Source organism: Hyaena hyaena, unplaced genomic scaffold (genome assembly GCF_003009895.1).
Source record: "Hyaena hyaena isolate Hyena2069 unplaced genomic scaffold, ASM300989v1 scaffold_16, whole genome shotgun sequence".
NCBI lineage: Eukaryota > Metazoa > Chordata > Mammalia > Carnivora > Hyaenidae > Hyaena > Hyaena hyaena.
In genome coordinates, this window is record NW_024080650.1 from 2,839,181 (window position 1) to 2,893,114 (window position 53,934).

The following is a 53,934-nucleotide window of genomic DNA, read 5'->3' on the forward strand; positions in this document are numbered from 1 at the left end:
TGGAAGGAAGTTAAATAGAAATTAAATATGCAAAGTGGGTATACTTTGGCCCGGAATTTTCACTTGAGCATCTCTTCTATAGAAATACACACACAAGCGCACAGAATTTTATGTACTAAGATGGAGTAATCATTCATATTTGTGAAACATAAACAGTTTAAAAAATCAGTGAGGTGGTTTATATACTACATTCTTATTGTGAATATTAACTATCTTTTCTTAAATTTAAATCCAAGTTAGTTAACTTACAGTGTAATAATCGTTTCAGGAGTAGAATTTAGTGATTCAACACTTACATATGACACCCAGTGCTCATCCCACCAAGTTCCCTCCTTAAAACCCATCATCCGTTTAGCCCATCCCCCCACTCAGTAGCCTTCCCAGTAACCCATTTGTTCTCTGTATTTGTCTCTTATGGTTTGCCTCCCTCTCTGTTTTTATCTTATTTTTTCTTTCCTTCCCCTGTGTTTATCTGTTGAGTTTCTCAAATTCCACAGGAGTGAAATCATTTATGTTTCTCTGAGTTATTTTGCTTAGCATAATACACTCTAGTTCCATCCACGTTGTTGCAAATGGCAAGGTTTCATTCTTTTTAATTCCCAGTAGTATTCCATTGTGTGTGTATTATATATATATATATATATAATACACACACACACACCACATCTTTATCCATTCACCAGTTGATGGACATTTTGGCTCTTTCCACAATTTGGCTACTGTTGATAGTGCTACTATAAACATTGGGGTGCGTGTGCCCCTTTGAATCAGTACTTTTGTTAAAATGTTTATTTTTGAGAGAGAGAGAGAGAGAGAGAGAGAGAGACACGGGGGACAGACGATCTGAAGCAGGCTCCATGCCGACAGCACAGAGCCTGATGTGGGCTCCACCTCACAAAATGTGAGACGCAACCTGAGCTGAAATTGGATGCCCAGCCGAGCTACTGAGGCTCCACTTCCTTTGTTACTTTCAAACAATTACTAAGGGAATAGGGTCAATATATGGAAACCAACCTTTTTACTTCCTTTTTTGTTGATAATGCCTGCCTATGCGAGCATTTTTATTTGCTTTACAGGTTCCTACAATGGACCACATAAAAACTCTTAATAATTTGTGAGAATGATAGAAAGTTGGCACTAGAAGTTGACAAAAAATAGTTTAGATCTCTCAATAATTAAATCTCTTAATAAATTAAAGTAATCTAAATTATGAAGTTCAGATAGAGCTAATTTCTCAAATCCTAAGGAGGCTGGCCTTACCACTAATTCCCTCTCTTGTGAATGAGGAGCCTGAAATTAAGTCCTCCATTCAGAGCAACCTCGGGCTGCATGTAGCCCAGTTCCAGGAAAAGCTTCAGCTGAAGCCACCCTCAGGACCACCCAGATCAGCCAATCAAAAGAAATGTGTAACATTCCTGTGTCTGAGTCAGGGCTGGGAACTGCAGGTAGTTACTCTGTACAAACTAGCCAATCACTCACTGCTTGTCTAAACTCCAGGTAGGCCCTTTGAGCTCAGAGGATTCTCAAAGGTCATGATTGGGTCCCGCCAAAAGTAAGGGACGCCTCACAGATACCGAATGGTCAAAACTATAACCATGGGTGCTGTACAATTATGATTGGTGCTTATGTGATGATGCAAAATGTACAACGTGTACACTGTAATACCCCTGTCCCTTACCCCATAAAAACCCTGCTCGCTATTATTCGAGGCTTCTCCTTGCTGCCGCTGCGCCGGTAGATGGGTGAGCCCCTGCTCGAGCTTGTAATAAAGACCCTTATGTACTTGCATTGGTGACGGCTCCTTAGGGGTCTCAGGGGACTCACGATTCGGGCACAACAGTGAATGGTGTGTTTTAAATCTAAATCCAATCATTTTATTCCTTCCTATTTAAAGCTGTTGGTGTATTTATTATAATGATTTAGACCTGTGCCTTATTTGGGTTACCAGTTACCTCTGGCTTTAGTGTCAATAATTACGGCTCACACCTACAAGATTTAACTTGATTCCTAGAGAAAGAATTTCATTTTTCTGGTTTGCTTTAACTTCCAATCATTATTATTCATATAAAATCCATTTGCAAAGTTACTTCTTTGCATTATCATTATTTTCCTCTGGTCCCAACAGACAGAAAGTGGCTCCAGTTTAGTGTGTCCCAGACTGAAAAACTTAATATGACAAACCTATGCAGCAAGGAGAGAGCAACATATTTCTAGTTCATCAGTTTATCAGAAAATATTAATCAATTTGGGATAGAATATTTTTTCAAAATGCTTATGTTTCAAATAGAAGTGACAAGTGAGAAAGAATGATTGGATTGCAGAAATTTTGAAAGCCCAATCACAGGCTCCAGCAATTTCTAGCAAAGAAGTAATATGTGTTAATATTTTGGAGAGCCCGACCTTCAGTGCTTTGCAACTTACCAAGGAAAGCATAAAAGTGGCAAGTTACTACTACTCTCTAGGGGCAGAATCTTTATTTTTACAACTTTCTCAGCAAAATATCAATTAAGGGATAAGGTTGGGGTGCCTGGGTGGCTCAGTCCATTAAGCGTCCAACTGCAACTCAGGTCATGATCTCACGGTTTGTGAGTTTGAGCCCTGTAATGGGCTCTGTGCTGACAGCTGTAGTCTGGAGCCTGCTTCAAATTCTGTGTCTCCCTCTCTGCCCCTCCCCTGCTTGCTCCTGTCTCTCAAAATTAAAGATGTGTTTAAAAAATTTTTTAAAAAGGGATAAGGAGCCAAACACAGTATCACTGTGACTGCACAACAGATATTAATGGCTGTTAATAGCATTTATGTTTTCAAAGAACTAAAGTACACTTTCAACTGGCTAAATTATCCAAGGTTAGTTATTTATAATCCTTTTTCTTTTCATACTCTGTTCTTTACTGTTAGCACTTATATGATTGACTAGAGAAGTTGGGATAAAATACCTGACTATCATATTTTGCTTTTTTACAAAATAATTCTAATAAAACAGGTAGAGAGATAAAAATGTGAAATTAATTTCAAGCATGAGACTTAGGGTTTACATCTGGATTTTTATTTGGATATTTATTATAGGCTTGGATATCTGTTACTTTTCTTATTATGTTTTCCCACTTTTGGGAAAAAGCTTCGTGATAGAGATCCCCAATCCCCTCAGACATGTGAGCTGCCCATTTACTTAATCCTATCGAATAGAAATTAACTATTAATAGAATTTATAAAACATAAAATGAGCTTATTACAAACCAAATACTAATTTTTAGGTTTCCTCTGCCCTCCTCTAAACTATGTTAGGAAATATTTTACACTCTTTATTTACTCTATGTTTTCATAGGTTTCTGCATTTTTTCCATCATTCATCCCAGATTAACCTGCTCATTTATTGACACCTGTCATGTTCTAGAAAATGAAATCAGAGACCGATACCTGGGATATTCTCCTGTCTTAAAATGTTAGGGAGGGGTGCCTGCGTGGCTCAGTCAGTTGAGCGTCTGACTCTTGATTTTGGCTCAGGTCATGATCCCAGAGTTACAGGATGGAGCCTGGAGATGGGCTCCTCAATGAGTGTGGAGCCTGCTTAAGATTCTCTCCTTCTCTCTCTCTCTCTCTCCTTCTCCTTCTCCACCACTCATGAGCTCACTCTGTCTCTCAAAAAAAAAAAAAAAGTTAGGGAGATGAATTGCTGTTACTTTTTATTTACTGTTTTGTTCAAAGATTTTTTTTAAAGTAATCTCTACACCCAACATGGGGCTCAAACTCAGAACCCTAAGATCAGGAGTTGTACGCTCCACTGACTGAGCCAGCCAGGCACCCCTACTTTTAAGTCCTGTATATTGAACTGTCATTGTCAAATGACAAATTAGGCCAGAATACCAGACACTCTACTGTCCTACTTTATGATGACTTAGCAGTGATATCAGTAGTCCATAATAAAGTTGGTTTTCTTAAAAGAAAAGGGAGGAAATATAGAAGTTTAGTGTATTAAAATTTTTCCCAGCTTAATTGAGCTACAATTGACATATAACATTTTATACATTTAACATGATGATTTGAAACAGTATCTACCGGGAAATGATTACCACAATAAGAAAAAAGCAAGACCGTGCCCTTAGTGTCAACTATTACTGCAGATGCAGCAGGAACACTTGTGGAACAGAGAGAAGAAAAATCCCAAGAAACAATGAGAAACTTTCTTAAATTAGGAAGAAGTGGAAAGAGTGAATAAAGGCATTTCAGTGACTGGAAAGGCAGGAGAGGCTGAAATACCGCCTACTCCTGCTTGACAAGATTATTTAATGTCTATGTATGAGAACTGTAGGTACTTGATTCCAATATGGTTATTTAAAAAAATTTTTTTGCATTGCTAGCACAGTTTTTCTCTCTATATCCATATTTCAACATGTGCATAAGTAATTAAGGATTTCTTGTGATAAATACTCAGATCTACAATGATTTTCAAATTCAGCTGGTCTTTTCCTCCCTAACTGCCTGAAGTAAGAGTTTAAGATCAACTTTAATGTGGCTCTGTCATCACAGACAAAATGGGGTGGGGGGGATGGTGGCAAGGCAGCCAGAACCATCCAATTTGACACAGAACTCAATAAGAAAATAGTTCTGCAACATTGCAATATTAAAAATTAATGCATAATACTAATCAGTTAACGATGAAATGACTCTTAATTATTTTTGGCTATTCCTCTAAGAAGCAAGTTTCTTAACTTCTCTAAGCTTAAATTTCCTTATCTGATAAAGCAAAGGTAATGATGGAACCTACTCTGGAGCTGCTGGGTTAAACGCGAGAATGCACTAAAGCCCAGCTGTAGTAAACGCTTTCCTGGTAAACAATTAGTAATTGCCACTACTGACATTTTCTAATGCCCATACTTTTGACTTATGAGACGTTCGGAAAACGGAAAAGCTCCTGGAGCTTGTTTTAATGACTTCTGCACCAGACGCTTCACTAATATTTGAAACTTCCACGGGGGCCCCCCGGAGCGCCGCACACACCTCGGAGAGGGCCCTTCTGCAGGCCACCGGCCTCCGAGAGTTTCAAGCCCGGGCACACGATGGCTCCTGTGCCCTCCGGCCACAGCGGCCTCACGGTCACGCCGCCCAGCTCGTTCCTGTCTCCCCACCCCACGGACCTCAGCTCCCGACCTCGGGCTGAGAGTCGCCAGCACCGCCCACTGGCTGCTCCCCGAAAGCCCACAGCCCCTAACCGCACTCGCCTCCCGCTGCCGCCGGGGGCGCTGGGAAGCCCAGCGGCGACGGTGTCGCAAAAGCGTCGCGAAGGCGTCCGTCCTTGGCGGCTCCTGGCCACCTGTATAAGCGGAGCGTGCTGGGATTTGAAAACTGCCATGGAGGCAGCTGAGCTTCTCCGGCATTACGGGAACTCCATGGAGAGGCGGCTTGCCAGTGCCCCAGGCTGCTGAGTTCTCGCCGCCTGTGTCCCCACGGCGCAGCCGAAGGGTCATGCTGGCTTCGCGCGTGGCACGCGGCTCGTGGGGGGCCCTTCGCAGCGTCGCATGGGCGCCGGGGGCGCGGCCGGGCAAGGGGCGCGTCCGCGGGTCCCTGCTGCGCTCCGTGCCCGGCTGCCTAGGCTGCCTGGTAGAGCGCTGGTGGCTGCGCCCGGCCGCGCTCGGCCTGCGGTTGCCTGGGACCGGCCCGCGGGGCCACTGCTCGGGCGCAGGGAAAGCGGCCCCCGGGCCCGCGGCCGGAGGGGGCGCCGCCGCCGAGGCCCGGGCCGGCCGGTGGGGCCCGGCGAGCGCCGCCAGCCTGGTACGTACCGAGGAGGAGGCGGAGGGGCAGCCCTGGGTCGGGGTCGCCGGCCCTCACGGGGCTCGGACCTGGTCTCCAATAACGTGCTCTGGCCGGCCCAAGTCGGACGTTTCGGTTCCACAACCTGTAAACCGTTCCCTGAAGAGAAGTTATGGGCAGGTCATTCAGTCGACAGGAATTTCAGGGGTGCCAGACGAGTCCACCCTCAGCCTCGGCGGTCAAGTTAGAATCCCCCGTCCCTGCTCGCCTTCCTGTCCGCACCTTTAGCGGGACCGGCCTCTGGATATTGCATTGGTAAAAATAGCCGTCACTTGTCTTATTAAGTCTATTTTTAATTCTCCGAAGCTATTCCCTAATGTTTAAGGCAAGTCAGTAGAAATCTTTGGCAAAGTATGCCAGCCTGTAGCTTGTGCCTGTTTGGTTCACTATCATTTGACCTTTGGTAGCCTTACATATTATAAGATGAAGGATAATTAAGTTGTGATTAAAAGACCTTTTAATATGTAATTATAGAAAAAGATTAAAACTCTTCTTGAGGTAACGGAAGGAAATATTGGTCCACTTACCCGTTGAAATATTGCCCAAGCAGAAGACACCAGAGCATGAATATGGGAGAGCTTTTGATGTCATGTTAGCAAGACTCATGCAATTATTACATCTTCAATTGTTATGTCTTCAGTGGGGCCTGGCACTGCTTTCATCAGTTGTACAGCATGGGTTGAGGTGGCCACATCCTGGCAGGGGTCTCAACTCCACTAATAGCTAAAGCATGTCCGGGTTTGAATGCTGGATGCTTTGAGGTTGCCATATCGTGGGTGAAGTCCTTCCCGGATTGGCAGTAGTTGGTCGAGTATGCCACAGGTTATCTGGTTGGGTAATCTGAAATTAGCTCTCTTAATTTCAGTTTATAAGCTTTTACACATGTAATGATTAGAAATTAATGAGGTACTTTAAAATATTTTATGTGGAGCTAAAAAGAACTCTTCACTGTGCCAACACCTTTATGATTTGGTGATTAATTCTCCAAATGAAATGATCTGGCTATTTGCAGCTTTGTCTTTAATTTTGCCCTATGGATATTTCTGGTCATATATTCTGATATAATTTGGGACTCTGTTCTGACCTTTTGCTTTGTGATTCTTTTTCTCAGTCTTGAACTATATTGTTGTTTTTTTTCTACCTCTTAGTTGCTGTAACATTGGATCAGTATTTGACTGACTTTGTACCACATTATGGTAAACAGACTTATCTTTTTTCCTCTGGACTCTGAAACACTCTGGCCTTTGAACTTGAATTTGAAATATGTTACAGAAATGTTCCCATTTAATTACATAATGTGGTCCACCTTCAGTAAAAGGTCCTTGAGTAGTGGAAGTTTATACTGCTTCTTGTTCGGTAAATGTTTCCTAGAGAATTTGAAGTTTTTTGTAGCTTTCAACAGCAGTATTCTGTCATCTGACCCCAAAACAACCCCATATCTCTTCAAACTAAGGTGAACATGTCTTGCCAGTTTCTGTTTATAAATACAAATTTAGTATCTTTAGAGAACTGTCTTTTCTTACATGACAGTTCATGGAATTTTAAAATATTTCTTTAGAAATGGAAACTGTAGGGGCACCTTGGTGGCTCAGTCGGTGAAAGTCCAACTTCAGCTTCAGGTCATGATCTTGTGGTTTCATGAGGTCATGCCCTGCATCCCTCTCTGTGCTGACAGCTCAGAGCTTGGAGCCTGCTTTGGATTTTGTGTCTCCCCCTCTCACTGCCCCTCCCCCGCTTGTGCTTTCTCTTTCTCTCTCAAAATAAATAAACATTAAAAAAAAAAAAGAAAGAAATGGAAACTGTCACATTTAAAAAAATCAAAATTAAGGTTCAGGTTATTTGGTTGATGATTAAGAGTAGGGTTAGCCTTGTGAGTTGATGGTCCCATGGGGTCCATAGAATTGGCAGCCTTCACCAATGGAGAAAAAAATCCAGGCTTTAGGGAGACATTTTCTTGGTATTATTTCTGTATCCTGTTGGGCAGATTATCTTAGCTTCTCTAAGCTGACGCTTTTTAAAGTTGAAATATCCGTATGAAACATTTTGTTTGGCAAGGAAGGAATGTTCTTCAGAGGAGCTGCCAAGGAGCCCTTTTGTTAGTGCCTACTGCAAACACCTTGCCTTTAAGTGAAGTTTCAAGGAATCATACAACCTTCAGATTCTAGTTGGGAATCTTAACATTTCATTTTCATGATTGTTTTGAACAGATTTGCAGAATTTTTCTGTATTTCCTAAGGATCTCAGTTGCTATTCCTAGCTCCATTTTCTTCCAGTAATTATCCATTAAAGGATGAGATTATGGAATTAAATTTTTTTTCCTTTTCATTCTCATGTCCATATGCTATGGCAGTTAGCCTTCTTTTGATGGGTATTTGCAGAGTGAGGGAGGTTATTTGTGATAAACATTTTAAGCCAAAATGTCTGGGGTTGATCATTTGGCGCTTTTTTCCCTGACACGCTATTTAGACTGTCTATTTGAAGTATAAGATCTTCTTGAAGTTACAATAAAAAACCTTTTTTTTTTTAACATTTGTTTATTATTTAAAAAAATTTTTTTAATGTTTTATTTATTTCTTAGAGAGAGAGCATGAGCAGTGGAGGGTCAGAGAGAGAGGGAGACACAGAATCTGAAACAGGCTCCAGGCTCTGAGCCCGATGTGGGGCTACAACCCACAAACCGCGAGATCATGACCTGAGCCGAAGTCGCACACTCAACCGACCGAGCCACCCAGGCGTCCCTAACGTTTATTTTTGAGAGAGAGAGAAAGAGTGGAGAGAGAGAGAGCAGGGGAGGGTCAGAGAGAGAGGGAGACACAGAATACAAAGCAGGTTCCAGGCTCTGAAGTCAGATGCTTAACCGACTGAGCCATCCAGGCGCTGCTTGAAGTTACAATTTTAAAAGTAGAGTGTTGTAAGGTTTGAATTCTAATCATGAAGTCCTGACCTATATGGTAGATAATACATTCTTGTTCTTTTTCTCTCTTTAGGAAGTATGTTTATATATACACTCTATATATGGCAGACACTTTAGTCTGTGGGTACCTGACATATCTTCATCTTCTCGGACAGTTGTAGAGCTATGGTCTGTAAACAACAGATTGGATTTTAAAACTCAAAAGTACTAAATTTAAAGTTTATGTAGCTTCTGACTCCTAAGTTGATGTATGTATATTTTTCCAGTATACTTGATTGAAAAGTATGTATTCACAGCATTTAATTTAAATTTTGTTGTCTTTACTTTTCAGTATGAAAACCCATGGACAATCCCAAATATGTTGTCAATGACGAGAATTGGCTTGGCCCCAGTTTTGGGCTATTTGATTATTGAAGAGGATTTTAATATTGCACTAGGAGTTTTTGCTTTAGCTGGGCTAACTGATTTGGTAAGTTGTAAATGCACTTCTTCTGTTCTGTTCCCCTTTCAAATCCCAGGGTCTCTGCTACATTGAAATATCACAGCCTTAGTCTGCTTTTTCCTGGAATGAAATCATCAAGATGAATTTTACCTAGTACTTGGCATAAGGACTTGCCTTTAGCATCTGTGTGGAACTCTTATTTTTTAAGTGATACAAGGAAGGAAGTGAAAGTTGTTGGGAGGTTTAGGAGGGGGTACTTTTTACTCTTGGTTTTTAACTTCTTTGTAAAAAAAAAAAAACCCAACCCTTAGAAATTCCCAAGGAACCAAGTATTTGCTTTAAGGATAGATATAAAGGAAAGAAGTTATGAGACTATTTTTCTATGTATTGTGATATCTGATCTGCAACAACAGTTAGTTTTACTGGTGGAGAGGGAGACAGTGGGTCAGTTGTTGTGGACAGGGAGCTTGTAGAGGTCAGAGCTCTACTCAGGTTTGTGCTGGGGGCAAGCTATAGGCACCCACACAAAGGTGGTTTCTGATCCCTGCTCTGCTCCCCTCTGAGCACCCAGCAGAAGATCCTGCCTTGGGCTACCCATTAGGTATCCCTCCTTCTTCCACTCCCCTAGTAGATGGACAGATGAAAAAACAGCTCCTTGACACACTGTTTCAGCTTTGGGGGAGGGAAGGATTCATTAGGGTTATTTCAAATTAGAACTTGGCAAACATTTTAGAAGAGAGGGCAACATATGTATAAAATAATTGGCTTTTGTGGACTGACCAGCCAGCTGCATGTATGACATTACTTGTATTTGTCACCCACCTTGTTGCATAACGGATTTGAAATGGCTTTTAAAACTACATGTCCTACAAAAATGCAGTTGAAGGAAGTGGTGAAAAGATGGAGGGAAAATTTAAAATCAGGGCAGAGTCAGCCTGTAGAAATAGATATAGTATATTCTTGTACAAGGCTGGTCTGAGATCCATGTGAGCGCCTAGACAGTCAATAATGATTTGGTGCTTCTTCAAACTGATTTATATTTGAAAAGCATTCGTTAATACTTATTTAGTGAGAATGAAGAGAAACTAATTTTCTATAACAGTTATATAGTATCTCCAATGTCAGCTATTTGAGGTTCAAGAAACAAAATCCTGCCCATTGGCATTGCTGAGCAATATAGAATTAAGTGAAGATTTTACAGGGTAAACAAAGGAGAATATATGCATTGTTATACAGCATTTCCAAATATGCATCAAAAATTCTCTCAAAATGGTTCCTACTTCTCTTTTTCCAGAGTTTGGCTCCCCCTTTTCACAATCTTTTTTTAAATTTTTATTTATTTTATTTTTTTGGTCTCTGCTTTTATCACTTAAGCCTGAGGCCTATACTCAGACACACTGTCAAAGGCCATTATGTTGGTAATGGAGTTGTATTTTTTTTAATGTAACAGACAAGATCTTTTTTAGTACTAGATTTGCTTTTTTTTGCTTGTACCTTTAAAAAAAATTTTTTTTTAAATGTTTGCTTATTTTTGAGAGAGAGAGACAGACAGTGCAAGTGGGGAAAGGCAGAGAGAGAGGGAGACACAGAATTTGAAGCAGGCTCCAGTCTCTGAGCTAGCTGTCAACGCAGAGCCTGACACGGGGCTCGAACTCAAGAACTGTGAGATCATGACCTAAGCCAAAGTTGGACGCCTAACTGACTGCGCCACCCAGACACCCCTCCTTGTACCTTTTTTTAGCTGCCACATGTGCTTGCAATATTCACTGAACTCAGGCCTCATTAAATACATAGGACAGTGTATGTGAAAACCTGAGTTATCTGGCACTGTACTTCACATTTACTCCGTGGAGATTTTGATGCCTTTAGACTGGCCACTGGGCAGATAGCTGGAGTCATGCAGGGTTTAAGCAGGGGATGCCAAAGCCTGATTGATGTTGTATATGGAAAATAGGTTGTAGGAAGGCAAGAGTGGAAGCAGAGAGGCTGGTTAGGAGACTTAGAGTTACCTAGGGGAGCAGCAGTGGTAGTGGCTTGGACTGGGATGGGAGTTTGGAGCAAAGTCAGTGGGTTTGAGATATGTTTTGAAGATAGAATTGATATGTCTCTCGATGGATTGCATATGTGCAGTGAGAGAAATATGTGTGATAGGCTGTTACTCTTTTGTTTCGTTTTGTTTTCAACAACTGGTGCATGAAGGTAACAATTTTTGTGATGGGAAACACTCAGGGTAGGACAGGGTAGTAAAATACTAAGAATGCCTGTTGAATATCTATGCCTGTTGACATAGAGGTATCAGTTGGGTAGTTGAATATAGTAGTTTGGAGTTGGAAGAAGTCATGGTTGGAGGTAAATTTGAGACTTATCAGCATATGGATGGTCAAGTCTGGGTAAAGTTAAATGACTGAGTTAAAGAAGAGATGGGATCAGAGAAATGAGCAGTGAGTAGAGTAATAAAAATGGAACCAGGAAAGAACGCTGAGAAAGAACAGCTTGTAAGCAGGGAAGAAAATTACGCCCTCAAATGTCCCAGAAATTAAGTGAAGAAAGTACTTCCATTGTGTTGAGGTTAAGTACGCTAAAAATGTAGAATACATTGATAACCTTTCTGAGCACCATCTCCGGAGGAGTTGGGACAGTCAGAGTTGTTTGGCAACGCATGTGAGGTTTAATGACAGTAGACATTGCTTTGAGGAAGTTTTGCTTTCTTTGTAGGGGTACTGGAAAGTGTAGGGTCAAGGAAAGGTAGTTTTTTTTTTTTAACGTTTATTTTATTTTTGAGACAGAGAGAGACAGAGTATGAGTGGGGGAGGGTCAGAGAGAGAGGGAGACACAGAATCTGAAACAGGCTCCAGGCTCTGAGCTGTCCGCACAGAGCCTGATGCGGGGCTCGGTCCCACGGACGGCCAGATCATGACCTGAGCTGAAGTTGGCCGCTTAACCGACTGAGCCGCCCAGGTGCCCCAAGGAAAGGTAGTTTTTAAAGCTATGTAAATACTGGGGAAATTTTTGTTGTTAATTAACTGGTTAATTAAATGACCAGTTAAAAAGGAGTTTGATGATGAAGGAAAGATGGAAGAGAAGAGGAGCAAATCACAGAAGGTGAGAGGGCCTGGGATCACAAATCAGGAAAGGCAGAGAGAATGTGAATGGATGCAGGTAGGTGGTGGATTTGCGGGAGGGAATATACGGGAGTGTTAACAACCTGTTTCTGTTTTTCATGGAAAGTATAGAAATGATCATAAGTTAGAGTGAAGGAGGACTAGGCTTGAGGTGAGAATAACAGTATGAAGAGAGAAGGTAAATGCAGGTATGGGATTGCCAGACAATACTGAGTGCCCATGGGAGATTTGTGGTCTTGAATTCGAAGTGAGACCAGTTAGCCCATTTACGTATTGTTGAGCAATGGTCAGCTGCTTAGGTGTAGGCCTGGAGTAAATGGATAGTTGTGTGGCAGCAGGGTGGAGGGACAGTGAAGTTTGCAGAGGTGGTGATATTGGTGACCTTGGAATCTAATGTGAGTGGAAGAAATGGGAGGACCAGAAGGAATGCTGGTGAAAGGATGGGGGATTAAGTTTCTCAAGATCAGAAACTGAACTGAAACTTGAATCTTCCAAGGCCCCAGTGCCCAGTTCTAGGTATTTTCTGTTAAGTCGTCGTTACTTGTAGTATACTTATGAAAACAAATAGGTTCTTTTGGTTGCTGTAGTATTAGCTAGTAACTGCTTTTTAAAAAAATTTTTTTAAATGTTTTATTTATTTCTGAGAGAAAGAGAGACAGCATGAGCAGGGGTGGGTCAGAGTGGGAGATACAGAATCTAAAACAGGCTCCAGGCTCTGAGCTAGCTGTCAGCACAGAGCTCAACCTGGGGCTCAAACCCACAAACCATGAGATCATGACCTGAGTGGAAGTTGGCAGCTTAATGACTGAGCCACCCAGGCGCCCCTTGCTTTTTTTTTTTTTTTTGAGGATTTACTGAGTACTAAACAAGTATTAATCCCCATTATATGCTGAACACAACCAACCCTTTGAGGTAGATTTTGCAGATAAGGAAAGGGAAGCTTATACCAAATAACTTCCCAAGGTCACATAGTTAGTAAATGGCTGAGCCAGGACTGAACCAGTTATGTTCTGCTGCCACGGAGCAAGTTCTTAACCATCATCCAGTACTTCTGCTGTCTCTAACTCACTGGAATACTTGAGATATAGATAACTTACTTATCCTTTAAAATGTACCATGTTAAAATATGTCTAAATTAATTTGATCTTTTTCCTTGGACATAGGACTAGAAAATCCAAACATTTGTTGAAGCTTAAAGTAAAATAAAATGAGCAAAAGCCAAGTAGTGACTTGGAAAGCCAGAAAATAACCTCCTTTATTTCATGGAAATAGATGATACTTGGTTTCAATTCATTTTGTGGCCCCAGGGTGATCAGATCTTTCCATTTCTCAAGTAAAGCTAGAGATCTGAATTTTTGTGATAAAAGTTTTGAATATTTAAATGTTGGCAACTAATTTACATTTTTAAAAGTGCTGGGCAGGTTAAACAAAAGTCTGCATGCAGGCCCCATATGGCGCATTGGTAATCTTGTACTACCTCTGCTTTAAAATGCAATTTGCCTTCAGGAATAGCTAATAAATAATTTGCATGTCAAAATTTTTAAGGCTAGGTACAGAGGATTGATTTTTTTATTCATAGTCAAACCTGGAATTAAGAGTTGCACAAAACAAAAAAAGAAAAATGGTAACAGTGAAAACTTAAGAGTGTTGGATCATATCATAGAAAAATTGGTAGGAGTTACAAGAGTCTTGCACTTGAGAGTAATCCTTGGAAGCAAAAGTAGCTATTTTGGCTGTAGTGAAATAGCCCCAGGCTCAAGGGGGAGGGCTCCCTAGTCCATGTTCTGTCAGCGGTGCTTTCTATGAGTTTTAGGTTCTTTACATCTCTAAATTTCTGTCTGAATTCAACCTGTGAAGAAAAGGGCCTTATGAAAATATAAGAAATACCTGAAGGCCTTGAGAAAGAAAAGTACTGTAGAAAAGTGAAGTTATTTTCAGACCAGTAGGTAATTTGAAAGCTAAATATATACTAGTAAGAGAAAGAATGAGAAGGTTTGGGGGTAAGAAACAGAAGAGGTTTTATTAACATTTTATGAAAATACAGTTGTTATTCTGATATTAACTTTCAAGGTATCTGCTCTGTATGGATCATGACATTTATTAAAAAAACTTCTATTTTCAGTTGGATGGATTTATTGCTCGAAACTGGGCCAATCAAAAATCAGCTTTGGGAAGTGCTCTTGATCCACTTGCTGATAAAATACTTATCAGTATCTTATATGTTAGCTTGACCTATGCAGATCTTATTCCAGGTAAGAACGCCATCATGCGTACTTTTAAATAGCATAGGGAAGATTGACATTAGTCAGTTTAGGATTTCTCTTCATTGAGAGACAAATAATTTTTGTTCCAAAAGTATATTTTTCAACTTTAAACTGTTTCCCTAATTTTAAACTATTGAATTGTTTTGCTTATCAGGCTGTTATTTTAATTTAGCATTTATGTCCATGTTATATTAGTAGAATCTGTTGTTTTCTTAGATTGTTGAAAGTTAAAGTTAAGCAAATGTTATTTTGCAGTGCCAATTCGTATTAGTCTAGAACTTTTTGAAATAGTATTTTATACTCTTATTGCCTAGCTTTTTGAAAGCAATTTAAAGTTTTCTTAAGTCTATTATATATTAAATGTGATTTAATCATAAAAATGAGAGCTTTGAAATCCTGAGGATGTCTATAAAATTTCACATTAGTATTACTTAGACATTATTAGGCAGCTTTAAATCATACGTAGTTTGTTCATATCTGAATACTCATTCTAACAACATTTTATGATCTTTTGCTTTGTATTTTGCATGTGCTTTTCTGGTCGTTCATTTTCTGCTTAAGCTATATTTCTTAGTTTTTCTCTCTTGGTTTAGGTGAAACTGTTACCTTCCAAGTGTTAGAAATAAAATCTGAGAATATAGAAAAAGCTGCCACGTGGTCCTTCGATAGCATGCTATTATTGACATTTGATAGGAAGAAGTATAATGGCGTTTGAGTCTAGTATAGTCTCCTCAATCTAGAGGCTTTCACTTTTAGGCTTTTAAATTCCCCTAACAAATTAAAAATAGACTGGATTAATGTTTATATGTTTCTTTGAAAGTCAGAATTTTGGTATGCATATGGTTGGGGGTGTTGAAGGGGTTGGGGTACTCTCATTCTAATACAATATGGCAGGAGGAAAGGAACCTAAGGAGCATTCTGTTGACACTATTCAAAATCCAAATGATCCTGTGTGTGCATGTGTGCGGGTGTGCATACTTTCATGCCTCTGATTTTTTAGAGTTATTTTGTATTTTGTTGTATTATTTTACAGAGGTTGACTGGATATTTCCCTTTTGAACACAGAATTTATATCTAGGATTTAGTAATTATAGATAATGTTGCTGTGACCTGTACCTAATAATTGGTGTAGGTTGCTTTGCAAGCTGAGAATTCTTCTATTATTCTGGGAATTTCTGTTGTCTCTCTTCTGTGTGGGTCTGTTTTTCCAAGCTCCCATGGCTTCCTTGTAGAGAACTTCCTTTTGGTGGAGTGCAACCTCCAGTTGTTTCTTGTCAAGGATGCAGTGTGGCAGACAGAATTTCAGAGCTCCACAGTGTCTTTATTCTACAGATTTCTAGGTTGTCTTTATTCTACCCTCCACACTTGATTGAGATTTGAATGGGGCATAATTTTCAATTACAGATTATTTTCACTCAATTTGGAAGACCCTGTTCTGTAGACTACCAGATTCCATTTGCCATTGAGATGTCTTATGCCATTCTGAAACCTTTTCCTTTATATGTGATTATGTTTTGTATTGGAAAGTTTTAGGAATTTTTTTTTTGTTGTTTACATTTTTTCTAGTTGATATTTTAGAAAAAAATTCTCTCCTAAAAATTTTCGGGGCACCTGGGTGGCTCAGTCCATTAAGCACCCAACGTTGGCTCAGGACATTATCTCCCGGTTTGTGAGTTTGAGCCCTGTGTCGGGCTCTGTGCTGACAGCTCAGAGCCTGGAGCCTGCTTCAAATTCTGTGTCTTCCTCTCTCTCTACCCCTACCCCACTCATGTCATGTCTCTCTCTGTCTCTCAAAAATAAATAAAAAACATGAAAAAAAATTGTAATTAATTTTCTAGCTATTTCTGTGATTACCTAATTACCCATAACTTTTTATTGAAAAGTCTGTACTTTCCATATGGACTCACTGTGCTGTCCATATATACATGGGTCCATTTCTGGGTTGTTTGGTTATTCCTCACTCATTTGTCTATTTTTGCACCAGTACCATTCTTATTATTGCTTTGCTAAATAATAGAGCAAGCCTTCCACCTTTGATATTCTTACCCCTTTCCATTTTGTGGGTAAATTTTATTTCTTTAATATATATTTTTATTATTTTTATATTATTTATTTTTATGTTTATTTATTTTTGAGAGAGAGAAACAGAGCATGAATAGGGGAGGGGCAGAGAGAGAGAGACAGAGAGAGAGGGTGACGGTGACACAGAATCTGAAGCAGGCTCCAGGCTCCGAGCTGTCAGCACAGAGCCTGATGCAGGGGTCGAACTCACAAACTTAGAGATCATGACCTGAGCTGAAGTCGATTAACTGACTGAGCCACCCAGGCGTCCTTAATATATAATTTTAAAGTTTATATAAGCAATGTCTTCACCCAGCATGGGGCTTGAGCTCATGACCCTGAGATCAAGAGCCTCATGCTCCGTCAACTGAGCCAGCCAGGTGCTCCTGGTGTGTAAATTTTGTAATCAGCTTTTCAAATTCCCCAGAAAAGCCTGTTGGAATTTTAATTGGGATTACTTTGAGTTTATAGATCTATTTGAAAGAATTGATATCTTTACAATATTGATCTTCCAGTTCACAATCATGATGTATCTTCTCTACTTAGGTCTTCATAATGTCAGAATGTTAGTTTTCTTCAGAGAAGTAATAAACAATTTTTTATTAAATTTATTCCAATTTGCTTGGTAATTTTGATGGTTTTCTAAATGGTAGCTTTTTCCATTTCATTTTCTCTTTTTAATTTTTATTTTTGAGAGAGAGATCGAGCAGGGAGGGGCAGAGAGAGAGGGAGGCCCCGAATCTGAAGTAGGCTCCAGGTTCTGAGCTGTCAGCACAGAGCCCAGTGTGGGGCTCGAACCCACAAAACGTAAGATCATAACCTGAGCTGAAGTCTGATGCTTAACCTATTGAGCCCCCCAGGTGCCCTTCAGCATTTTTCTAATAAATAGGATGTTTCCTGTAGGGTTATGTAGATAGATCGATCTCCTTTTTTCAGGTTATGGAAGTTTACTTCTGTTGGGAGTTTGAGAGGAGTTTTTATTATATTTCGGTATTGAGTTTTATAAAATTCTTTTTCTTCATGTATTATGAGAGTTGTGTTTTGTGTTTTTTTTTTGCTTTTAATCTGTTAATATGTGATGAATTACATTATTGATTTTCTAATGTCAAACCAGCCTGAAATTCCTGGTATAAATCTAACTTGGTCATGATATAATATGAAAATATTGCTAAATTTGGTTTCTAATATTTTGTTGAAAATTTCATGTCCATATTCATGAGATTGACTTGGAATTTTTTCCTCTGAATATCCTTGTTAGGTTTTAGTATCAAATTTATATTCACCTCATAATAAGAGTTAGTCTACTTTTTTTCCCCCCATCTTGGGAGATGTTTGTATGAGATTACAATATTCCTTCTTTAAATGTTTGGTAGAACTTATTGAAGCATTGAGGACTGGAGTTTTCTTTAGGAAAGAGTTTTCAAATAGGTGATTCATTTTTTTTTGTTATAGGATGATTCAGATTTTCTGGTTCATCTTTTGTCTGTTGGGTAAGTTATAGTGTTTTTCTAAGAACTTGTCCATTACAGCTCCATTTATAAAGATTTACCATTAACTGTTCATATAGCATCCATAGTAACTTTGATGTCTCTAGGATATGTAGTGATTATCCCCTTTTCATTCTGATTATTAGTTATTTGTCTCTTCTTTCTTTTTCCCCCTTGAATCATTTTTTTTTTTTTAATTTTTTTTTTAATGTTTTTTATTTATTTCTAGGAGAGAGAGAGACAGCGTGAGCAGGGGAGGGTCAGAGAGAGAGGGAGTCACAGACTGAAACAGGCTCCAGGCTCTGAGCTGGCAGTCAGCACAGAGCCCGACGCGGGGCTCGAACCCACAAACCGCGAGATCATGACCTAAGCGAAAGTCGGACGCTTAACCGACTAAGCCACCTAGGCGCCCCTCCCCCTTGAATCATTTTAACAGAGGTGTGTCAGTTTTATGAATCTTTTCAAAGAACCAATTTGGGTTTTGTCTGATATGCTTACTCCTTCATTAAATCTTTTTTTTTTTTTAATGTTTATTTATTTTGAGAGAGCACAAGTGAGGGAGGGGCAGAGGGAGAGGTAGAGAGAGAATCCCAAGTAGACGTAGAGCCCAACGCCAGGCTTGATCCCACAAAATTTGAGATCATGACCTGAGCTGAAGTCAAGGGTTGGTCACTTAACTGACTGAGCCACCCAGGCGCCCCTAAATCTTGCTCTTTTATTTCTTTCTCCAGGTTTCTTTTGCTGTTCTTCTCTAAATTCTTTAGATCAGTTCTGTTTTGTAGAAGTATAATGGGAGCCATATATGAAATTTGAAATTTTCTGTAACTATATTAAAAATAAAAGGGGATAGGTAAAAATAACTTTAATAACGTTTAACCCACTAAATCAAAAATATTGTCATTTCAATGTGTAAGCAATAAAAAATTAGTGAGTTTTTTTTCATACTATGCTTTTAAAAGCCAGCATGTAGTTTTCATTTACAGCACCTCTCATTCAGACTGGCCACATTTCAGGTGCTTGTGACTACTGTATTGAACAGCACAGCTGTAGATGAATATTTAGCTCGTGCCTTTTCAGCTTTTCTGAATTTCACATTTAAGGCTGGCTATACATTTTGTCTTAAGTATCCTTTTGACTGCATTGCGTATGTTGATAATGAGTATTTTTGCCATTATGGAGTTCAGAATACTCTATTTCCATAATTTTTTTCTTTGACTTCCAGGGCTATTAGAAATGTATTTCATAATGTGTGGGTTTTTCTAGTATCTTTTTGTTATTAATTTCAAGAATAATTATATCCTTTTTAGCCCTTTAGCCCAGTATCCAGTCAAATTTTATAAAAATTTTGTGTGCTTCAAATGAATGTGTATTCTGCAGGTAGTTGGTTGTGATGTTCTGTATACATCCAGTTGGTCAGATTTTGAATACTGATGTTTAAATCTGTACTTACTTCTTTTTTTCTGTTTGATCTGCAAAATTGTCAATTACTGAGAGAGTAGGTTAGTTTCCTACTTTGTGTCAAGTTTTCCATGATTTTTCTTTGTAGTTCTGATTTTTGCTTTGTGTCTTTTGAAGTCCTACTGTTAAGTGCATATAAATTAGATTTTTATGTCTTCTTGGTAAATTGAATGTTTTATTATGAAGTGACCATCCATATCTTTATTAATGATTATTGCCTTAAAGTTTGTTTTGTTGAATATTACTATACTTGCATTCAACTGGAACATTTAATCTATTAACATTAATTGTGATTACTAATATTTGTGTAGTAGTCGTTATTTTGTGTGTTCTGTTTGGCTCATGTGTACTTTTCTACATTTGTGTATATTTTTTGTCATTATACTTGTTTTCCCTGTGTGCCAGTTTGAAAGTGTTACACTGTGATTCCATTGAGTTATTCTCAAAGTTATATCATTCATCCTTATCAAAGTTCAGTGTTAACAAATATGCACTCTGGGCACTGGAGGAGCTTGAAAATGCTTTACCTCCATTTATTCCTTTTTCAGCTTAGATTATTGTTGCCCTACTTTAGCTTTATATACTTCTTAAACCCATATGATATTCTTCATACAGTATTCTTTTAGATGTATCTTCATACTTACTTTTTCTGGCTTATATTGTTTGGTGTATCTCAGACCTTCCATCTGGGATCATTTTCCTTTTGTCTAAAGTATATCTCAACTGGTGGTACATTCTTTGTTTCTCTGATACATTCTTTGTTTCTCTGAAAATATTTTTATTTTGCCTTTGTTCTTTGTATGTATAAGAGCATTTAAGTTCTACTTGCCTAGCAGATTTCTGTTAATGTAATACAGTGTAATCAGCTCTAGTCACATTTTCTACATTATATCCTTGGACCTTATTTATCATAAAACTGGAAGTTTGCAGCCTTTTATCAGTCTCTCCCTATTTCTCCCCTCCTCCAGCCTCTGGCAACTACTTTTTTACTTGCTATTTCTATGAGTTCAAATTTTATTTTATTTTATTTTTTAATAAATGATACTGGACAGTATTTGTCTTTCTCTGATTTTGCCTTTGTTCTTAAAGGATATTTTTATTGAGTATAGAAGTCTAGGTTGAAAAAAGAAAAAGTCTAGGTTGGTAGTTATTTCAGTGTATTTAACATATTGTTCAATTATCTTTTTATTTTCATTATTGGTATATAAGAAATCAACTGCTAATCCATTTCTTTTTTGAAGTTAACTTTTTTACTCCTCCAGTTTTTAAGATTTTTCTCTTTGCCTTTGGGGTTTTCCACAGTAATATATCTGGTTATAAATGTCTTTTTTATTTACCTTGCTTGGGATTTGTTGGGCTTTTTATGATGTCTTTAATCAGTTTGAGTTAAAGCAGTTCTTACTAAGAAACTTAGAATGGGGAAATTTGTCTCCTCTTCCCACTCCCTTTGTGACTTTGTCTTTTCATTCTTTCACTGTCATTTTAGAAGGGTTTTAGGGGGAGAAATGTATATATGCTGTCTGAACATTTTGTTATTTTTAATACTGCCTGCATTTTTGTAAAAGTTCCATCCCGTTTGGTTTCAATAGCTTTGTTTTGTCAAGAGTAAGAAATATGTTTCCGGGGCGCCTGGGTGGCTTAGTCGGTTAAGCGTCCAACTTTCACTTAGGTCATGATCTCGCAGTTCGTGGGTTCGAGCCCCGCGTCAGGCTCTGTGCTGACTGCCAGCTCAGAGCCTGGAGCCTGTTTCAGTCTGTGACTCCCTTTCTCTCTGACCCTCCCCTGCTCACTCTGTCTCTCTCTCTCTCTCTCTCCTAGAAACAAAAAAAAAAAAAAAAAAAAAAAAAAAAGAAATATGTTTCCTTCCCCAAATAGGATAATAAGTAATTCCTCTTTTCTTCTTGCTCTTTCTATGGAAGGGGAGATAAGGATGAAAACAACTTTGTTACATTTTAACAGTCTGGGACGTGAGTCTAAGTTAATTTCTACTGTATGTGTGTTCTGCCACATTTACTAAATAGCAATTTCCACTCCTTTTCATTATATTATTTCTGGTTTACTTTATAGCAAATTGTTATTGCTGGTTTAAGTCAATTTCTGGAATAATTATCCTAAATTAAATTTATTATTTTCAATGCAATAACCTATGATATTGATAGTGACCACTTATAATATGTAAAAGTGACTTTGTTTTATTAATTTCTCTTGAATTCTAATAAAATTTGTCCATGATGTGCCTCTTTGTTGCAGACAGGGTTAGCAAGTAGGGAGGAAATCTTGGAACAATAGCTGACACATTTTTACACACTTCTACCCCCCACTAATACAGTATCATACTCTGATAGCCAAAATGAAAGCTGCTTTAGCCCTGGAATAAAAGGGAAGGGAAGGTTGGGGAGAAACGAAGAGCAATTAGAAGATGCAAATGCCAGGGAACTGGATAGAAGTGCCCAAAGATCTAAAGTAAGAGCCTGTATATGTACTGTCAGTTGGCAGAGAGGCCTTAGAGATCACCGGGGTGGCAGGGTTCCAGCCTGGCTGGACATGAAAGCCCCCCCAGGAAGCTTTCATCTGTGCTTTTATGAAGCCCTTGCAGGGTGATACTGTGGTGGGCAGTCAGTTTAGAGAGCACTTGATTTTTGTTAACAGTCCTTTCCTCCAGGCTGTTACAGATGGTAGGCTGAGTCTAGAGATGCTATTGGACCCTAAGACGCTGACCTCAGCATAGGCTATGAATCCTATAAACCTAGGTTCCATTTCAGGCTCTACTACTTACTAGCTGGTGACCTTAGCCAGATTATACAGTCTGCCTGAGGCTTGTTTTCCTTATTTGTAAAAAAAAAAAAAAAAAAAAGATAATGATGGTCCCTATTTTGTGGAGTTGATATGTAGATTAGATGACAGTGTGTATGAGATGCTTAAAACTGTGCCAGATGCTCAATAAATGGTAGTTTTGGTTGTTCATAGAACAAGAACCCTGGTCTTTGCAGTATATTAAATTGCCTCATCTCTTTTGCAGAAACTTCTTATTTAGGATTGATAATATTCTTTTTTCCTCTATCATGACGAAATAAATAATAGGTGTTCACTCTCTTCTAGAGTTGTGTTTAGGACGTTTACTATATGTAATTTGAATGAGCTTGCTGCGTCTTAAAATCTGATAGATTTTGTCAGCTAATGACTGCTGTTGAAAAGTTTGTTTGACAAACACAAAAATGCTATTAAAAATCATGACTGGCTTCTTCTGTTACTTGACTCATACAGCTGTGTCTTCTGTGTGCTTCAAGTACCATGACTTGAGTGGTAGATAAACATTTTCTTATTGGAATAGTCTTGTCACCAAGGACTAGGCCAAGGTTCTACATGTACATCATAGCTATAACCAACAGATTTAAATTTTAAATCTGTAGTTAGATTTTGCTCAAGTTGCAGAATCAGTAGAATGGCAGACCTGGAGAGGACCATAAAGAAACATGATCTCAAAAGTAATTCATAGAAGAGCTGTTTGAAAGTATTATGGAAGGGATATTCGTGACCCTGTTATTTTAGTTTGAAACAATTTAACTGAGTGTCAGGATTTTTTTCTCTTTTAAAATATGTTTTATTTTTAGAGCATGTGTGTGTGTGCGCGCGTGTGCACGTGCGTGTGTGCATGCGCAAGCAGGGTGGGGGCAGAGGACGAGGGAGGGGATCTTCAACAGGCTCCACAGCCAGTGCAGAGCCTGATACAGGGCTCCATCTCAGGACTCTTGAGATTATGACTGAGTTGGAGGCTTAACCTTCTGAGCTACCCAGGCGCCACTTTTTTTTTTTCGTTTTTTTTTTAAATAAAGTTTATTTATGTTAGAGAGAGAGAGTGATTGGGAGGGACGGAGAGAGTGAGGGAGAGAGAATCCCAAACAGGCTCCAAACTGTCAGCACCAAGTCTGATGCGGGGCTTGAACTCACAAATCATGAGATCATGCCCTGAGCCTGAACTGACTTAGCCAGCCAGGTACCCTGTCCCTTTTTTCTAACGAAAGCAGTATGTGTTCTTGGTTAAGACTTTCTACAGCACAGAGGATGTGAAGTAAAATAAGACCTCCGCTCTCCCACTGTTATTCAGCAAGGGAGTTCTTTTGGTATCACTCTAAAATACTTGGTCGGCTCTTGCTCTGGGGCCATGCTATAGAATCTTAAAAATAATAAGAAAACTATTAACAGGTTAAATAAGAATTTATTGAATGGGGGCGCCTGGTGGCTCAGTCGGTTGGGCATCCAACATTGGCTCAGGTCATGATCACGCAGTTCATGAGTTCGAGCGCCGTGTAGGGCTCTTTGTTGACAGCTCGGAGCCTAGAGCCTGCTTTGGATTCTGGGTCTCCCTCTCTCTCTACCCCTCCCCTGCTCATGATCTGTCTCTTCCTCTCTCTTTCAGAAATAAATAAACATTTAAAAAAAAACTTTTTTAAAAAAGAAACTTATTGAATGAATAGGATCGGAGAAAAAATAGCAATTGCATGGGTAGGAACTGGCCAGACCAAAATGAAAATATTTGAGTTCTCCACAAGTGATACATATAGCTAATTTTACTGCTTATAAAATAGTCCAGAATGCAGAAGCCATCAGAACATCTGAGTTACCATAATAAAGTCTTACAGTAACTTTTCCAGTCTCCACAGTCTCATTCATTCTATGTAAGTATGGTGATCATAGTGATCATTTTTCCAAATTCACAAAGCTGAGAAGTAACAAAGGAGACAGTGGGGGCTGAGTAGAGCTGACACTATTAGCTATAGCTTAAAAACATGCAAGAAGGAAGAGAAGCAAGAAGATCGACATTGTGAAAGGCAGACATAGACTTTAAAAGCCATAGTCTGTTCTTCACTTGGTTTGAGGTAGGTTAAAGAAGAATATAAAAATTACTAGTTCTCTATAAGGATCCTAAACCATCAATAAATATTACATTTTTATGTATATGAACCACCAGTTTATGATAAGTTTGAATGAGGCTTTATTGTATGTGTAATATCAGTAGTTTTCAAAATCCCGATCAAAATTATTTTTTGTATTTGATTTTCAGTTCCGCTTACTTATATGATAATTTCAAGAGATGTAATGTTGATTGCCGCTGTTTTTTATGTCAGATATCGAACTCTTCCAACACCGGTGAGTTAGTTTAAAAAAAAAACTTCTTTTACTATTATTTATAACTTAATGCAAAAAAAACAAAACAAAACCCCACTGTACTGTATCCAGAGTTTCACTTTATGGGAGTAATTTATGACCATTATTTTTTGATCTGTTTACCAAGAATATTCTAAAAACACACACAACTGTTATCTTGCTATTTGAATTACCCACTATGGTAGTTGTTTAGTGAACACACGAATGACCAATTTAAAAAGGGCATGTTTAGTAACCAAATTATGGGAAGAGCCCAAATGTTCATCAACTGATGAATGGATAAAAATGTGGTGTGTGTATATATATACAATGGAGTATTACTTGCTAATCAAAAAGAATGAAATCTTGCTGTTTGCAACATTGGGATGGAACATAATACACATAATGTGTACTATGCTAAGCAAAATAAATCAGAGAAAGACAAATATGTTATTTCACTCATATGTGGAATATAAGAAACAAAACAGATGAACATAGGGGAAGGAAAGGAAAAATAAGATAAAAACAGAGAGAGAGGCAAACCATAAGAGACTCTTAAATACAGAGAACAAAGTGTTGGTTACTGGAGGGGTGTTGGGTGGGGGATGGGCCAAATGGGTGATGAGTATTAAGGGCACTTGTTGGGATGAGCACTGGGTGTCATATGTAAGTGATGAATCACTAAATTTTGCTGCTGAAACCAGTACTATCCTATATGTTAACTAACTCAGATTTGAAGTTAAAAGTGTTAAAGTCAAAACCTTTTTAGTTGATAGCACATAAAACCCAGACCCGCTAGCCCTGTCCCTAGGAGGAGTTAGGAGTTTTTGTAGAACCAAGCCCCTTTTGCTGTCTGATTTAGCCTCTAGTATGGGTTGTCTAGAACTAGTTTTTAAAATCACAGTGTAATGGTTTGTTTTGCATAGTCGGTGTTCCACGATATTTGAGCATGTAGGGATTGCATAATCTCATCTTTTGGTTCTCAGTAGAGTGAAAATAGTATTTCTTATTAATTTTGTTTTTCAGTCTATGAAAGAAAATAGCATAAGGGAGATTTATTGAGTTTATTTAGAAAAAAGATATAGTCTAGCAGACTTTATCATAGTTACTATGTTAGAGTTTTGTAGGGATTGAGTAATATATAAATTAAAACAAATATGTTTTCAGTAACCTTTGTACAACTTGAAAGGAATATTGACACTGTTTATTTAGGGAATAAAAGAAGATGCAGGTAAAGGGCTTGTCTAGCATAGAACCAGGCATGTGGTAAATACTCAGTAACTGTTATACTGAGTAATGACAGTTACTATGTTATTACTATGTAATAACAAAACATTTTAAACTTGAATGATAAATAAACTTTATCTTTTTGTCCTCTGCCAGCGAACACTTTCTAAGTATTTCAATCCTTGCTATGCCACTGCTAGGTTAAAACCAACTTTCATCAGCAAGGTAAGAGACACATGTGTCCTTTTAAGTTACTCCCCTGTGAATGTTTATTAAAATGAATGTAAACCTTAATCTGGAGCAGCTGACAATGAAACAAATTTAAATGCATTGACTGTAGGGGACAGAGAGTGTGGTCATTAACCCAGTTCTTTTTTTCTTTCAAGCTTTTTGAGTCTTTAGTATATGCATTGTATTTTCTATTGGTGGTCTGAGCATTTAAGTTTCTAAATGAGGTATTAGGGCCACTGTTTAGGGAAGGTGGATGGGGTGGGAATGTAACTGAATCTTGATTGAGATACAGAAAAATTATGGAGGTTGTTTTCTGGTTTCATTATACACCTTTATGTAGTGCAAACACCATAAAATTGGACCCTTTATTTTCAAGATTGATTATTCTATGGAAAAGATAGGAACAGGTTTTCAGGACTGATAAACAACTGCTTGTCTTTAGTTGTCCATCTGATTTTCCTGAGCCCTTTTCAGGACAGTAACTGTGCCAGTCTTTGCATACAGAAAGCACACTGTTAACGTAATGCCTCTCAAGCCATGTTTGTTTTTCTAGTAGCCTTGATACGTCTTTTCTTCTGCCCTGTCCCTTGTGATAGAAGGTTAATAGGTTAGGGACACAGATTGTTTTTGGGACAGAGAGGTTATTTTATACCTAAAACTTCCTGGGGTTGACTTTTACCTACATTTATGGTTTGTTTGTTTTTTTTTTGGACTTAAATAACATATTTGTATCAAGTACAGCAGTTTGAGTGTAGCACTGTTTAGAAAGTGACTTAAAGAGGTACAAGAAGTTCTTCAGACAATTCTATTATATATTTATTTTTGTTATTTTTATTTTTAATGTGTATTTATTTTTTAATTTAAAAAAATTAAAAAAATTTTTTTAATGTTTTATTTCTGAGATAGAGAGAGAGAGAGAGAGAGAGAGCGTGAGCAGGGGAGGGTCAGAGAGAGAGGGAGGCACAGAATCTGAAGCAGGCCCAGGCTCTGAGCTAGCTGTCAGCATAGAGCCCGACATGGGGCTCGAACCCACAAACCATGAGATCATGACCTGAGCCAAAGTCAGACACGTAACCAACTGAGCAACCCAGGCACCCCTAAAACATTTTTATAGTTAGTTAATTTTGAGACTGTGAGAGACAGAGCACTTGGAGGGGAGGGGCTGAGAGAGAGGGAGACATGGAATCTGAAACAGGCTCCAGGCTCTGAGGTGTCAAGCACAGAACCCAATGCAGGGCTTGAACCCACAAACCGCAAGATCATGACCTGAGCTGAAGTTGGATGCTTAACTGACTGAGCTACCCAGATGCCCCAATGTTTGTTTATTTTTGAGAGGGAGAGAGAGCGTGTATACATGTGCAGGGGAAGGGCAGAGGGATAGGGAGATAGAGGATCTGAAACAGTCTCCTTGCTGATGCAGAGAGCCCAGTGTGGGGCTTGGACCCATGAACCGCAAGATCATTACCTGAGCCAAAGTTGGACACTTACCCGACTGAGCCATCCAGTCTTCTCTCACTATTTATTTTTTAAGGTGAAGTGGAATCCTTGTCTTTTGGTTACAGACTGGACGCTAGAACAGAGATGCTCTTGTGCATATTTCCTAGTGCTTTATACTTGACACACTTCCCCAGCACCCTTCTCAGGATCAGGAGGCGGTCTCCAGTGCATTTTTGGTTCTGTTTTCTTCCTTTCTTCTTCCGTGCTGTCTTGTAATGTAGGGAAACCTACTCATTTCTTCCAGAGCCTCTCTTACGGAGATGAGTGCATTTCAATTTTTTGCCCTCATAGGGTTTGATGTCTGGACAAGTGAAGGAGCACTGAATGAAGTGCTTGGGAATCTGGGTTCTAGGTTTGGTTCTATAACCTGCTGTGACTGCAGGCAAGTCACTTAGCTCATTACATGTTCTGTGAAGAGGTAGCTTTATTATTTCCATAATCACGGGGCTATTTTAACAGACAACTGAAAAAGCCAAAGAACTGCAACATTATTGAATTGCCATGGAAATTCAAGGTAGTAGTTGACAGATGCCCTTATCCTCACTGTCAAGGGCAGCTGTGCAGACAGAGGAGCTGGTTAGTTCACCCTTTTGTATGCATGCCAGCTTCTTTGACAAGGAAATTGCAACAGCAAGCATGCTGAAGGTATGTCATGTTACAGCATGATGGGCTGTGCCTTTGTCTCTTGAGCTTGAAACAGGATCTGGTTGGCACTGTTCATTTGGGACTCCTTTTTTTTAGGTAAACACAGCAGTCCAGTTAATCTTGGTGGCAGCTTCTTTGGCAGCTCCAGTTTTCAATTACGCTGACAGCATTTATCTTCAGATACTGTGGTAAGCTAAATTTAGAATTACTCTCTCAGAATGTCAGCAAATTAGCTTATTATGATAGTCTTAGAATTACTGGTTTTTATTGTGTTTATGGAGCACCAGCTGGGTGAAGCTATGGGTGGTATTTTATTATATGATTGATACTATTCTATTCTTAAGTTTATTGTCAAATAACATGGGATGCAGAACTTAAAGGAGTTTTCATGCAAATTAAAAGGGTTGAGAGGTATAGATAAAGTAAGTATTGGGGTTTTGGAGGAGGGAGAGATAGTTGGTTCCAGGTAGGGAGAAGAGGGAAAGCTTCAGGGAGGAAGTGGCATTTGAGCAAGAGGTCTAGTGGGTTTATACAGGGAGCGACTAGGGGAGGCCATCGAAGTGAAGGACTGATCTGAGCAGAGTCAGGGGTAGGAGATCAGCTAGGGGAAAGTGCCTCCAGCCTCGTGGCTTAGGGACGTAGTGTGGGGAGAACTTGGAGAGAGGGGTTTTATTTTTATTTTATTGTCCTTACTTATAGGCTTGAAATGTATCACCTTGAAAATATGTCACATTCAAATGTTCAGAGTCCGCATGTGCCATACTGATACTGAACCACTCTATTGTGGTACACTTTGAAACCTTTCCTGATGCAGTCTGAGCCAGAGAATGGTTAACCAGAGTCACTTAGGCTAAAGAAGCATAAAAACGATACACATACTAAATATTATATTTTCCAAAATATAAGTGTACATTTATTCAGATTCATCTTACATCTTCTGATATAGGACCAATGCTTTTTCTTTGAGTATTGTTCCATCTGTGAGAGTTTTCTTCTTTGAATAAACTGCATCCATAATATAACCTCTCTGATTTTCATTTGCTGCTTTAAACTTTTCTTTTCTTTTTTTTTTTTTTTTTGAGAGAGAGAGGGAGAGAGCACATGTGAGTGGGGAAGGAGCAGAGAGAGAGGAAGAGAGAGAGAATCCCAGGCAGGCTCTGTGCTGCTTCTGTATTTTTTGCTTCTTTAAAGTGATATAAGAACTTAAGGCGTTTACAAAACAGTCTAAGTATAGAAACTTTGGAGGTTTTTACCATTTTTCCTGACCTTTCAACAGTCATATTGCCTACTTTGACAGTAGTTTGTAGCAACTTGCCTTGTTATAAAGTATTTCCAAGGCATCCAAGTTAGTTCCCAAAAACAGCAACTCTTCTTACATGTATGTTTCATTGGTGAGGTGTGAACTTAGATGACCAAGCCGGCACAAACAGCTTTGGGATCAAACAAAAATAGAGTCTCCGGGATCTCCCTCTTAGCTGGTGGATGTGCACATGCACAGGTGCGCTAAGTAGCCCGTTAGGCCATAAGCACTCAGCAAGCCGGGAGCATCACTCCTGTAACTGCAAAGAGAATCTGATTAATTGGACAGTACACTTAAGGAAAAATAGGTTTAAAAAAAAAAAGCTGGATTTTAGTTAAAATGACTCAGATACTAGAATTCTGCAGGAAGGGGAGCCTGGGTAGCATAGTTGGTTGAGTGTCTGACTCCTGATTTCAATTTAGGTCATGATCTCACAGTTCGTGGGTCTGAGACCCACATCCATGCTGTCAGCACAGAGCCTGCTTGGGATTCTCTCTCCCTCTCTCTGCTGAGACCTCCCCCACTCACACTCTTGCTCTCAAAGTAGAGAAATAAACATTTAAAAAAAGAAAAGAATTCTGCAGGAAATAAAAGCCTAATCCCCTAAGCAAGCACGGAGCAGTGGAAAGAGCACATGGGCTCTAGAGTTGAAACCAGGCTCACTGGGTTCTGTGGCCCTGAGCAGTTCTCTGGGGCTCTGTCAGCTACTCTGTAAGATGAGGTGGTTGTGAAAATAAATAAAATGATTGCATAAGACACCTAGAGTAACAGCTGGGTAAAGTGACAATTGCTAGTAGTATTGTTTTCAGGCTCATTAACTAGATTAACTCTGTTTGACATTACTAGTTCAAATGAAATCTTAAAAGCTTTATTTAGATTGTTGTAACTAAAAGAATTCCACCCACAGCCTTTTTGCTTTTTAAAGAACTATTACGTGTCTTCTTTCTGATATTCATGGTTACTGTTGTTTATACTTGACAACTAAACTTTCTTTCTTTCTTCCATAAAGGTGTTTTACAGCATTCACCACAGCTGCATCCGCTTACAGTTACTATCATTATGGTCGAAAAACTGTTCAGGTGATAAAGGGCAGATGAAAGTCCTCCAGCATCCTTAGCAGGGAAGCAGTATACATCATTGGTGGCAGGGCCGATGGAAACCCGCAGGACTTTCCATATTTGGGTGTTCAGCTTGAAAAAGGACTTGTCAGAACAAACCATGTCATCCAGATTTAAGTAATGTGTGTGGAAAATAAGCTTGATCATGGGCATCTGCAGAATTTCCAATGTATTTTTAAATACAAATAAAACTATAATTTAGAATTTTTTTATCTTAGGTTTCTTGATTAATTTATAAGGTGCCAATTATTCCAATTATTGTCAGTCACTTTTTAATACATTTTTAAAAAACATAGTCCAGAGCATGGAAACTGAAGAGTTGCCACTTCTGTTTAACAGAATTTAGATTGCTTACAAAGCACTAGGGAATTTCCTGGATTTATGGATCTATCCTACACAACCTGGCTATGCAGTTTGATGTTTGATTTTTAGAACTGTGTACACATTAATAGTTTATGTGGTTAATATTTGATCATTTAGGTTAATGACAATAAAGGTAGCTTAGTTGTGGATGAAGTAATCTTATAAGAGATTTAAAATGCAGTAAGTTTTGAAAATTATAAAATAAGATCAAAATAGAAGGTATTGAAGTTCATATTAAGTAGTCTTCCAGCCTCTCAGGTGCCTAATAGTTTATGTATCAGGATAACACGTGACAGAGGTGGTTGAAATATGAAAGCACGTCCATTAGCCTACACCATCCAGGAGGCACTGAGTTACATTATGCCTTCCACTGTTTCTGACATAGCAATGTTTATATGATATTGGAGCCTGTACTCACTTTATGTAAATACTATGAAACTGTATATTTTTCGAAAGTTTTTTTAAATTTTGGTGAATCTTTTGTTAAGATGTTAAAGGAATAAAAGAGCTGGAAAAGTACCTTCAGTGGTGTTTGTCTGTAGAACATGCTTTGAGCCTCACTCTTGTGTAAGTTTTCTGATTCATAAAATCCATTCAGGTCTATCACTTCCACTGTCACTGTAAAAATAACTTTTTGGGCATCATCTGACTTACAAGTCCTTACTCTGGCTATACCATCATGTTTGGAAGAGTGGGAGATGCAGGGAGAGGGAGGAGGAAGACCATGCTATTGCTGGTTTCTTCTCTTAACAGTGGAGGCCTGTTGCTACCCCCTGTCCCAAGTGTAATATGGAATTGTGCGGTGAGATTATGCAAACAGCTTGTTGAGCTGTGTTAAATTAAGATGCAAAGTTATAATCAAACTTCATGCCTCTTGGTGGTGGCATCCTTGGATCAGTGTGTCCCTCGGTTGCATTTAGTCCTGGCTTCCTTGTTTTCAGACTAGCAGCTGAGTTGCCCTTGGCTTGAAGCACACTGAAGCCTGCAGCCAGGGACACAGTCAGAGAATCAGACAGAGGGTGGTGTGATGGGGGAGGATGGCTGTGGCTGGCCATTTTCTCCTTCTGGAACCTCCTGTGTATAGTCTCATAGCTTGGGAGGTGGTGACTTCCACCCAAGAGGCACATTGAACACATCTTGCCACTAGCCAAATGCAAGCACAAAATGTTTTAAAATGGGAGAACTTGAGATAAAGTAATTATGGGAAAAATTAGAATTTTGTACTTCATTGTGTTTATTTTACGGTTTAGTGTTGCTATTTGGAGTTACTTATGGGTTGGGCCCGTAGCCTCTTTTGTACGAAGGTCTTAATCTGGCTCTGGTTAATACACCTCAACACTTAGAAAAATGGTACAAACTTCTTCAGGGTTTTGGGTATGGAACGGTTATAAAATGTAAATTCTGCTAGTTTACGAAACACTGGAATTGTATTAGGCACGTTTGAGTGTATACTCATGCATATAGAGTCAGTCATGACATTCCTTTAGGTGCCTGCACATAATGGATTTGAGCCTGATAGGAAGTAAAAAAGGCATTGAAATAATTACATGTCTGAAGACTATGCTAGTCACATTTTTGACTTTTGCTTTCCAATTTTTCAATCAGTGCTGGTAGATACCTTAAAAGATTGCTTCATGCAATTCTCTTGGTTACATAGGTGATGAAACTTGGGCTCCACCTTAGAATTTTGGGAAGCCTTTTCAAAACCTCAAACACCTATTCAGGTTGAACTTGGGTACATGGAGTTCCTGCAGCATGGATTTTGTGCTGTGGTACATTTTGGAGACAAGACACATGGGAATCAGACTTGATTTTTTTTTAATAGTAGAAATAAATGCTGTTTGGGGTTGAATTATGTCTCAAAAGATATGTTCAAGTTCTAACCCCTGATATCTATGAATAATGACCTTATTTAGAAATGGGGTCTTTGTAGATGTAATCATGTTAGGATAAAGTCATACTGGGTTTGGGTGGGCCTTAATCCAATGCCTAGTGTCCTTATAAGAAGGAAATTTGACTTTCAGGTATATATCCAAAGGAAATGATGCCATCCTGAAGAGAGATCTGCACCCCTGTGTTCACTGCAGCATTATTTACCATAGTCAGGACATGGTGGTGTCTGGGTGGCTTAGTCGGTTGAGCGTCCAACTCTTGATTTTGGCTCAGGTCAAGATCCCAGGGTTATGGGATTGAGCCCTGCATTGGGCTCTGGGCTGACAGCATGGGGCTTGTTTGGGATTCTCCCTCTCTCTCTCTCCTCTCTTACCCCCCTTTACCCATCACCTCCTGCTCAGTCTCTCTCTCTCTCTCTCTCTTAAAAAATGGATAAAATGGATCTGTATATATGTATATGTGTGTATATATATATATACATACAGACACAAAATTATTCAGCCATAAAAATGAAAACCTGCCATTTGCAACAATATGTGGAATTTGAGCACATTATACCAAGTGAAATAAGGCAGAGAAGGACAAATTCTATATGATTTCACTTAAACGTAAAATCTACAAATAAAAACAAAACTCATAGAAACAGTATATTGGTGCTTCATAGCACCAATGGGTGAATATGGTCAAAGGGTATACACATCCAGTTAAAAGATGAATAAGTTCTGGAGATCTGATGATCCCCAGAAGGCAGCATGATGGTTATAGTTATTATATTGTATACTTGAAATTGCTTAGAAAGGAGGTCTTAAAAGTTCTTAACACACACAAAGGTAATCATGTGTGGTAAAGGATGTGTTTCATTAACCTTTTTGTGATCATTTCCCAATATATATGTGTATCAAATCATCACCTTGTACACTGTAAACTTACAGTTACATGTCAGTTATATCCCCATAAAGATGGAGGGAGAAATAATTTTTATTTTTTTAAAGCAGGAAATTTGGACACAGACAATACCGTAAGATCATGGAGGTACATACAGATTGGATTTATCTGCAAGCCAACAATCACCAAGGATTGCCAGTAACCAGGAGGGGCATGGAACACGCTGATAGTTTGGTTGTGGTTTTCTGGCCTGAACTGTTAAGAATAGCTTTCTGTTGTTTTAAAGTCATCCAGTTTGTAGTAATTGTTACAGTTGTCACGGAAAAGTAAAAATAAATTCTAATGCAACAAATTAAAATCTAGAAATATGACCCACATTATAATTTTGTAAAATCACTTCTTTCCCATTTGTATACAAGTGAAAAGGGGTGTAGTGAGACACTGCACACTCAGATACAAATCATAAAGGCAATGTTTGATGCAATTAAGAGCAAAATGCTTTAGTTTCTAGTTAGAGCCTTGAGGTTTTTTTTTTTTTTCTTTTTCTTTTTTTTTTTTTAGTTCATTTATTTTGAGAGAGCACCAGTCTGGTAGGGGCAGACAGAGAGAGAATTCTAAGCAGACTCTGCACTGTCAGCACAAACCTACCACACAGAGCTTGAACTCACCAACCGTCAGGACCTGAGCTGAGATCGAGTCCAACGCTTAACCGACTTAGCCACCTAGGCGCCCTGAGGTTTCACTTTTAAGCTCATTTCTTCTCTCTTAAAAAACAAAATCCTGAAAGTAACCTTATTATGCTTTCTTAAGAAAAAGAGTTCATGGTTCCTTTGACTACTTAGTCTATCTAAGGTGAAATGCAGTAAACAATGACTAAAAAGCACAGCTTTTCCTTGTGTTTCACAAATGTTCCCAGAAGACTGCAGTTTTAAGGGCAAAACCATAGACAAAGCCAAAGACATTTTGTGCCATATCCTGAAATGCAACTAATAAACCCAAGAGGCCTCAGGGAAACATAACTAGTAGTTTCCCCTTATCCCCAGTTCTCAGATGAAGACTCCACCGGAGTTGATTCCTGGAGTAACTTGCCGTAGCCGGAGCTTGACTGTGAGGGAAACTTCCCTGAAATGACTTGAGTGATTTCCAATATGGCATGAGAGCCCCAATTGTGTGAACTATTTTTATCTCCATCTACTTCCATACACAATCTATCCGACCCAATTGGCATCAACCGCTGAAAGACCCAATTAACACACAAGGATGCCCTGTGGCAATGGGAGAGGTCTGCTGTGCACGTTTCTGGGAACGGGGTAAAGTAGGAGGAAGGGAAGGCAGTGGTTCCTTGGACTGAGAAACAACGGGGTAAGTTCCCCATGTGCCCGAGGAGTGCTGGCTTCACAGGAAGGAGAGGCATTCCGAGCTGACGGGGTCATCTTTGACCCTCTGTATCTTCTACACCCAGGCGGCCTGAGTTCCACCGGAGGAGGGGAGCTGGGCTAACTGACAGTCTGGAGCTTCAGCCTGTAGTCAAAGGCTGGGTTTTTGTAGGCCACCAGGTGCGTGTCGTAGCGCCGCGGGTGCGGCGTCCGGGCCCGGCGGCACAGACAGGCGGAGAGCAGCAGGGTGGTGACCAGCAGCAGGGCGCAGGCGGCGCACAGCCCCGCGAAGATGAGCACGAAGCTGGGCTTGGTGGTGAAGGCGGCGCACGGCCGCGCCCAGCCCGAGGCCCGCGCCCGGCTCAGGCCCGCGCGGTTGGCCGCCAGGACGCACACGCGGTACGTGGTGCCCGGCGAGAGCCCGTACAGGGGGTGCTGCCGGGCGGTGGCGTAGATGCCCGCCACCACCGAGGCCGACTGGTTCGCCGGCCCGCCCTCGGCGGAGTAGCGGAGCTGGTAGCCGCGCACCACCGAGTTGGGGGCGCACCAGCGCACGAGCGCCGACGTGTCCGTGGTCTCGGTCACCGCCTGCAGCCTGGGGGCGTCCGGGACGGTGTCTTCCCGGCTGAGCCCGGGGCACCGGCACCGCGAGAGTCGCTGCAGCTCCGCGCACGGAGTCTGGAGGTGCTTGCAGGGCTGGTAATCACAGGGGACGTCCTGGGGCGGCGCTCCCACCTCCTCCTTCTCCCCCGCCCCTTCCTCCTCTTCCTCCTCGCTGGAGTCGTCCAACAGCAAGATTGGAATCGTGTCCTCGGAAGGACTCGGGTGAGGCACCTGCGGGGTGGCCTGGGGCCTGTGGCTGGGCTGGGGCGTCCTCACTGGGTTCCAGGCGGTGGAGAGGAGCCCAAGGTGTTTGCTGGCTTGTGGAGTGGAGGCAGCTGCGCTGTCAGGCTCATGGGCAAGCCTGGTGGCGTGTTCCTCTTGGTGCTCTGTCCCGGCTGTGCTTGCAGCCCTGCGCAGAGCGCTGGACTTGCTGGACTCTGCTGTGGAGGTGGCCGCAGAGGGGGGGGTCCCTGTCCCGATGCCACTGTGCAACCATGCAGTCCGTGTGGGGGAACTCGCAGGGAGGGAGGGGGTCTCGGTGACACTCTGTCTGACTTCCACAGGTGGAGCAGAGGGGGCTGTGCTCTGTGGGGTGTCAGGGCTCTGTGTAGATGGTGCGTGGGCGATGGCAACAGAGTGGGGCGACTTGGAGTCCAGGAGGGTAGTGCTCCGGTCCAAATGGCACGTACTGGGCAGATAGGACAGCAAAAGAGGGGCTGCGAAGGTGTCCTGGGATCCCACGGCTGTTGTGCACACAGTGTCTGCTGCCCTAGAGGGGAGGCCAACCAGTTAGAGCGTATTTGGTATCGGGGTGGCTTGCGTGCTGGGTTTTGAGTCCTTGGTGCAGGCAATCCCTCCCCTCAAACTGTGTCAACATGCTACGCCTGCTCTATACGCTTTACCTGCTTTGCTTCACTGATCCCCAGGACAGCCTGTGGAGGAGATGCCCCTCATTGCTCCCATTGGGCAAGAGAAATTAACCGTCCAAGTGGCAGAACCTAAACCCAGGGCAAGCACTGTGAATGGTGGTCCAGATTCAACGAGTGTGGCCTGCCATTTTGTTCTCACCTATCTGCTTCCTGGCTGAGTACCAGGAACAATACTACACTAGCTAACATTTTCTGAGTGCTTGCCTGCCATGTGCTAGTGACTACTACCAGCACTTTACTGTATCAACTAATTTGATCTGTATAACCTTAGGAGGTAGCCACTATTATCCCCATTTTACAGATGAGGAAGTAGAGGCACAGAGAGGTTATAAAGTAATGGAGCCAAAAGCAACAGAAGAAAGTGCACTCTCAACCTCTTTCTTTTTTCTCTTTCTGAGTCTTTATTTTTTTCAAACTCCTCATTAATACTGTAGTGAGACCCTTCACTGCAAAGGGCCTAGGTACTTATCTTTAGAGGTAACACAAAGGGAATGGGGGTAGACTGAGCCCCGTTTCACAGATGGGTTTGGGTGGGACATGAGAAAAAACCTATACAGGATGGGGGGAGGTGTCTTAAGGTGAGCTGCAAGGAGGAGAGTTTAGCTAGTGGAGCTGGCTTAAGAGTACTCAAGATCAGAGGTGTCCCCAGCTAGCCGGGTTCTCTCCTGGTGGCCAGCCTGGGCATGACTCCCCACTGTAAAAACAGCTCTTCTAGCCAACAGCCAATGGGAAGTCTTTGAAGGACTTCTTTTTTTCCCTGTCCCATAAGAGCCCATTGGTCTTGGACTGAATGATACATCTTGGGGACTCAGTAGAGGTTAAGAGCACAGTTTTTGAGGAAGACAGGTCCTGCCTCCTCTGCCCAGCAGCTGCATGAACCTAAGTGAACACTTCTTCCCTTTGGGCCCCAACCTACTCATCTGTAAAATGGGGCAATGATAAGACGGCCTTGGCAGAGACAAGCGAGCTGTTCACTGAGCCCATTTTTTTTTCTCCTACTGGGCATACCACTAGACTACATTTCCTAGCTTCCCTTGTGATAGGTGTGGCCTGCTGACTGACATCCGGCCAATATGATGTGAGTGGAAGTGATGGGCGCCCCACTCCTCCTGGCTTGGCCCATTAAAACTAGCATGTCTGTTCCTCCATGCTCTCTGCTACTCTGGCTGGCTGCAGTAAAGAACCTCTATCCTTGGGAGCCCTGTGTGTGATTCTATGGGGGTGGCCACCCTGCCCAACTCTGCCAGACTGCCCAAGGTGAGCAAGGCATAAGCTGTGAGAACTTTAGCTCTCAGTCATCTGCTTTGTAAACATGTTACCTGCTTAGGACAATCCTCTGTGCATCCTTCAGGAGCCAGGCCAATTCACAGCTGCAAATGAGGGGGTTGCCAAAGAGGTTGATGGTTAGGACCTGGGAGGAATGCAGACTCCAAGGAGGGAAGGAGCTCAAGTTGCAGCTGAAATACACAAAAATCCATGAAGTCAGATTTTATTTTATTTTAAATTTATATTTTTGAGAGAGAGATAGTAAGTAGGGGAAGAGCAGAGAGAGAGGTTGGGAGACAGAGAATCCCAAACACGTTCCACACTATCAGTGCAGAGAACTCAGGAACTGTGAGATCATGACCTGAGCTGAAACCAAGAGTCAGACGCTCAACCAGCTGAGCCACCCAAGCACCCCAAGTCAGGCTTTAAAAGCCAGGTCAAGACTATCCCCAGAGGGCCATGGTAGTGTCACGGCAAAACCATCCTGTTAGGGCTTAGGTGATACTACTTTGGACAAAACTCTTAATGACCTTGGACTTCATTTTTTGTCATCTGTAGAGATACTGACCCAATTCAGTCACTATCACCCCTTGTATCAAATGGAGGCAATGCTCCCCTGCCCACTTGTATAAAAAAAATCTGTAATAATGAAAATGTTTTTAAGTGTAAATCTCTGCACAAAAGTAAGGTATTGTTATTGTGGACCAGTCACCAGAAATGGCAGAAGGTGTTTATTAATGAGAACATTCTTGAATATACACTCTTGCAGTTGAGCTGTAGCTGATGGTGCTCAACGCCAGTCCTTTGGAACATGCTCTTGCTGAGTAGAGAATTTCCCCAAAATTTAGTAGTTTAAAACAACAAATATTTATTCTTTCTCACGATTCTGTGGTTCTTGTGGCCTGGGCCAGCTCACCTGGGGCTGGAAGATCTAAGATGGCCTCACATACATGGTGCCTCCACTAGGCTGGGCCCCTCTCCATGTGCCCTTCATAATTCAGGAGGTGAGCCCCAGGCCAGTGCACATGGTGGTGGAGGGGTCCCCACCATCTGAGATGGGGAAGCTCCAATCCTCCTCAACTGCTTTTAAGTCTCTCTTCACATCACTTTTGCTAATGTCCCACTTGCCTAAGCCGGTCACATGGCTGACCCCAACATCTAGAGATGGAGAATAGATTCCTCTTCTTGACAGGGGGAGCTGCAAAGTCAACGTGATGAAGGGGTGTGTCTACAAGGATGGGAGGACTTAATGGGGCAGTTTTGCAAAGGGTCTAGAACACCCAGCAATGGCAGGGCCCCTCCCCACACTCGGTTCTTTCTTCCCTAGAGTCTTACAGAGCCTTTGGCCTCAACGTTCTCAACTCCCCGAGTCCTCTGGCCTCTCTTACATACACTCGGTCATAATTCATCTAGAGCAACAGGAGCTGCACTTTCCCTTCAGGTTTCTTCTGACCAAAGTCTGGCTTCCCTCCACCTGCGTGGGAACCACGTGCCTTCCCCAAGTGCTCTGAGAGGGCTGCTCGTGTGCTAGAGGAGGAAGGACCCACTCCCCAGGTCTGCTCTAACACTCCGGGGTCATGGGGACCTGCCACCTTTTCCATGGGACACCAGATACACATGTATACACATGCTATTTATATTGAAAATTAATGCACACATTTGAGTATATACATATATGTGTGCTTGTTTTTAGCAGATTTCACAGAGTTAGAGTAGAAATCTTAGAAGAGTTTACTTAGCACATCAGCACACAAAGGAAATACTTATCTTCTTGCCTGAAGGGAGAGAGGAAGGGACTATCATATTTTTGAGCAGGTAACATTGCCCAGTGCTTTATATCCATTATCTCATGTTGACATCATTATGACAGTTCAGCAAGGTAATAATATTTTGCTCATTTTACAGATAAGGAAAATGCGCCCTTTCCTTATCTGGTGACCACTTCTGTGACCAGAGCAACTTGTACTTGATGAAATCAAGTTAAATTACCACCCACGTGCTGAGGAACGGGAGAGCCTGGCTCACATCCTGGTGCATTCCTGTATGTCTCTGCATCTGAACTGACGGAGCCCTAGCGTGAAAGAAGTTTCCATTTGCTCTCTCTTTTCACTTCTTTGCTGAAATATTGTCCCTCCCCCCTGGATGTCAGAGGGGACTGTGGGGGGGCTTTGGGTATGCTGGGTAGGCAGACTAGCCAGGAAGATGCCCCTCCCTTCTCTAGTGGGGGACACCTATGTCAGGGAAGCCCAACATCACTCAGGATTTATCACTGTCTCCTGGGGGAGGCTGTGGGTGAACTAAGGAGGGCCAAGAGTAGACCAGGCTGAAAAGAGGAAGAGAGAGTCCAGTAGGTTAGATGGCATTAAATGAGCTTCTGAGGCTTGAAAACACCCAGAAAGCACGTTGCTCCTTCTCCCTCAGTTGGAGCACAGGGGTCGCCTAGAATGAGCTGGAAGGAATTAAACCTTCTCCTTTATAAAGCATTGCAAGGTTTTCATTTGGTAGGAGACTCAATCAGATTATGATTTAGACAGATCTCTTGGCTGAATGTGGTGACTGAATTGCCAGTGTTCTTAACCTGGGATAGGCAGAGACAGGGTATATGAAAGTGAATGGAGTCAGGATTAGAGCCGGGGCAGTTTGGCTCCACGTCTGATAACTTACACACAAGTCTGAAGGTCAGAAGAGAAGTCTGAGCCAGGGAGGACATTACACTCACCAACATCACCATTACCACCACCACCACCATCACGATTACCATCACTATCACTGATTCACCATCATTACCAACATCATCACCACCACCACCACCACCACCACCACTACCATCATCATCATGATTACCATCCACTATCACCAACTCACCATCATTACCAACATCATCACCATCACTGTTACTGCCATCCTTCCCATCACCTTCTTCACAGCCACATTCATCTTCATGAATGCCACGTACCCTGTGCCAGGCACTGAGCTAAGTGCTCTGTGTGCATGTTCTATTTGTTTTGCTGTCACGACAAGCCGCAGAGTGACTACTCTGGTTGCGGCCGGAGCTAGCAGAGAAAAGAGAGGTGTGGCTACATTGAAAGTGATAATAGGGCAAAGGTACCAGCTTCCCAGGGCCCAGATGTGGGCCTTTAGGAAAGGAGGTGGTCTGGGGTCATCTTCAAAGTGACACTGCCCTTCCTGTTGAAGTCAGGACAGCTGCTATTGAGAAGGAGGGTGAATGTAGTGACACTTCAGACAACCAGGCCTGAAAGCACCAACCTGGTGTCCCACCTGCAAGTAGGACCCTTATACCCTTTCACCTTTCCTTCCTAGGCGCATTCAAAGCTTGGAAGGCTGAATTGCATAAACACCTGGGGAAGCAGGTAGATCCAGAAATAGAGAAGAATCCAAGGTCTCATCCCCTCTTTCTGCTGCAAGTTTCTCAGCCTGGGCTTAAAGGAAACTTTACATACATGAGACTTTGGAGTTTTAATATTAATCTGGACAAGACTGAGTTCCATGGTTGTTAGGCCGATGCACTATCTGGTACCTGATCAAGATATCACCCAAAGGATGAGGAAGAACAGAAACCCAGAGAGGATCCAAAGGAGCAGAGGGAGAAGAAGGATTAAGGTCTGGTTAGTTCTATAAAATGGTTACACATGTTCAACTTAGTGTAATGGGCAGAAATCAGTTATGTGATTCAGATGTGTCTTAGAAACACTTCTGGAGCACCTGGGTGGCTCGGTCTGTTAAGTATATGACTTCAGCTCAGGTCATGATCTCATGGTTTGCAAGTTCAAGTCCCACATCTCTGCTGTCAGCGCAGAACCTGCTTTGGATCCTCTGTCCCTGCCCCCCACCCCCGCCCCTCCCTCCCTGGCTTGCTCCTCTCTCTCTCTCAAAAATAAACATTAACCCCCCCCCAACAAAGAAACACTTACTTCTGGAATAGAAGGGCCTGTAGGTGAGGAGTGTCTTGGAAGATGTGTGTGTGGACAGAGGTAAGTGCTGAGGAGTCTTGACAATCCAGCTGCTGCAGGTCAGGGGTCATCTTGAAAATGTCCCCCTCCAGGGTTCTCAGCCTGGGCATCTTCCTCAGGTAGAGAGTCTTGAGCTTTCTCAGGTCTCTGATCCACCCTGACTGAACTGAAACAGAGAGGAAACTGCCCACTACTCAGGAAGGCACCGAGGGGCTAGCCCAGCATTAAGGAAACAGTGAGTCATGAAGGTCATTGCTGAGCATGGGCATGGTTAGCAGCTTTGGGAATCTCAGAAGCACAGCCATTTCAGCTGGAAGAGCCCTCAGAGATGGTCATCCCTTCCTCCCTCCCTCCCTCCCTACCTACCTACCTACCTACCTACCTACCTTCCTTCCTTCCTTCCTTCCTTCCTTCCTTCCTTCCTTCCTTCCTTCCTTCCTTCCTTCCTTCCTTCCTTCCCAGGGGCAGCCAAGGTCAGAGAGGAGAATGACAGGCCCAGGGCCACACAGCTGGGAAGGGACGGGACCAGGACTTGAACCCAGGACATTGTCTCCAAGGCCTCTGCTGCCCCACTCTCTCGTTAAATTCCGCGCAGGACTACCCCAGACTTCACTCTGAAGGCCACAAGGACTGGGGACATTTTTGAGAGAGGTGAGGAAGGAGAGGAGGAGCAAGGCTGGATGGAGCCCAAACCCAGCTTCCTGGCTCTCCTAACAAACAGAGAACATGCCACTTCCCTTGTTCCCATTCTCGCTCTTTTTTCCCTGTCTGCGGTGGAACAGGTGATTACAGACACATGAAATGTTTTTTTTTTCTTTTAAAAATAAAACCAGCCTTGTGAATTAGAGTCAGAACACGGCCAAATACAGGAGAACTGACCTTCTCACCTCCCTCCTGTGTCTTGTTTGAAAGACCCAAACCTTCACAGAAACAATGTGAGCCAACCAAGTAGAAAAATCAATGAATTCATCCTGAGGACATCTGTTGCTTCAGGTTAGCGTGTTTGGTGTTAAGTACGTTCATTAGGGGCGCCTGGGTGGCTCAGTCGGTTAAGCGTCCGACTTCGGCTCGGGTCATGATCTCACAGTTCATGGGTTCGAGCCCCGCATCGGGCTCTGTGCTGACAGCTCAGAGCCTGGAGCCTGCTTCAGATTCTGTGTCTCCCTCTTTCTCTGACCCTTCCCTGCTCATGCTGTCTCTCTCTCTCTCTCTCTCTCTCTCAAAAATAAATTAAAAAAAAGAAAAAAAAAGTACGTTCATTAATTAGCCCCAGACAGACGCCTCCCCTTCCCCATTCTACAAGCATTTTCCAGCTCTGCTAGGCAGCAGTAGAACAGAGAGGTAAGACTGGACTCTGGAGCCCGAATGCCTGGGTTCAGGTTTGGAGAAACCACTTAACGAGCTGTGAGACCACGGGCCGGTCATTTGCCTTCCTGTAGGTGCCCTTCCCTCCTGTGTGAAGCGGAGATAGGTCCCCACCTCTTGCGCTTCCAGGGGTTAACTCCCAATGTTAGATAATGATAATTCCCACCCTTGGGTCCCTAGGAGTTGGCCTCAATGTGGCCCTTCGAGCAAGGCCCGCTTGGGCTCTGGAGGCCCAGGTGCGCTTAGCCGCACCGGTCCGCCCACCCCGGTACAGGGCGCCCGGGGGCCACCGCTAGAGGGCGCTCCCTGCCCCCGGAGCGCATGCCCCGCCCGGACTCACCCTGCGCCAGGAACGTGCCGCTGAGGTCCAGGACCTCGAGCGCGCCGCCCGCCCCCGCGAAGGCCGCGTCGGCGACGCCCGCCGCGGGGTCGCGGCCCAGCTCGGTGCCGGAGAGGTTGAGGAGGCGCAGCGCGGGGAGGCAGGCGAAGGCCCCGGGCCTCAGCTCCCGCAGCGGGTTCCCGGCGAGGGCCAGCGAGCGGAGGCCGGGCAGCGCGGGCCCGGCGCAGGGCGGCAGCGCGGCCAGCCTGTTGTGGCTGAGGTCCAGCGCGTGCAGCGCCGCCGGCCCCCCGGGGCCCCAGCGCAGCGCGGCGATGCGGTTGTGGCGCAGCGTCAGCTCCTGCAGCGGCGGCAGGTGGCCGAGCTCGGCCGCGCTCAGCGAGCGCAGCAGGTTGTGGCTGGCGTCCAGGCTGCGCAGCGTGGGCGGCAGACAGTCGGGCAGGCGCTCCAGGCTGCGGTTCGCCAGGGTCAAGGTGGAGGCTCCCGCGGCGGGCGGCCCCTCGCAGGGGGAGGCCGTGGCGATGCTGGCCCCGCTCTCCCAGGGACCCTGCTGAGTCAGCCGGAAAAGAGGGGCCCGCTCCTGGGAAGGCGCTGCCCGGCTGGGGCGCAGCGCCGTCGGTGGCAGCAGCAGCGGCAGCAGAACCCACCACATGGTGCGTGGCTGGCGAGAAAAGAGCGGGACAGCACCTTAAATCTAGCAGAAACCCCGAACGAAGGGGCAAATGTGCCCCGCTACGCTCGGCTCGGAGGAGAGGCACAGGCCCTGGATGTTCTCTGAAGGGCGGGGGACGCTCCTGTGGCACCTCCTGCCCTTCCTGTGCCCAGCGATGCCTTTCCCTCTGATTCACGTGTGGATTAGCATCCACAGGTGATTTCTTGCAGAAGGCATCCTTCAGGTGTCCCCTCTGGCCTGAACTGTCAAGTAACCTCCTCCTTTGTCCCCATTGCGTGAGCTTCTGGAGGGAAGGGACCATATCCTTCATTACTGTAAACTTTCCCTAGGCCTGTAGATGGGGCTCCAGAAACATCTATTAATAATGAACCAGTGAATGATCTCTGTCAGGAGGAGCCCTATTGGAATAGAAGCATCGAACTTCTGGAAGAGTTTAATTCCACGGGAACTCAGTTGCCTCAGTTTCCCCCCTGAGAACTGCCCAGCCACAGGTGAGTCCGGTTTGCCTGTGACCTGGTTTGCAGGTCCTATTTTGAAATAAGTTCTGAGGGCAGAACTTTCTCTTGAGAGGGCATTCACGTTTGGCTTTCGCGAAGAGAAGAGCCCCCAGAAAGCTGTGAGGGCTGGGAACCTGGAGTCAACATTTCCTGGTCTCGTGCTGGTGTCAGAGAAAGCCAGGGCCCCTGAGGTCAACCTTGCTCTGGAGGGATGGCTGAAGGCTCCCAGATGTGGAGTTTCTGGAGTACCCAGAATTTCTCAGAGCAGCTGGGAGATCAGGTGGGGGTAGATCATGCGGCCGTGGGCTGGTTTGCAAGCGGCAAAGCTACTTCCAACCAGGCCTCACCTTGCGGTCACTGCTTCATATGGCCCCACTTCCTCTACCCCACTGTCTCTGCTGGCCACCAGGTTTCAGAGCAGCCACCCAGGCTCCGGGGGGGAGGGCTTCCCTCTTACTAGTTGGGGGTCAAGGCAACGAGAAGGATCCTGAAAACTGAGGCCAGGAGTCCAGCCGTCCGACAGTATGTCGTACTCACCCAAAGCTGTTCTTTTGGAGTGTGGCACCTCTGGATGCCCCTTTGTAGTCGTCTGTCTTGTCTTATAGATTCCAGGGGTCAGTGACTTAGACAGCAGCTAAACTGTGAATTCCAGAGCGAGGCCTGTTCCCCAGGTACCCCCGCGCCCGGCCCCACCCCCTGCGAGGGCCTGAGATCCTCTCTTCCTTGCAGTTCCTCCCTCCCCACCAAGACATTATGGTCCTTGGCTCAGGCTTTCACTGCCTGTCTCCCTCCTCCCCCACTGGGCCCGAACCTGCTCTTTTTCAGGCCTGGCACCTCCTCCCATCCCTCCCCCATCTTTAAGTTTCCTGACACTGCCTTTCTGGGGCCTGACAAAGGGAGGGAGGCAGCTCTCCTTGGCTGAAGAGAGTGCTGAGGGCTCATGCGTGCAGTGGTGCAGAAGCAGCACAGTCACTTCCCAGGAATCTGATCCTCCTGCCAGGTGGTTCCCGCTCCTGGGATGGGTGGAGGCTGAATGATCAGCTGGAGTGAGGAGGAAGGCACCCCAGTCCGCAGGAAACCTTGCAGAGCTCGAGAGGACATTGTGGCAGGAGAGGAGGTCCTCGGAGGAGCCTGGGAGCAGGGCAGGCTCAGCCCAGATCCAGGAGTCCCCGGGAATGCTTGGATTGAGACCCAGTTCCGTGATGTCATGGTCGTTTTGTTTGTCTCTCGATCCTGTGAAGATAGATAAAGAAGGCAGAAGTGCAGAAAGAACATTCCTGCCCCAAGACTGGGGTGATTAATGCTGAAGCTGTGGCGATGCTGCAATGGCTTTGTTTAGAGCAGACAGAGCCCTTCTCCCCAGAGTTCCAGGATTGGCAATTTTGTCTGGGAGCCTTTGATCTTTACACCCCATCCTCATCCCACTTCTCCCCGCAGCCCCCAGGCCAGGGGTTAATCGCCCCCAGCATTGTGTACACAGACAAAGACCAGAACTTCATGGATCTTTCCTGCTGTCAGTCCTTATCTGAGCAGCCCTGAGGAACTCCAGGACACCTCAGGACTGGGGTGTTGTGTTAATTGGATAATTGCAAGTCCCCTAGGATCTCCTTTGAGGCCTTCTCTACCCAAAGCCTCAAAATAGCCGAAGTGCCAGTCTGGGGCCTTGCTGCTCAGAAGCATTCCTTTGTCTGGCCCAGGTGGGGGTGGGGAGAGGCCTGTTCTGTACAACCCTGTCTGGGGCAGTGCACTCACCGTCCAGGAGCCCAGAGCCCAGGCACCGGAGCCCCTCCCTTCCAACCTTCTCTCAGAGTTAAACCAGCCAGGTCTACCCTACAGGCTGGCAGGGGTTTGGGGAGTGTAGGCATGACTCCCCAGATGAGAGGGGCCAAATCTATTGAAACAGGGACCCTGATGAGGAAATCAGTTGCCCCCCTCCCTGCCATGGAGGCCTATAAAAGAAGATCCCAGCAACCAGCGTTGGGTGTTCCTCTGTGCACCAGTGGAGCAAGGGGTCTGGAGAGACCAGGGCTGAGGAAGCCCACTGAGGCCATTGCCCTGCACTTACTCAGCGCCCCAGGCCTTCTGAGCCAACTTCTTGTCCCCAGTGCGTGTTGGCCAGCTCATCAATTGTGGCAAAGGCCTGGCCTGGATAGGCTGACCCAATGTCTGAGCTTGGCCGTTTGGTTCGCCCTGTTGCTCTTGTGATACCCAACCCAAGTAGATACATCCGTGTTGGGCTGCCCACTTGGGCTTTTGAGCTGGGGAGTCTGGTGGTGGACCCTTCATGGCAGAGCTTGCTTACTGGCCTTGCCCCAGTGGGTGCACTCTGCTTGTCACCAGCACCACCTTTTAAAAATTGAACATCTGTTATAGTCAGAGCCTAATGCCATATGCATGATCTCATTGAATCCTCACCAGGTACTGTTATTCCTATGGTACAGATAAGGAAACTGAGGTTCACAGGGGCTGCCTAGACTAACTAGTCTGTCTGTCTTAACCACTCCTTTATATTGCCTTCCATAGGCCTCAGCATTTGACACTGTAATACTCCCTATAAGAACAAGAGAACCTTTTCCAAATATTTAGATAGACCCAAATTATGTAAGCAGCCAGGACACTTGGGAAATTCCTTTTCATAGTTGAGCAGCTCATTTTCAGAAGAAACCTCTTGTACCCCTCAGGGCTTAGGACTGAGGTAGATACCTAGGTAGGGCCACTGGGCACCTCTCAGGAAGGCCCTGGCCATCTTCTTCAGTCCCTTCTCTTCCAGCACCTCTGGGAGGTCAGGAAAAGATGACTTAATGTCCCCTCTGGACAAGGATTCTAAGGTCCCACAACAGAGTCCTGAGAACAACAAGTTTGTGTCTTTCAAATGCCATGCCACATCCTGACCTCCATCGCTTTACCCAAGTGGCTCCCTCTGCCTAGGTGCTCTCCCCCTTGACCACCTGACTTTCCATCTAAGCTTACTCTTCTATACCTACTGTGGGTTCCCTCAAGAGTTGACCTTGAGATAAGGACTTAGATGCAGGTAGTTTATTGGGGAGGTGGCCCTAAGGAGCATGGATAGGAAATAGGAAGTAAGACAGGGAAGGGAAGGCACTACAGGACTTAATGAGCTGATCACTCAATCCCATTGGGTTTGAGCACACTTGATCAGGATCAAGTTGGGGAGGAATTGGAGGTATTTACCTACCAGCTTCTGTTTCTTGTTGGCTTGAGGGTTCTTCTTGGGGCTTGAGCTCCCTGACATGCCTGGCTTGTCCTGAATGTAGATTGAGTGGGCTAGGAGTGGGCACACAACCTCAGCTGTAACACCCTTCAAGATTTTGCCCAGGCAAGCCCTCTTGTTCTCTCTGACCTAGGCTAACTGCCATCCTGGGATTGACATGTCATCACTATAAAGTATTTATTTATTTTGAGAGAGAGAGAGAGAGTGTATGAGCAGGGAAGGGGGAGAGAGAGAGAGAGAGAATGAGAGAATCCCAAGCAGACTCTGTGCTGCCAGCAGAGAGCCCAGTGTCTGCTCAGACTCACATGAGATCATGACCTGAACTGAAGTCAAGAGTCGGCCACTCAACGAACTGAGCCATGCAAGTGCCCCCACATGGTATCTCTCTTAATATATGGATTAAACTTCCTGAGGACTGGACCACATTGTTGTTCTCAGTAGCCCTGTCCAGCATAGAACCTGGCAGTCAGGAGCAATGTTCAACAGACGAATGGGAAGAGTACATGGTGAGTCACAATGTCCTCCACAGTGCCCAAGAGTAGATGGGGCAGGACTCAAAACAATAAGCATAGAATTCCCAGGCCCTGCCAGCGTCCCAGCATTGAAAGACCTCAGATGAGGGTTGACAAGGGGTACGGTAGGTGGGGATGGAAGTGGAAGGAGAGAATTGGGTCACAGAAATTTCCAACCCAGACTCCAAACACTCTTAGGGGTTTTGCGGGGAAAGATCTCCTGGAAAAAGATCACAAGATCAGAGGGTTAGTAAAACCAAGGCCTGAAGAAAAAAAAAGAACCAGCAATTAATGATACATTTGGTCATACTTCTTTTCTGGATTTAGATCAAAATCAGGCTTGTGGATTCTTGGCCTTAAAAGTGACTTTATAACTTGTCTGGATCCACTCTCCCCTGTGCACTTTAGAGGGAGAAAATAGCCCTAGAGAGGGAAATTGGCTTGTCTGAAGTCACAGAGGTGAATCCTAGCAATCTAGTGTGAAGGAACGGTGACCTCATCTGCATAGTCAATCAGGTCTCACCTGCCCTGGCATTAGCATTGTGGGTCTTTCCCCATTGGTATGGCTAACTGTACACACCTGATAAGCATCAGGTCCCTGGGAAGAATTTCTGGGGGTTCTTCTTACCCCTGTTCTCCCCAGCCTATCCCCAGAACTCCAGAAATAAATACCCCTAATATAGATTGCCCCAGAGATCCAGAATTGATGATCCCCCAGGGGTCCTGTCCAGCTCTGTTCACAGTTGTAGCAGCCTGGGATGGGGTGAGGGGCTGGCCTAGGAGGCAGGTGACTGCTCAGCCAGCAGCCCCTGCCCTGCTTCCCAGATGCCAGATGGTTCTGGTGAGGGTTCTTCCCATAAGTGCTGGAGCCGGAATGTACAAGCTTGAAGCTGCATTCTTCTCTGACAGCAGAGATAAGTTGGAGGAATGGAAAGTGTTTGAGGGAGGAGACGGTACCAGGTGGTCAGGTCTCCAGGCAGCCAGCTCTAATGGAATGGTACGCAGAAAAGGGGCCTTCAGGTGGTGGGGACCAAGATGTCTGAGTGGGCTCTGCTGATGTGGCTGACCTGCCTGTGAGGAAATCTTCAGGGAATAAAATAGTCATGGGTTGAGAATCATGTTTATTTTTCTGTTGAGGTGTCCCCCAAGAGCAGTAAGTTTTCAGCATAAGGATTTGTAGAATGCTTAGAATTTTAAAACACATTATTTGAGATTCTGTTAGAATTGTAGTGGGAAAGATTCAAACTGAAATGAGAGGTGAGACTTTAATCTGCCACTTTATTTTGCATGTAGGGAGTGGGATAGTACATGGGCTGTTTTTATAAAGCACATTCAGGAATTCATTACAACCTGAGGCAGTGCACAAGTAGAAAGGTCTGAAAACTGGGGCAAGATATTGGGTTTGCATTAAAAATTTTATTTACTTTTGAGAGAGAGAGAGCGAGAGAGAGCGAGCGAGCGAGTGTGGGGGAGGAGCAGAGAGAGAGAGAGGGACACACAGAATCTCAAGCAGGCTCCAGGCTGTCAACAGAGCCCGACACGGGACTCAAACTCACGAACTGCGAGATCATGACCTGAGCCAAAGTCAGACTCTTAATAAACTGAGCCACCCAGGTGCCCCACTGAGTTTGTATTGTAATACTGCTCCTTTTTTTTATTGGGTACAGTATCTGTGTTTTTAAGCTCTGTCTGTCTCATATTTCTCATCTATAAAGTAAATAAATTGGTCCAGGCTTAACAATTCAGCACACACATCCCTGAGAACATGCCAGCATATGCCCCAGGTGATTAGTATATAAAATGGGAACTCAGAGATGAACAAGACCATGCCCTTCAAACAGTTCCCAGTCTAGAAGGGGCGGAAGACAGAACAGTCACTGTCAGTGTGAGCGCACTATATTGTCACAGAAGGCTGAAATGCAAGTTCCGTTAGCCCAGGGAGTATGTGTCTAGCTTGTTCACTGCTGCATCCAGTGTCTGGCAGTACCTGCTTACAATGTATTTAAGGAACATTTGCCAAATGAGGAGCACCTAGGTGGCTCCCTCAGTTAAGTGTCCAACTTCGGCTCAGGTCATGACTTCACAGTTTGTGGCTTCGAGCCCTATGTCGGGCTCTGTGCTGACGGCCCAGAGCTTGGAGCCTGCTTTGGATTCTGTGTCTCCCTCTCTTGTCCCCTCCCCGGCTCACACTCTGTCTTTCTCTGTCTCTCAAAAATAAATAAATGTTAAAAAAGTTAAAAAGAAACATTTGCCGAATGAATGAGCATTCATTAACTATATCCTTTCTTTTGTTTCTAATCAGTTATATTTCCTTTTTTGGGGTTTTCCACAGAACAGTCATGGTTTGCTTGTATATTTATTTAGATTTTTAGTCTGTTAAAGAAAGTTCTTCCCAAAGCAAAAGCATTCAAGTTGCATAAACAAGGCTGTGATTTAGCATCTTATAGAGCTGGATGATGTTTATTCCCTATTGCTACAGCGACTTGCACACACAATAACATTTTGTTGAAAGAAAAACTGCACGCTATCCATTAAGCATATGAGCATGTGCTTGATGTGATTACTTACCATGGAAATGCAAATTCAAACCACAATGAGATACTACTATGCACCCACCAAACTGGCCAAAATTAAAAGGACTGAGAGTACCAAGTTGGGAAGGATATGGAGCAATTAGAATTATTATACACTGCTGGTGGGAATTTCAAATGGTGCAGCTACTTTGGAAAACTGGCAGTTTTAAAATTAATTAATTAAAAAATATTTATTGTTTACTTTACCTCCAAGTTAGTTACCATGGAACAACAATGATTTCAGGAGTCGATTCCTTAATTCCCCTTACCCATTTAGCCCATCCCGCCTCCCACAACTCCTCCAGCAACCCTCTGTTTGCTCTCTATATTTAAGAGTCTCTTATATTTCACCCCCCTCCCTGTTTTTATATTATTTTTGCTTTCCTTCCCTTATGTTCATCTATTTTGTATCTTAAATTCTTCATATGAGTGAAGTCATATGATATTTGTCTTTCTCTAATTTCACTTAGCATAATACCCTCCAGTTTCATCCACGTAGTTGCAAATGGTAAGATTTCATTCTTTTTGATTGCCAAATGATACTCCATTGTATATATACACCACATCTTCTTTATCCATTCATCCATCGGTGGTCATTTGGGCTCTTTCCATAGTTTGGCTATTGTTGATAGTGCTGCTATAAACATTGGGGTGCATCTGCTCCTTCGAAACAGCACACCTGTATACCTTGGATAAATACCTAGTTGTGCAATTGCTGGGTTGTAGTTCTATTTTTAAATTTCTGAGGAACCTCCATACTATTTTCCAGAGTGGCTTTACTAGTTTGCATTCCCACCAGCAGTGCAAAAGAGATCCTCTTTTTCTGCATCCTTGCCAACATCTGTTGTTGCCTGAGTTCTTAATGTTAGCCATTCTGACAGGTGTGAGGTGGTATCTCATTGTGGTTTTGATTTGTATTTCCCTGATGATCAGTGATGTTGAGCATTTTTCATGTGTCCTTTGGCCATCTGGATGTCTTCTTTGGAGAAGTGTCTATTCATGTCTTTTGCCCATTTCTTCTTTGTTTTTTGGGTGTTGAATCTGATAAGTTCTTTATAGATTTATACCAACCCTTTATCTTGGTATGTTGTTTGCAGATATCTTCTCCCATTCCATTGGTTGCCTTTTAGTTTTGCCAATTGTTTGCTTTGCCGTGCAGAAGCCTTTTATTTTGATGAGGTTCCAAGCGTTCATTTTTGCTTTTGTTTCCCTTGCCTCTGGAGACCTGTTGAGTCAGAAGTTTCTAGGGCCGAGGTCAAAGAGGTTTTTGCCTGTGGAAAACTGGTAGTTTTGATGAATGCCAAGCATATGTTTACATTATGACTCAGCAGATGCACTCTTGATACTCCAGAGAAATGAACATATATATCCACCAAAAGAATGTTTAAAACAGCTTTATTCATGAAAACTCCAAACTGAAAACAACCCAAAAGCCTATAAATAGGAAAATGAATACATAAATTATGGTATAATCACACTATGACACAGCTGCAACAAACTATGACACACTCAACAACAGAGACGAATCTCCCAGACACTGTGTTGAACAGCAGAATCCAGGCACAAGAGTACATACTGTATGGTTCCATTTATGTGAAGTTCCAGAAGAGGCGCAACTAATCAATGGTCAGAATAGTGGCTATTTTTGAAGAGCATCCCAGGGACATGGCCCAGTATGTGTTAAGGAATCGGAGGTATGACAAGACATGGTGTGTTGAGGGAATGGGCAGTTCAGTATGGTAGTCGGCTAGCAGGAGCCATGGCGGGGGAATGCAAGGAGAAGACATTGGAAACATTATTGGGGGTCATTTTGTAAAAGGCCTTGTGGTGGTCATTAGTGCTATTTACCACATATTCAAGCTTTTCTCCCTTCTGATCCACTCAGTAAGATTGTACTTTCTGGCCCCTTGTGGTTGAATGTTTCCATATTTTGTTCTGGCCAATGAACTGTAACAGGAAGCCATGTGTGTCACTTCCAGACAATGCATTTAGTTGCTAGTGTGAGACCTTCCAGGGCTCTCTCTTCCCCTCAGAAAATTGGCAGTATTTGGGAAGGTGGCTGTTGTATCAGCCTGGGTCCTTAGGAAGACCAGAGTTCCTCTGAGGCTGCTGTGCATATATTGGGGAATCTAAATGAATAAGATAGTTACATATTTCAGTAAGAATTATAAAGGAAATAAACAGGCTGATGTGATATAAAGGAATTGGGGAGGAGAGTGGAGGTGGTCATCGGAAGGGGTGCTTCATTTGCATGGAGGCCTGGGGATGGGATGGAGCTGTCAAGCAAAGGGCTCTGGGAATAATATTCCAGAGTAAAGGAGCAAAGATCTGGAAGCAGGAAAGAGCCTCCTGTGTGTGAGTCACAGAAAGCAGATCTTTGTGGCTAGAGGATGGTGGGAGAGGGGAGAGGTGGGAAGGGATTCGATTAAGTAGGTTGTGTTAAAGGTCACGCTAGTTGCTGTGTTGATTGTAGGCAAGAGAGTGACATTAGGGGGTGCTGAAAGTGTCCAAGGGGGAGGAGATGATGCTGGTTTGAGAGTGAGGACAGTGAACATGGAGAAGAGTGTTCACATCTGAAATATGTTGTGAAAGTGGAATCCCCAGGACTTGCAAATGGATTGGACGTGAGGTGTGGTAGGCTGAATAATGGCCCCCAGAGACACACGCGTCTTAATTGCTGGGTCCTGCAGATGTTACTTTGTATGGCAACAGGAGTTTGCATATGATATTGAGGTAAGTGTCT

General features: G+C 43.0%; 2 protein-coding genes across 6 annotated transcripts; one reads left to right on the plus strand and one right to left on the minus strand.

Annotated features, from left to right (window-relative positions):
* Positions 1–5,420: 5,420 nt before the first annotated feature.
* CRLS1 (cardiolipin synthase 1) lies at positions 5,421–34,219 on the plus strand. 5 transcript variants are annotated; one of them, XM_039224277.1, is made up of 7 exons: positions 5,421–5,766; positions 9,051–9,188; positions 14,406–14,535; positions 24,616–24,701; positions 26,082–26,150; positions 28,395–28,486; positions 33,965–34,219. In XM_039224277.1, exons 1-7 carry the CDS (start codon positions 5,461–5,463, stop codon positions 34,185–34,187), a joined length of 1,044 nt encoding a protein of 347 aa, XP_039080208.1. In that variant the 5' UTR covers positions 5,421–5,460; the 3' UTR covers positions 34,188–34,219. The 5 variants fall into 5 exon arrangements, with proteins under 5 accessions (XP_039080208.1, XP_039080217.1, XP_039080226.1 ...); XM_039224286.1 differs by lacking the exon at positions 33,965–34,219 and adding an exon at positions 30,608–31,598; XM_039224303.1 differs by lacking the exon at positions 5,421–5,766 and adding an exon at positions 6,485–6,627.
* Positions 34,220–34,597: 378 nt separating this feature from the next.
* Positions 34,598–44,356, minus strand: LRRN4 (leucine rich repeat neuronal 4). Its single transcript, XM_039224421.1, has 4 exons — positions 43,708–44,356; positions 41,964–42,168; positions 38,085–38,222; positions 34,598–36,605 (listed from the first exon to the last, which is right to left on the minus strand). The coding sequence occupies exons 1-4, from the start codon at positions 44,354–44,356 to the stop codon at positions 35,354–35,356; spliced, it is 2,244 nt and encodes a 747-aa protein (XP_039080352.1). The 3' UTR covers positions 34,598–35,353.
* Positions 44,357–53,934: the final 9,578 nt, after the last annotated feature.

Bases quoted from the DNA above. Each gene is read 5' to 3' on its own strand.
- CRLS1 (XM_039224277.1), top strand. From the start codon at position 5,461: ATGCTGGCTTCGCGCGTGGCACGCGGCTCGTGGGGGGCCCTTCGCAGC. The intron at 14,536-24,615 runs GTAAGAACGCCA...TTTGATTTTCAG, and splicing joins CTATGCAGATCTTATTCCAG to TTCCGCTTACTTATATGATA. The intron at 28,487-33,964 runs GTAAGCTAAATT...ATTTTTTTAAAG, and splicing joins ATTTATCTTCAGATACTGTG to CAGGAAATTTGGACACAGAC.
- LRRN4 (XM_039224421.1), bottom strand. From the start codon at position 44,356: ATGTGGTGGGTTCTGCTGCCGCTGCTGCTGCCACCGACGGCGCTGCGC. The intron at 42,169-43,707 runs GTGAGTCCGGGC...TCTCTGTTTCAG, and splicing joins CGGCACGTTCCTGGCGCAGG to TTCAGTCAGGGTGGATCAGA. The intron at 38,223-41,963 runs GTAAGTGTTTCT...TGTGTATTTCAG, and splicing joins CAGGCCCTTCTATTCCAGAA to CTGCAACTTGAGCTCCTTCC.